This window comes from Triticum aestivum, chromosome 1A (genome assembly GCF_018294505.1).
Source record: "Triticum aestivum cultivar Chinese Spring chromosome 1A, IWGSC CS RefSeq v2.1, whole genome shotgun sequence".
Lineage (NCBI taxonomy): Eukaryota > Viridiplantae > Streptophyta > Magnoliopsida > Poales > Poaceae > Triticum > Triticum aestivum.
Window position 1 is genome coordinate 403392221 of NC_057794.1, and position 64956 is coordinate 403457176.

General features: G+C 46.2%; 1 protein-coding gene across 6 annotated transcripts; it reads right to left on the minus strand.

The window, feature by feature from the left end:
* Positions 1-32497: 32497 nt before the first annotated feature.
* LOC123053125 (uncharacterized) lies at positions 32498-40047 on the minus strand. Of its 6 annotated transcripts, none has more exons than XM_044476537.1 (6): positions 39915-40047; positions 36324-36630; positions 34504-34811; positions 34376-34429; positions 33585-33991; positions 32498-33169 (listed from the first exon to the last, which is right to left on the minus strand). In XM_044476537.1, the coding sequence occupies exons 2-6, from the start codon at positions 36599-36601 to the stop codon at positions 32825-32827; spliced, it is 1392 nt and encodes a 463-aa protein (XP_044332472.1). In that variant the 5' UTR covers positions 36602-36630; positions 39915-40047; the 3' UTR covers positions 32498-32824. The 6 variants fall into 6 exon arrangements, with proteins under 6 accessions (XP_044332472.1, XP_044332500.1, XP_044332484.1 ...); XM_044476565.1 differs by having other exon boundaries at positions 33585-33988; positions 39910-40007; XM_044476549.1 differs by having other exon boundaries at positions 39910-40007.
* Between the last annotated feature and the right edge of the window lie 24909 nt (positions 40048-64956).

Below are 64956 nucleotides of genomic sequence, written 5' to 3' on the forward strand. Positions count from 1 at the left end.
ACATGAACATATGGCATAAAAACAAAAATAGGACAAGGACTTAGTGAAATTCTAAGTCCCTGAAATCAGCATCATCGAGTAAGCTACTTTGCATGCTTGTGCTAGTCACCACAAAGATCACAAAAATACATGGCATACACCCCTGTAAAGATGGCATGGCATTCTACAAAACACATGTAGAGCTCAGGATCATAGCATGCACACATTAATCATGGAAAAAATGACGAAAGGCCATTTGCTGAAACAGATCTGACATAATCATCACATAGCCCTCTTCCAACAGCATTTCGGGCATCAAGATGATCTCAAATGAAAATGATTCAATGAGATGAAATGAGGTACTCGTCGAGACGAACATTTTGATATGCTACACGCACGAATCGGAGCTACGATGGCAGAGTTATGGTGCGATGAACATGGCCTGAAAAAGTAACAATCTGGGACTTAGTGGAAAAATTACCCTCCGGAAGAGTCAACCCGGGACGGGACGAATTGGGACGAGGAGATCCGGGGGACGGAGAGCCGCTTTTGGATGGCCGGCTTGGTGGATCTGATCCAGGCAGGGATCCGGGATGGGGCGCTGGATCCGGACGACGGCGGGGCGAGGCGGCGCGCTCCGGCGAGCTCCGGTCGCCGGAGGCGGCGCGGCGGCGAGGAGCTCGTGGTGCCACGGCGCTCGGGGCGATGGCGACTGGCGGCGGCGGGGCGAGCGGTAGCCAGAGCGCAGCGTGCGAGGCGGCACCGGAAGTGGGCACGGCGGCGATCGCCGGTGGAGGAGGCGGCGGCGGGGCGCGCCGCGGCGGAGACAGGCGGTCGCAGGTGGGGCAGCGCCCGCGGTTGGCAGCGGCGGCGGGATGGGCCCCGCGGGCCGGCGACGGCGAAGGGCGCAGAGAGGACGCGTGGCAGCTCCGGATTGGCTGCGGGGTCGGCTGGACGTGTCCGGCCACCAGGCGAACATGTCTGGCGGCGCGGGGAAGATGGATCTAGGGTTTCGTCCGCGAAAATGGACGGGGAGGGCATATTTATAGGTAGAGGGAGCTAGGAGAGTCCAAATGAGGTGCGGTTTTCGGCCACGCGGTCGTGATCGAACGCTCTAGACGATAGAAGGGGTTTTGGTGGGTTTTGGGCTAAATTGGAAGGGTGTTGGGCTGCAACACACACGAGGCCTTTTCGGTCCCTCGGTTAACCGTTGGAGTATCAAACGAAGTCCAAATGGCACGAAACTTGACAGGCGGTCTACCGGTAGTAAACCAAGACCGCATGACAAGTTTCGGTCCAATTCGAAAACGTTTAACACCTGCACACGAAAAGAGGTAGAAAGGGACACCGGGTGACATAGGAGCGCCGGATTGCAAAACGGACAACGGGGAAAATGCTCGGATGCATGAGACGAACATGTATGCAAATGAAATGCACATGATGACATGACATGGAATGCATGACACGCAAGAAAATGACAAGGCAACAACAGCAAATAACTGGAGGACACCTGGCACATCGGTCTCGGGGCGTTACAGTGACGTCGCTTAGACGCCCAACTGAGGCATGCTTTATATTATTATCCTTTCGAGGCGTCGCTTCAGACACCGATCGGTGCATTCTATTTCTACTCCCTTATTGCATATTCATGTTGTATATGAATAACCTGCTTGCATGCATCATGGATTTTTATTTTCTGACTGACGTGAGATCATAGAATATTTCAGAGCATGATTATCAATTGTTATATTATACCTGTGTTCATAATGTTTGCGAGTACATTCAAAGTACTCACTGGCTTGTCCCTGGCTATTGGCTTGGCCTGATTTCTTGCATGGAGAGGAGCATTGCGATGACAGCCCTGGAACCTACGCAATGGTGATAGCAGCCTCGCCAAGATAGGAGATATCCAGGTTAGCTGTTCCTGTGGGAAATGGAGTCCCATAGACGCTGATGAACCACAAACCGCTTCCGCCAACAACCACTAGAAACCATTGGTTGTACTCATAGGCCAGAATGGTCTTGTACTACACTTGTTTGTATTTTGCTTGGAGTTTCTGTATCAAGTTGGTGCCTCATCAGCTAACAGTAATCCTGGGGCTGGTGAGCACAAGGGCCATTTTCTGGGAAATTAATATCCTGAAAATCTGGTCCTACAACCTTGGTATCAGAGCCGGGCTGACCATTGGCTAATTCTATCTTGGCCAGGTCAATAAACCTAGGTTAATCAACCCACCAGACCTTAACCTGACCTCGGCCAAGCTTCTCATGTAAGATAGCCACACAGTGACCTCGACACCTCTTGGCAGTCGGTGCCCAACCTATCAGCCTAGCCTTGATCACGCGCCAGTGACCGACATCTAAATTGTCTCTTTCACAAGCATGTGAAGGAAGACTCTGTTCCCTTGTTCTATAAAAAGGGCATGCTAGCCCCAACCCAGCACAGCACAACCTCTACACCAAAACCAAGCTAAAATGTCTGGCCCCGTTGTGCACAATGAGACCACAGCAACCAACCTTGGAGGTTTTGTGACCGTGCTAGCAAACCTCACCCGTCGTGCCTTCGCATTAGAAGAGCCCCCAGAATATGTTGTGTATCAAGGGCCCATGAGCGGTGAGAGCCGTCAATTCTGGGCCACTATGCACGTCTATGGTAGGGGTCTATCGCCAGAACGCCCCTACAGGTTCACCGGAAGGACAACTCCCTTTGAGCCACAAGCCATCCAACTAGCTGCTCGAGAAGCTATAGTTCAACTCCAGCACTTATCGCCCAGAGTTAACTGTCGCTCGTTCTACTACTACCCAAGCCATGATGGGTATTGTAGGCCACCCCAGGTTGCCAACGGAGATCACGGACGGATCCTGCATTATTGCATCTAGTGCGCTATGTAAGTGCACTAGAGGAATTGTTTGATCAAATCACCCTTGATCTGATCGCAGCTCGTGGAGAACTGGTTCGCCGAGCCCCGGCAAGAGGAGAAGATGAGCCCGACGCCGACAACCCAGTCGTGCTGTTCGGACAACCGATCGAGTCCTTGAGGTCTACCCCAGCCATTGACCAAAATGCTTTGGTGTCCCCAGAAGTGCTTCATCGCCTTTTGGGAACACGCTCCAACGGGAGTGTGGCCAACAGCCCCCGCAATGGTCATCATCGCTACCCCGACCCTGCAGCCCCTCAACTCCATCCAGCTAACCCCGACGGTGAAACCCGTGGAGAAGCCTCGACGTCAACAAGGCACGCCCGCTTAGATATAAACGAGGTAGACTAAGTCACTCGAGTAGTACCGAGTCTTAGTATGTCCACGCCCTGTAATTGTGTGATCTTGTGCCATCATAATTAAATGATGTCTGCTTGTGCGCCCCTATTTTAAATAGTAGCCATGCATAAGTAGGTTGGCGTACGGTTACATTTTTTTAATTCTGGGTGTAGCCGCCAAAAACCACCCCCGACAACACCCACAGTAATACATCGCTTTTGTGAGATATGTGTATCTATGGCTTTGATCCCGACCCCATAGAGCAGAACCGACAAACTAGTTGCCCCTCACCGTGATAAATGACCCAGCCCAGATGCTATATAAAAGGCCACCTCGTGACCTTACCAAGCATCCCTTTCCTCGTGCATAGCTCTCACAGCCTTTCTTTGCCATGCCGAGCTCTAGTATTTATCTGAGAACTCTAGATGCAAACCCAGGTAGTTTTGTTAAAATATTGTGGAACTTTACCTGCAGTACCATGAGTTCTACCCATCCACGCCAGTACGAGTTGCTCAAATCGAGGATCACCCCTTCCACCTCGAAATATTGGGCAGTGGTGCACATTCCTCCTGCAAACCCAAACCAAGACCCAAGGGAAGTCTCCTTCGTGGGAAAATCTATGCCGACTCCGCAAATGGCCATAGAAGCTGCTGCTTACGAAGCGCTTGCTCGCCTTCGATTCGCGGTACCCTATGCCAGCGAACGAGGGTATTATTACTTCCCGAGTCGTGCAGCACCCGGAGAAGTAGCATCTTTTCCCGGTGGACGAATTGAGAGAGACCCAGTACTGGCCAACCTTGCCCAGTATGTCATCGCTCAAGAACGTTTGACCCAGCGAGTAATGGGTTATCTCCAGAGCCTCGCTGATTTAAATCCTCAGATAGCTATTGGCAGACCACTGAGGCCCGACCAGGAGAGACGCATTCATCGACTAGTCAATTCGCTTCCCCCGATAGAAGAAGAGTGTGCCCCAGCACCACAGATGTTTTCTCAGGACCCTGTCTATTTACCGTTTTCATTGTAGACGTCACTGATATGTTTATTGTCCCCTGACATTTATTTATGTGTTGCAACGTATGCATGGTATCCTAAATTCGTGCGATGAATTAGATATCTGGTTTCAATTAATGTGAGTAGTTTTTACTGCTGATAATTTTGATTAACTAATTTCACTCTCGATAAATTCTGAAGTGAGATTTTTCCCTGAGTTGTTGCAGCGTATATCTCTTCATGACATAGATTTTTATTCACGCAGCACCACGACAGTAGACTCACAACCATAACCACTCGACCACGTGCACTAATTGCAAATCCATGTGCACCTAACTGATCACCCTCTAGCACGCCATAGTCTTTGAAGGAGAGATTTGTGGGTAATTATTCAGGCGCAATTTGCCTCCAGCACACTGACAGCAGTTAGCACCCGACACCGCACTTAATCCTCATGATGACCGCCACAACGGAGAGCTAACACTCGAGCAGCAGCATCATGACGATCATCGAGGATCATCACAGACAAGAGCACAGAGAACCCCAGCAATGCTGCCAACCCTCCGCACATCAGGATCATGTACCAGTCTGGCATCACCTCCGCCATTAGAGCCTCGTCTCAAGCTCCTGCAAACAGAAATGGAGGAGAAGGAATGAGAAGGAGAAGCGAGGCCAGGTGCGAGGAAGAAGAAAGGAGCACCTCGGTCATTTTATAGCTCGAGCTCGGTGTACGGTGGGCGAAGTCCACCAGCGCCGCTCGTCGCTCGATCGCCGGTGTTCGGAGGCAAATCCACGAGCAGTGCCGACAGTGCACTGGCCCGCGAGGTGAGTGCATGCTGCACCGGCAGCTAGCACACCACGCACTACCGCAGTACGGCCTAGATACCCTACGCGCTAGACATCGCCGGTGGAGAAAGCGCGGGAAAGCACGCGAGAGAGAGGAAGAAGAGAGAGCTAGAGGTAGAAGAAGAGATTGACAGTGGGCCCCGGGTCCATTTGTCAGCCAGAGAGAGCACTATGCTCTCGGGTACGACCAGCGTATTTTAGAAATTTAGAAATCTATTCTAAATTTACTGTAACCAAAAGTAGGAATTTCTTGTTTTCCCCAACCGTGGATTTTTTCACGCAGCCCCAGTATTCCGCACTGTAATTTTACACCACTTAATTGCCCACTCACTATAGCCACATTTTATTACATGGGTAGGATAGTTATTTTTCTGATATTACTTTGAGATAGTGGGAGTTTTTCTTTTCAAAACAGCCCTTAGCAAATCTCGAGGACGAGATTTTTCTTAAGGGGGGTAGTGTTGTAACACCCCAAAAATTTAACCATGATTTATTAATTAAAATTTTGCTAGGGTAAATTAAATTTTATTTTCTGGATTTTCTTTTAATTTAGAACCACTCTTTTCTCCTGAATTGTGGAGTTTTCACTCCAAGTGAAAACCTTTCAAAAATAGTGTTGTACTTGTATATCTTTCCAAGACCATTTCTTTCTGTCAGTGGAATTATTTCTACAATTATTTTTCCTGAGCTTTATTTCTTTTAAAAGTGATTTTTTTTCATAAGTTTTAGGGTTCCATTTGCACCACAACCCTTTCAAATACTTCTTTAAAATCCCCATCAAAATTTGGGGATGTCATGTGATGTTCCTAAATCACTTTTATGCAAAATCTCTTTTAGTCATTTGGAAATTTTGAGCCCTACCTCAAGTTTTCAAATCTGGATCAGTTTGTGGTTTGCACTGCAACCTATTTAAATATTTCTTTAAAAATTCTACCAAAGTGGGAGATGTTAGTAGGAGTGTATAATTCAACTTTATGCAAAAACCCATTGGTGTTCTTTGAAAAATTTGAGCAAATCATCATCTTTTGCTCTCTGGCCCAGTTTGGTATTTTCTACTGCAACCCTATTTTGTTTTGCTCTAGTGCCCATGAGATCTTTCCGGCTTATAGTCCACCCTACCAAACCCTTAAGTCCAGAAGATTGGACCCATTGGAATATTTTTGGTCCATGCATTAATAGCCTTTATTTTCTGTCCAGATTTGGTTTTCTCAAAAACTTGCACTAGGGAGTTTTTGTTTTTGTCAAACTAACCTTGCCACCCTCTTTATCATCTAAAGAGACTCTGTATGGAGTTTTTGGCCACCCCAAGAGATGCCTAGATGACCATAGCATTCTGTCGAACACCTTGAGTTCATGAACAGAATTGGCATGAAACCTAGTTTGCATTTGAAACCTGCTTGCTTTGCCTAAACAGCATGTCTCATGGCTCTACCTTAGTCTATAGCACCACCCTGCTAAACCTCATGTGGATTAGAGCTCCTGGCAGGCATTGGCATTTTGCCGAACACCTCGCGTGCGTGCTCTGGGCACGGCCAGAACGCGCGTGTTGCACGTGCTTGCGCCCGAGTCGCCGCGTCCCGTTGTCGCCTCCCCGCGTTCGTTCTAATCCGTGCCCGCTCACAGCCATCGCGCCCCGACCCCTCCCTTATCGCAGAGCCGCCCTGGCCACCTCCTGGAGCCCCGCAGAGCAGCCACCAGAATGGTCATGGCGGCTAGCTGACGGTCGCAGCAGGCCCCGGCCTTGGCAGCGCCGCCCAAGCCATACGCACGCGCCAGCTTGCCCCTTGAGCAGTGGGGAGTTCATCGGAATGCGCCGACTAGCTCCAATCGCCTCCACGTCGCCCTGCTAGCAACAGAACGGCGGTTCGCCGGCGCTCTTATCCGCGGCCGCGGGAACCGACCTCTCCGAGCTATAAATAGCCCTCCTGATCACGCCTAAGCTCGTCAGCAGCCTTGTTTGAGTAGTAGGAAGCCCCCCTCTTCCCCAGTTGGCCACAGGCCATCCTCTCTCCCATCTCCAGCAAGTTCGGCCGCCGCCACGATCCAGCCAAGACCGAGGCCCCTAACCCCTCCCGTGCTCCCATCCTCTTCCCCTCGACCTTGCGGAGCCACCCCACCTCTCAAACCAGATCGGGAGCCACCGTAGCTCGAGACCCAAATCCTCCCGAAGCCACCGTCCGCAGCGGAGCTCGCCGCCGGCGACCCCATCTATCCCCACGACCCTCTCAGCCATTGGGAGGACCGCCCTGGACTGGCGGATCCATCCCTGCCCTTGGAATCCCGTGGGGAGCCGCCGTTCGTCGACGGTGATCGTCGGAGCCCCGCCACCGCTCCGCCAGAGGAGAAGGAGGCGCGGGCGACTGGTCAAACCTGACCAGTGGGCCCAAGGGACCCACTGTCAGTGACCCAGCAATGACCCGCGCTGGTTTAAGTGGAAGCGCATTCCACCAAATACGCCTTCGCTAGAGGAAAACGTAAGTGCTGCCGAACCGTTTTCTTTTTCTGATTTTTATTAAAAAAACAGATTTTGACTAAACTTTGACTAGCTGTAAGTTTTTAAATATAAGTTCAATTGATTTGATTCTTTTTCTATTGTTTCTCAAATTTTGTCTAGTTTATTTTAATATTTATTTGAAAAAAATTCAAACAACTTTTTGTACTGTTTTGAAACTATGTGTTAATTTGAAAATTTTCTTAAATAGGATTTTGGAGAGGGAAGCAACTTTCAAAAAGTGCACCCCCACTTGCATACTCTTGAAGGCAAGCATTCTGAACCCTGGCATAATATTGTTGTGTGTTGTTTGATATGGTTACAACACCACCTTGACACGAAGTATTCATTATTTTATGTGACGATATGATCATACTCATGAGTGCATAATGAATATTTCTTGCTGTTGGAATTTGATATGCTTATGATAGTAATCACCCTCGTATGCCTTTCTTGCCCACCAGAAGGAATCCGGGAAAGTCTTTGTCTTGGGTAGACACGAGCTTGTCTCTAGTCCTTCGTCGAGACGGTTATGTCTGGTAAGGCATGGTGAGGTATGATGAGTGGTGATTCTGTCTGTTTGGTGTGAAATATATTTCTTATGCTAATCATGCAGGAAATGCTTTAACCTCCTGAGTCGACCATAGATCGAGTCTCGTTCCAGTAACCCCCATACTTGTTTTGTACTACCACTTGTCCCTGCCATAGGTAGGGTACGGTTCAGTAAGTTGTCAACCCCTTCCTAGCACACACTATACAGAGAGGCCATGGTGGAAGATACGGGCTGCATCTGGTAGGCATGCCACCTGGTCTGGGGGCATGGGTGTTTCCGGTTGGAGCCGAGGGGGTAGCTCCCCTAGTTTGCGCGCGTTATAAATTTTGTGATCCCATGCTAATCGAGGTTGTAGCCTCCCCACTTAGAGTTTCTCTTAACGGGTGTCGTGGGTGATTCCAGACACCGGTAAGTTAGGCTGGTGTGTGTGGTCAGGTGTGTTTTCAACTAAAAGACCATAGACAGAATTAGTCCCGATGGACTAAAGGAATCCGTTACTCATGGGTAAAGAGTACACCCTCTGCAGAGATTATATCTATTCGAATAGCCGTGTCCTTGGTTAAGGACTACAGTCTGGGATGGGTCAAGTGTCGGTCTTCGGAGGAAAACTGCTAAACCAGAACATGGATCATGACTTGTGACTTATGATGATTATGATTATTATTATTATGGACTAACCATTTGCATTATTTGAATTATGGAGTATCCCTGGGACAGTTCTACCTCCTGGATGTTCACTGTGATTACTACTTTATAAGCCCTTTATGTGGTGTCGCGGAGACGCCTGACTGTGGCATGCTTGTTATTCATTTACTTTATAAGCCCTTTATGTGGTGTCGCTGAGACGCCCGACTGTGGCATGCTTGTTATTTACTTACTCTATAAGCCCTTTATGTGGTGTCGCACAGACGCCCGACTGTGGCATGTTGCTACATATTTCCTTTATAAGCCCTTTATGTGACGTCGCTCAGACGCCCGACTGAGGCATGCTTTATATTATTATCCTTTTGAGGCGTCGCTTCAGACACCGATCGGTGCATTCTATTTCTACTCCCTTATTGCATATTAATGTTGTATATGAATAACCTGCTTGCGTGCATCATGGATGTTTATTTTGTGACTGCATGAGATCATAGAATATTTCAGAGCATGATTATCAATTGTTATATTATACATGTGTTCATAATGTTTGCGAGTACATTCAAAGTACTCGCTGGCTTGTCCCTGGCTATTGGCTTGGCCTGATTTCTTGCATGGAGAGGAGCGTTGCGATGACAGCCCCGGAACCTACACAATGGTGATAGCAGCCTCGCAAAGATAGGAGTTATCCAGGTCAGCTGTTCCTGTGGGAAATGGAGTCCCATAGACGCTGATGAACCACAAACCGCTTCCGCCACCAACCACTAGGAACCATTTGTTGTACTCATAGGCCAGAATGGTCTTGTACTACACCTGTTTGTATTTTTCTTGGAGTTTCTGTATCAAGTTGGTGCCTCATCAGCTAACAGTAATCCTGGGGCTGGTGAGCACAAGGGCCATTTTCTGGGAAATTAATATCCTGAAAATCCGGTCCTTACACTAGGGTGTCAGATGTGTGCATGGCAGCGGTCCGGATGCCCACAAAATCCTCTGGTTTGCCTCGATTTTGCAGGAAAATGGACGCCCGGACTAGTCCACGAATCGATGGGGTACCGGGTTGGATGGCAAATCGCATCCAGACCACTCGTTCCGGACGGTTGCGGGCGGTTTAGGGGTCCGTGTTGGAGATGCCCTAAGATCGTCTACAACAAGACCCTTATATTGGTCCTATATGTCTGGGTGAATAGTTCGGTCACTGATGTTTGGGATGACCGACACATCTCATATTTGGGGCGGATATGAGAGGCCTAAACGCGCCTGAGCGTGTCCGCCACGTCGGACCAGACAGAAGAGACCCACCTGTGATTTCATCAAATTGTCCCGACCTAGCCGGACCAATCCTTTTCCCCTCATGTCTTCTCCCTCATCCACGATGGGCCTCTCCTAGCTCCATCGTCGTTCCGAACCCACATTGTCGCCACCACCCGCACAAAACTCCTCCTCACCATTCTCGTCGCCTCGGGCGCCGCCGCAGTATGTCCCGCTTCTTCCGTCATACACCTTGTCGCATGTGTTCGACAAAATGTTCAAGCATTTTTTTGGATTCTTTTGTTTTCAAAATGATGGATTCGCCGGGTTCGTTAGATGAGGAGTATCAAGACAAGGAGCTTCATAAATTCACTCAAAAAGAGTCTTCGATTTGTCAGATTCGAACGACGAAGTGTTGACTTGATGATGATAATCAGTATCTACGAGGAATGGAGAGGGAAGTACAACTCATTATGAACTTCAAGTGTTCGATCAAAGACAGGAGAGTTCTATACCAGGATAGGGTCGCTAGCGCAGGGTTACTCTACAGGGACTAGTTCTAGCCTGGATCAACATTCCCCGATTCATTTCTTCGTTGATGCTTACGTATGCGCAAACCCTTATTCTTGCGTGGTGAGAGAGTAAAGGCACATGATCCCTACTTCAGGCTCAAGAGGGATTGTTTCGGCCAACTCTTGTTCTCTCCATTGCATAAATGTGTGGTTGCTTTGAGGATGCTTACATTAGGTATCACTGCTGATGTCGTTGATGAGATGGTTCAAATGGGGGAGAGCACATGCCTTGATACCACTATGAGATTTGCCTGTGTTGTGGTGAAGTCGTCTGGAGCAAAGTATTGAAGAGAACCAACTATGCAAGATACAAAAAGGTTGATGGTATTGGAACGGCAAGAGGTTTTTCGGGTATGCTCGGTTTAGTTGATTGCATGTATTGGCAATGGAAAAACTGCCCTAGAAGTTTGTGCGGGATGTATCATGGTCACACCATCATACTAGAAGCAGTGACATCTAGGGACTTGTGGGTTTCGCATAGGTTCTTTGGCATGCCTAGTTCTCACAATGACATCAATGTGCTCTGTTAGTCTTCGTTGTTTTCAAGAGACTTTGCGATGGGGATGCATTGCCACGCAACTACACCATCAATAGGCACAACACATGGGGTGCTACCTTGCATGGCAACAAATAATGCCACTTTGCAACAATGTAAGAAGCAGCTAGGAATGATGTGGAGAGGGCATCCGAACTCGTTGGGGTATTGTTCGTGGAGCTATAATGATGTGAAAATCAGAGACTTTATGGCAACTGATGACATGTTGTGTCATTTAACACAATATGATTGTTGAGGATGAGGGTGAAAGGGCAGTCTGAATGCATTATTTGTTCTGCTTCAGTATGTCCCGCCATTCTCGCCACCCGGACACCACCGCAGTATGTCCCGCTTCTTCTGTCATACACCTTGCCGTTCGACAAAATGTCCAAGAATTTTTTTGGATTCTTTTGTTTTCAAAATGATGGATTCGTCGGGTTCGTCGGATGAGGGGTATCGGTGTCAAAACCGGCGGATCTCGGGTAGGGGGTCCCGAACTGTGCGTCTAAGGAGGATGGTAACAGGAGGCAGGGGACATGATGTTTTACCCAGGTTCGGGACCTCTTGATGGAGGTAAAACCCTACGTCCTGCTTGATTATTCTTGATAATATGAGTAGTACAAGAGTTGATCTACCACGAGATCAGAGAGGCTAAACCCTAGAATCTAGCCTATGGTATGATTGTATGTTATCCTACGGACTAAAACCCTCCGGTTTATATAGACACCGGAGGGGGCTAGGGTTACACAAGGTCGGTTACAAAAGAGGAGATATACATATCCGTGTTGCCTAGCTTGCCTTCCATGCCAAGTAGAGTCCCATCCGGACACGGGACGAAGTCTTCAATCTTGTGTCTTCATGGTCCAACAGTCCGGCCAAAGGATATAGTCCGGCTGTCCGGAGACCCCCTAATCCAGGACTCCCTCAGTAGCCCCCGAACCAGGCTTCAATAACGATGAGTCCGGCGCGCAGTGTTGTCTTCGGCATTGCAAGGCGGGTTCTTCTCCAAATTTCGAATGTTTGTTAAGCAGTGTCCGGCCCCATAAATGTTGAACCTCTTGGCTTCTGCGCCCAATAAGGGCTATCTTCCACGCGTCGAATGAATACGAGGAGCCAGGGCATTTTTACATTCGCCCCCTAGCCAGATAAATAAATTGTCTATTAAACGGATGGGGACTCTTAGATCCAATCCACACCATCCTCCCCCAGCGAGAATCCATTGGAGCACGCTTCGAAAATATCCACTCCAGCATGGCCGACCTTCGCAGCTCCTCCTCCCGCCCCCGTAGCCCTAAGCCCGATGATTGGGAGAGGTGTTCTGTCCCACACAGTCGATTAGTCGAACTGCAGACTAAAGGATTTCTCCCTCCAGCGTATATGGTTCCCGTCCGAGCCGGGCTCGCCACCTACAATGGCGGGGAGCAAGCGGAGAGCTTCCCCAGTCCCTCTACGGGGGAGCGGGTATGCCTTGTTCCTTACTTATTAAGGGGACTCGGATTTCCAATTCATCCGTTCCTCCGCGGGCTCCTGGAGTTTTACGGCCTCCAACTGCATAATTTCACCCCTGCTTCCATATTACACATCGCCGGCTATGTTACCCTCTCCGAGTTATTCTTGGGCTGCGAGACTCATTTCGAGCTGTGGAAAAGGTTATTTTGCCTCGTCCCCCGCACACAGAAGGGGTCACTTTATCAAGTGGGCGGAGCCGAAATATGGCGCATCGCCGAAACCGGATACCTGTCCGGTACTCCAAAGAAGACGTCTGAAGACTGGCCTTCAGAATGGTTTTATATGGAGGATGTCCCCCTTCTGGACCCTTTTCGGCGGGGTCTTCCTGAGTTCAACAATGCCCCTCTGAAGAGACACCGAAGTTGGCGCCCACGGAGCCCCCAGGAGGAAGACAATGGAGAAGTCCTTTGCCTGATGAACCAGATTAAAGCGCTAGCTCAATCAGGATTGACAGTAATCGAGGTTATGTCAATATGCATAATGCGGGGAGTGCAACCACTTCAATATCGAGGGCACCCCCTGTGGTGTTTTAACGGGGAAGATGATGCCACCCGTTGCGGGCGTAAGGGTCAGGACAACGCTGCTGCTTTAGCAAAAATTATGTCCGAGTTGTTCAAGGGAGAGGAAGAGGAGTTCATCCACATCAAACCATGGGATGGATTCTCCATGTACAACCCTCCAAGCTGGGTGAGTTATATCTCCTTACTCCCATTCTTCCCGCTTTCTTTGTCGTAGGTACTCACCTTGCCATTTTGCGGCAGGAACTATGAAAAGCCATAAGGGAGGTTAGCAGCCCATCTCCAGAACCAGAGGACCCTGACCGGGCCCTCGATCCCGGACTTGAAGAAGATCCGGACATATTCGTGGAGCTGATAGACCGGCAGTTCTATCAATTAAGCTGTGATGACACCATGGTGGCCATTACGGCCGACTATCCCGGACTGCTTCCTGCGTCGCACGTAAGAAAAACCAAAAATCCCAAATCCAAAAACTAGGATCCCCTTTTAGACACTTCACCTACCATATACATATGGTGTTTTACAGGGAAGGCATTCGGGACGCCATGCCGAACCCGCAGCAACTCGCCAACAAGAGACACCGAGGCCGGGCAGGCCAAAAAGGAAGGCGGTCAGGACAGAGACGCCGGCGCAGAGGTATGACAGAAACCCCACTCCGTGGTTGTCGTCTTTCTTGAAATGTAATGACGTCCATGTTTCTTTAACAGAATAAATGCTCGCCGAAATATGTACGGTGAGGCTGCCGATCATGCTTCCACCGTCGGGCTCCAGGACCGGACATAGAGGCGGAATCCGACATGGGGCGGATGCCGGATACTCCCCCTACAGAGGATGCGGATAGGCTATCCGCTACAAATTCAGAAGTGGAGAGCGCCATGAATCATAGGCGCCGCCGGGCCATACTCCGCGACACTTGCTTCTCACCAGAGGCATTTGATGCCTTCAATTCTGGAGAGGCGTACCTTCGTGCTGCTCACAATGGTCTAGCCAGAGCGACAGACCAATATGTAAAGGATGTACGTGTAAGGAAATCTGACGATTATATGTATCAGTAGCCCCAGAGACTTGAAACAGTTAGCAGAACTGATTTAAGGATCATCTTATTGTGTAGGTTCTTACAGAGAAGAACACTCGACTGTCACAGGAGCTGGAGGAATGCAAGACCCAACTTTGGGCCGCTGTTGCCGCATTGAAGGAACCTACAAAGTCCCCAACTGGTAACATTTCTTTTAAAGAATGATAGGTACCATATAGCGTGTGGCATGGCTGTAGATCTAACAATATATGTTGCAGAAGAATCGGGAGAGAATCCGGAGGACCAGCATGTCGTACGACAGCTAAAGGCTGGCGAATGCATGTTGACTGAGGTCAGGCGGGAGAAAAACAATCTCCAAGACGCCAATACCAAGCTGAGTGTGGAAATAAAGGCGTTTGAGCCCAGCTTGCGGACTCCGAGAAGGAGAATACGCGGCTTCGACGCGGCATTTTCAGTAAGTGCTTGAACGAACCCTTAAAAGGGGGACGGCGGAGAAGCCGGCTAACATAGTTATGTCTGCAGGTATGCTGACGGGTCGTCCCGCGGAGGAGATGCCCGGGTCTGCGGGTGATCTTCTATCCAAGCTCTCACACTTGCACGAACAAGTTCGGCAGGTGATGCAAGGTATTGCCCAGGCCTTGTGGCCATCCGTCTCCCTGCCAGAAGGCATTGGAGAGCTTGCGGAGAAGCTCAAGGGAGCACGACGGCGCTTCCGATTATGGAAGATATCTGCCTGCCATCAAGGTGCCAGGGAAGCCTGGGCCATGGTGAAGACGCGGTATACCAAGGCTGACCCAAATCACATGGCCGATGTCAGACCTATGGGGCCCGATGGGAAAGAGATCCCCGTTAGCTTAGTCCATGGGCAAGTAGAATTAGCCGCAAAGTATTCCCAACAGGATTGTAGGCTAGACCGACTGTTGGATAGTATAGAAGAGGAATTTAGTCAGTCTGCATTACTATGTAATTAAAGTGACATGTATAATGCCTTCTAGCCAGATTGTAAATCATTTGTCATGGCGGACCTTTTCGCTTCAACCTCGGGACCCAATAGTCCAGAGTGTATTAGAATACCCGCTCAATTATATAAGAACCGGGGTATGCGTGGAGACCAGGCGTAGGGGTCATTAGTGCTTCAACAGACAAGTGCCCAACTAGTTATGTTATATTACATGGGTAGTAAGAAACATCTTCCAGGGAGAATAGTTCCATTAAGGGTTCCTTACCCTGGGTACGCATGCCCTAAAGTGCATGTCCGGACTGCGAGAGGAAACGCAGGCAAAAAACATCTGGGGGCACATATGGAAAATAAATAAAAATCATCTTTTGTTCACCGACCGAATATTCCCTTAAGAACGCTAGCTTTCAGCTTCACCCAGTCTGAGGTACACATCCGGCTGACCCGGTAGTAACAATCGTAGAGGTGCTCCCCTTATGCCCTAGCCGAATTAACGGGAACGTAGGGCATAAATACAAGAGCCAGGCAACCCAGCTTGGCCAAAACTTAAGTCATATCGATGCATATAATGGCGAAGAAAAGGTACATGCGGAAGAATAACACATGTGCTGGGCATGAAGCCCAGATAGATAATTAAGCTTCTGTGTAAGAAGCCCCCAGGTATAATGAGCGCGGTTAGCGCATCTATAGTGTGCAAGCAAGGCACATGTTGGCCCTAGAAGGCCGTGAGAAAGAATAAAAGGAAGAAAGATAAAAAAGACAGATAATGTATATGCAAAAAATGGATAGAGGAAGGAGACGAACATAGAGTCCGGCGCTACGCGTAGAATCTTCGGAGCCTGGCTGCGTTCCATGGGTTCAGCTCAAGTTGATTATTCGATGCATCCCGCAGACGGTACGCTCCACCGGTCAGAACTTGGTCAATAATGAAGGGACCTTCCCATTTGGGCTCGAGCTTCGTCTTTTTCTTCTCCCGTAGGCGTAGAACTAACTCACCAACATTATAATTTTTGGCCCGTACTTCTCTGCTTTGGTATTTGCGAGCCTATTGCTAATAGAATGCGGAACGGGCTTTTGCCACATCGCGCGACTCCTCCACGGTGTCCAGACTGTCCTACCGATTGAGCTTGGCTTCTCTTTCTTCGTACATGCGCACTCAAAGTGAGTCATGAATTATGTCGCAAGGCAGAACTGCCTCTGCGCCGTACACCATAAAAAAGGGTGTATATCCGGTACTATGATTCGGCGTGGTCCGCAGCCCCCAGAGTACGGAGTCGAGCTCCTCTACCCAGTGCGTGTTAGACTCCTTTAAGGACCGCACTAATCTGAGTTTAATGCCGCTCATGATAAGACCATTTGCTCTCTCAACTTGGCCGTTGGTTTGTGGGTGATAGACGGAAGCATAATCGAGCTTGATGCCATGTTGCTGCACCAGAGTCTTACCTCATCGGTCGTGAAGTTCGTGTCGTTGTCAGTGATGATGTTGTGGGGGACGCCATAACAGTGTACAACCCCGGATATGAAGTCTATCACCGGTCCGGATTCGGCTGTTTTAACAGGTTTGGCTTCTATCCATTTGGTGAATTTATCCACCATGACCAGTAAGTATTTTTTCTTATGGGTTCCCCCCTTAAGGGGTCCAACCATGTCAAGCCCCCAGACCGCGAAGGGCCAGGTGATGGGGATTGTTTGGAGGGCGGTGGGTGGCATGTGGCTTTGGTTTGCAAAAAGCTGGCAACCGGCGCAGCTTTGGACCAAGTCCTGTGCGTCTGCCTGGGCCATCGGCCAATAAAACCCTGTACGGAAGGCCTTGCCTACAAGGGCCCGGGCTGCAGCGTGGTGGCCGCCGAGTCCGGCGTGAATTTCTGCCAAAAGATTCCGCCCTTCCTCTTTGGAGATGCACCTTTAAAGGACTCCGGTAGTGCTTTTTTATACAGCTCTCCCTCGTGGACCCTGTAGGCTTTAGATTGCCGCACTATGCAGCGTGCCTCATTTTGGTCCTCGGGGAGTTCCTGCCTAGTTAGGTAGGCCAAGAATGGTCCTATCCACGGGGCAATGATGGCCATTATTACGTGGGCTGAAGGTGTTATTTCGGTGGCAGAGCCTCCGATTATGTCAGAGTGTTCGGTATTGGGCATTTTGGTCGGGTCCGGACTATTGTTACCGGTGTCCCCTTCCCATACCACGGATGGCTTAAACAACCTCTCGTTTTGCGCCGATGCGGGCGAGGATATCCGCCGCCTGATTGTTTTCCCGAGCCACGTGGTGAAATTCGAGCCCCTCGAACCGAGCTGACATCTTTAGGATGGCATTTCGATAGGCCGCCATCTTCGGGTCCTTGGCATCGAAGTCTCCATTTATTTGGGATATTGCGAGGTTCGAATCCCCACGCACCTCCAGGCATTGAATGCCCATGGAAACTGCCATCCGAAGACCATGTAACAGGGCTTCATATTCGGTTGCGTTGTTGGAGTCTGTATACTTATTTGTAGTACATATTGAACTGTATCTCCAGTTGGGGACGTCAGCACGACGCCAGCCCCCACACCAGCCAGCATTTTGGAGCCGTCGAAGTGCATGATCCAGTTGGAGTATGCGCCATACTCTCTAGGGAGTTCGGCTTCCGTCCATTCGGCGACAAAGTCGGCCAATACTTGCGATTTAATGGCTCGCCGAGGTTTGTATTTTATGTCGAACGGGAGGAGCTCAATGGCCCATTTGGCAATCCAGCCCGTAGCGTCGCGGTTGTTTATAATATCATTAAGTGGCACTTCCGAGGCTACTGTAATCGAACACTCTTGAAAGTAGTGTCGCAGCTTCCGAGATGCCATGAATACCACATAGGCTATCTTTTGATAATGTGGGTACCGTGATTTGCATGGAGTGAGGACAGTGGATACATAGTATACCGGCTTTTGAAGAGGGAATTTATGTCCGTCCGCTTCTCGTTCGATGACGAGCACTGCGCTTACAACTTGATGAGTTGCTGCAATGTACAACAGCATTGGTTCACCGATATTTGGCGCGGCCAGGATTGGGTTGGTTGCCAGCATGGCTTTTATTTCTTCCAATCCGGCTATGGCAGCGTCCGTCCACTCGAAGTGTTCGGTGTGCCAAAGGAGGGGATAAAGGGGTAATGCCTTTTCTCCTAAGCGGGAGATAAAGCGGCTTAGGGCCGCCACACATCCAGTCAGTTTCTGGATTTGTTTGAGGTCCGTTGGGATAGCCAACTGTGACAGAGCTCGTATTTGGCCGGATTAGCTTCAATTCCTCTACTGGAGACAATGAAGCCCAGGAGCTTTCTGGCTGGTACGCCGAAAACGCACTTTTCCGGATTGAGCTTGATGTCATATGTTTGGAGGTTGTCGAATGTGAGCCTCAAGTCTTCTATTAGAGAGTCGACGTGTTTGGTTTTAACGACCACGTCATCTACGTATGCCTCTACTGTTTTGCTGATCTGTTTCTCCAGACATGTCTGAATCATGCGCTGATATGTTGCGCCGGCGTTTTTGAGCCCAAAAGGCATTGTGTTGAAACAGAAGGGGTCGTATGGTATGATAAATGCCGTTGCGGCTTGGTCGGTGTGGGAGTCCTGGATTAGGGGGTCTCCGGACAGCCGGACTATCTCCATTGGCTGGATTGTTAGACTATGAAGATACAAGATTGAAGACTTCGTCTCATGTCCAGATGGGACTCTACTTGGCGTGGAAGGCAAGCTAGGCAATACGGATATGGATATCTCCTCCTTTGTAACCGACCTTGTGTAACCCTAACCCTCTCCGGTGTCTATATAAACCGGAGGGTTTTAGTCCGTAGGACACAACAACTACAACATACAATCATACCATAGGCTAGCTTCTAGGGTTTAGCCTCTCCGATCTCGTGGTGGATCTACTCTTGTTCTACCCATATCATCAATATTAAGCAAGCAGGACGTAGGGTTTTACCTCCATCAAGAGGGCCCGAACCTGGGTAAAACATTGTGTCCCCTGCCTCCTGTTACCATCCGCCTTAGATGCACAGTTCGGGACCCCCTACCCGAGATCCACCGGTTCTGACACCGACATTGGTGCTTTCATTGAGAGTTCCTCTGTGTCGTCGCCGTTAGGCTTGATGGCTTCTACTATCATCAATAGTGATGTAGTCCAGGGTGAGACTTTTCTCCCCGGACAGATCTTCGTCTTCGGCGGCTTTGCACTGCGGGCCAATTCGCTTGGCCATCTGGAGCAGATTGAAGGTTACGCCCCTGGCCACCAGGTCAGGTTTGGAAGCTTAAACTACACGGCCGATATCCGTGGGGACTTTATCTTCGACGGATTCAAGTCTCTGCCTTGTGCGTCACGTAGTCACGATGAGTACGATTTAGCTCTATCATCGGACAGTGTCCAGGAGATCGCACAGGCAGCCGCTCCGACCCTCAATTCGGAGGCAGTTGCGCCTTCCATGGACGGGTGGATGGACCCTGCCACGGAGGCCTTACCCTCAGCGGCGATCGAGCCAAACATCGACCTTACCTTGCACAAGAGCCGTGTTGTTAAACTGTCGGATCCTTCTCCGGCCACGGACTCCAAACCACCCGCACCCGTTCCTGTCGAATCCGATTGGGTGCCGATCATGGAGTTTTCCTCCGCGGATATTTTTCAGCACTCGCCCTTTGGCGACATACTGAACTCATTAAGGTCTCTCTCCTTGTCACGAGGATCCTGGCCGAACTATGTCCGGCAGGACTGGGATGCGGACGACGAAGAAATTCACGGCCCACCCACCACCCACTTAGTAGCCACTATCGATGACTTAACCGACATGCTCGACTTCGACTCCGAAGACATCGATGGTTTGTACGATGATGCAGGAAACGAAGAGGAACCACTGCCCATAGGGCACTAGACGCCCACTTCACCACATGACGTATATATGGTGAACAGGCCAAAAGAAAACGACAACGAGGAACGAAAGGACGCAACAAAGGGTTGTCCCATCGAGAAGCAGCCAAAGCGGCGGCGTAAGCGCCGCCCCAAATCCCACCTCGGTAGAAACAATGATCATACAGACCCAGCGTTAGAGCAGGGTGATCCATTGCCGGACCACGGCAACACGGAGAATCAAACCGAACAACCCGATTCTGTCAAAGATAATAGTTCGGATGACATAACACCGGATAGACACCCGGAGCAACAGAATGCCCATCAAAGGATTGTTGCCACCGCTAGGAGTCTAAAAAAGCAGAAGCAAAGGCTCAAGGCTGCGCAAGACACACTCCAAATCAGATGGAGCAAAGTACTCAACACAGCAGCGAAGTATGGCGGCAATCGCCCCACCAAGAGCTATCTGAAGCGGAAGTTGCTACCTGAATTCGATGAGGAGGCCTTAGACCCCCCGCAACCAAAAATTAAAACAGCCACCTGGCCGGATAGACGACCTCACGGCCAACACAGAGCGGCAAGTAATGTCGCACATAAGCCAATACGCGATCCACGCGAGGGCTCGCATCAAAAAGACGGCGCAACCAGATCCATCTATGGACCACGCAGGCATGCTCCAGCATACGATGCAACACAACAAACATCCGAACACTACGGTACACCCAGATACAGGGGTGCTGCACACCCCCTATGTTTCATCGACGAGGTACTGGACCATGAATTTCCAGAGGGATTCAAACCCGTAAACATAGAGGCATACGACGGAACAACAGACCCTGGGGTCTGGATTGAGGACTATATCCTCCATATCCATATGGCTCGAGGAGATGATCTCCACGCCATTAAGTATTTGCCCCTCAAACTCAATGGGCCAGCTCGGCACTGGCTTAAAAGCCTCCCCAAAAGCTCCATTGGAAGCTGGGAAGAGCTCGAAGACGCTTTTCGGGCAAATTTTCAAGGGACTTATGTCCGACCTCCGGATGCGGACGATTTGAGTCATATAACTCAACAGCCCTGAGAGTCAGCCCGAAAGCTTTGGAACATGTTTCTTACTAAAAAGAACCAAATAGTCGACTGTCTGGACGCCGAAGCCTTGGCAGATTTTAAGCATAGCGTCCGTGACGAATGGCTTGCCAGACACCTCGGCCAAGAAAAGCCGAGCACAATGTCAGCATTAACAAGCCTCATGACCCGCTTTTGCGCGGGTGAGGATAGCTGGCTAGCCAGATGCAGCACCAGCGACCCCAGTACATCTGAAGTTAGAGATGGAAACGGGAAATCACGACGCAACAACAATAACAAACACCGGAATAAAGAAGACAGCACGAAGAGCACGGCAGTAAACTCCGGATTCAAAAGCTCTCGGCCAAGTCAGCAAAAGCCGCCCTCTAAAGGCGCCAGAGACGAACTGTCCAGCCTAAACAAAATTATGGACCAAGTATGTCAGATCCATAGCACCCCCGGTAAACCTGCTAATCATACCCATAGGGAATGTTGGGTCTTCAAGCAGTCCAGCAAGCTCAACGTCGTACACAAGGGGGAGGATACACCAAGCAAAGACGAGGATGAGCCTCTCAAGCAAGACACGGGGAACAAAAGAAATTTCCACCAGAAGTCAAAATAGTAAACGTGTTACACGTAATAAAGAGGAAAAACAAAGCGGCACTCCCAGATAAATATGCCCAAGGGCCTATCACCGCGGAGTCCTGCCACTGGTCATTTCAACCGATCACTTTTGACCATCGGGATTACTCAGCAGATATCCGGCGTGCAGGATGGGCTGCCCTGGTATTAGACCCAATAATTGACGGATACCACTTTACAAGAGTCTTGATGGACGGTGGCAGCAGTTTAAACCTGATATACCAGGATACAATCCGCAAAATGGGGATAGACCCAGTGAAAATTTGCCACAGCAACACTACCCTTAAATGAGTAACGCCAGGCCCAGGGGCTCGTTGCACGGGCTCCCTGCTACTAGAGGTTATATTCGGCTTCCCCGATAACTTCCGTAGCGAAAATTTAACATTCCACATTGCTCCGTTCCAAAGTGGCTATCAAGCACTACTTGGACGCGAAGCTTTCGCTCGCTTTAATGCAATACCACATTATGCTTCCCTTACGCTCAAGATGCCCGGTCCACGTGGCATCATTACAGTGAATGGAAATATTAAGCGATCCCTGCGCGCCGAAGAGAGGGCAACTGCCTTGGCAGCCGCACACTAAAAATGGCCTCACCAGCTGACACCATTTGATAGGTCGTCAAGACCACGGACACGGTTAGACGAGTCCGGCGCAGCTATATGTAACTCACACAGGTTTGATAAGCCACACCCCTGTTACAAATACAAGGGGCTCAACGCGCGCAGAGACAAGCGGCAATTTTTACTCATCTTGAATTATACATGGTTTCTTTAAATCTACCTTTTTGCACGACAACTTTTCACCTAAGTTTCTCTCTTTTATAGATGACCATCGTGCTACACCCGTCCAGGATACGGCACAATGGAGACACAGGCGCAGACGTGCAGCAGGGACCCGCTCCAAGGATTCTTTTTAGATTAAGACCCTACGTAAACCTTTTTTACTGTCTCTTGTTGATATACATCCCTCGGATTCTCAAATACAATTGAGAAGGATGCTGACGTCTTGGTAGGTGGCCACGTCAGAATAAACGCCTGTACCTGGACACAAGGGGCTTCTTACAAATGGCACTATTTAGGCCTGGTTTATACCATAAAGACCGAATACCTTAGGGAGTGTTCGGCGTCGTGAGTTTGGCCTTATATGCATCAGCTCCGAATCATGTCTTTGGTCAAATGTTGGGTTTGCCCGGCTCCTATGTTTTGGTACCTTACGTTCCGCTCTATCGGCTAAGGTAGCACTAGGAGAACTACTGCGATTGTGCCCCGGGTCATCCGGACGAGCACCTCAGTAGAGAAAGCCGAAAACTGACTGTCATGATATAGCGTGAGACTGGTCAACCACTCGATGACCTATCGGAATGTTAGAATTCCTCCGCCTTAACGAAGGGCTGTTTCCCGGCCAGGCATGTACGCACCCCGAATTCGGGAGAGTGCAGAGCCAACAGGGGCTATATAGTAGCCCCACCGTCAAACTCCTATGGCTAAGTGAAAGTGTTAAAGCATTATAGTCCAGTTGCCTCTTTCGCTGCGCTATCACCTCCTTAATAGGACCAAGACGTTGGGTTAAGTGTGAACACGCGTCTTCTGCGAACACATCCGCATTATATGCGTGGGGGCTGAAGCCGACGACTGCAATCTTTCAGGTTATACACATGTATACATAAACGGCCGCACAGGAGGCATCATATTACTTTCAGGCAAAAGTATAAACACAGCCTTAATAAATTTCATAAAAATATTGTGTTTACAATGGGAATACATGTCACTCAAACATAATATTCTTCGAGCATTGGGCCTCTATCAAACGAGCACCCTCGAGAACCTCTTCGAAATAGTGCTCGGCAGCCACTCGGCCTATGGCCGAACCCTGTGCGGCAACAGTGGTAGCATCCATCTCCGCCCAGTATGCTTTAACACGGGCAAGGGCCATCTATGAGCCTTCTATGCACGCCGACCTCTTCATCGCATTGATGCGCGGCACCGCACCAAGGAACTGCTGCACTAAGCTGAAATAGCTGTTCGGCTTCGGCTTTTCCGGCCACAGCTGATCCACAACATACCTCATGGCGAGTCCGGACAACCTATTTAGTTCGTCCCATTCGGCTAGCTGATCAGTCAATGGAAGTGGACGCTCTAGAACGTTGAATTGCAACCAGAACAGCTTGTCCACTTCACAATCTGTTTGACCTTGGAAGTATTTGGCCGCATCGGCAGCGCTCACCGCCAAGTCCATATATGCATCTGCCGAACTCCACAGCCGATCCAGAGGGGCATACGGTGGATCTCCGAACTTCCTCCATAGCATGAAGGGCTTCCCAGCCGCAATATCTCCAGCTTCACGCGGCTCCTCCTTCTTTGCTCTCATAGCAGAGCGGGTGTCTTTGTTCGCCATCGTGGCCTTTTCAAGGTCCGTTGCCTTTGCTCGGTTTTCTTTTTCAAGGAACTGGCAATGGTTGGCAGTGTCTTTTAATTCTATGGCCATCTTGGTCATCTTCTATTTGCTCTCACAATGCGCGGCCTTCTCGGCTTTCAACTCTTCGGCCGCCTTCAAAGCAGCTGCATTACTAATCCTTGCTTGTTCTTTGGCTCGGGCAAGTTCCGCCCGCAAGGTTTCCACGGTGGCAGCTCCATCTGCAGTCACAACATATTAAAGATACTGGCATCACGCTGCTCTTACTATGTGGCATTCACCAGAAAATAACACTTACCCTGTGCCTCGTCAAGCCTCTTGTTAACAAGCTCGATGTCAGCATCCGCCGCATCCAGTTGCCGCTTCAGTTCGGCAAATTCATGAGTCCGGCTAGCCACCGAAGCTCCCACTACCTACACATTAAAGAGGTATGGTTATTGCCTGGGACTACGGTCCTCTATTCTCCGCTGTTCTTGGCAACAACCAGAGTCTCAGGGGCTACTATCTACACAGGGCACACCTAAAAATGTGCGGTACCATCACAAATGCACATCATTTTACGTACCTCAAAGCCCGTCAGTAGACTCATAAAGGCATCATGCAACCCGCTTTCGGCGGATGAGATCCTTTCCATCACCGTACCCATCAATGTGCGGTGTTCTTCTAAGATGGCCGCTCGCTCCAACAGCTCTCTCAGTACGTCCGACTGCATACCAGACGGTGCCGGACTCTTATGTTTGCTCTCTTCGAGAGCCGGACGTTGGGGACTTCAGGTGACTATAGGATTATCTTCTGGCCTCACCGGATCCGGAGAGGCCCTCCGTGGCAACACTTCAAGGTCGCCCGCTTCTTGAGCTGGGGAGTCCGGGGGAGGCGTTTCGCTCTCCATCATCTCCGGAAGAAGATCCCCCGAAGACGAGCTCTGCTGAGAAGGGCTAAGATCCGAACTGCAATAAATACTTCGGTTATTTTCCTCAGAGGTAAGGTAGTATATCCCCACTATTAAAGTATTTTCTGATTACTTACAGCTCGTTGGAGGGCTGATCCCCACGCGGACTTTGTGCGGCAAGAGCACCCTCCAAGGCAGGATCCTCTGGTGAATATTTCTTCTCCCGCTTGGAAACCTTGGTTTCCGGATCTTCAGAGGTAGTCCTCTTCCTTCCCCGGGATGAGAGAATGTCTGATTCCTCCCCTCGGTTATCCTCCCTCACGGAGGCACTCGTTCCCTCTGTCAGAATAGGTAGCGATGGAGGTCCGCTTCCGTCCTCATTATTCCCCCCTTTGTCTTCCTTTGAGGGCTCCGGGCAAGGTGCTAGCTCGAGCATCTTTTCCAGTACTGGATTTTCCAAACCCTCAGGAAGGGAGGCCGAACACCGAATCATCTTCACCTTTGTTATCCAGTCCTGGTCAAAGAGCGACTTCTTAGAGTGGCGTCGTGGTAAATAAAAGACGGTGTGTTCGGCTAAAGGATTACTTACTTGGTCGGTGGTACGGTTGTTGCTCAGGCCCACGTCCTCGGTAGTATCCGGACACTCTATTTGGGGTCCGAAGAATGATTCGTACATCTCCTCGTGCGTCAGGCCGAGGAAATTCTGAATAGTACGCGGCCCTTCTGGGTTGAACTCCCACATGCGGAGGGGCCGGTGTTTGCAAGGCTGGACTCGACGAACCAGCATGACTTGCGCCACCATAATCAAACTGAAATCTCCTTCGAAGAGATTTTGGATGCGGCTTTGCAGTACAGACACGTCCTTGGCAGGACCCCAGCTCAGCCCTCTGCTAATCCATGACATCAGTTGTGGTGGAGGGCCTGAGCGGAAAGCGGGGGCAGCCACCCACTTGGCACTTCTGGGAGCTGCAACATAAAACCACTCATGTTGCCATAATCCGGACACCTCTGGAAAGGAACCTTTGGGCCACTGAGCTCCTGCTATCTTGCTTATTAATGCGCCTCCGCACGCTGCATACTGCACCTCGACCATCTTCGGCTTCACGTCAAAGGTCTTGAGCCACAGGCCGAAGTGAGGGGTAATGCGGAGGAAGGCCTCACACACGACAATGAATGTCGAAATGTGGAGAAAGGAGTCCGGGGCTAGATCATGGAAATCTAGCCCGCAATAAAACATCAACCCCCTAACGAAGGGATCCAGAGTGAGGCCTAGTCCTCGGAGGAAGTGGGAGATGAACACGACGTCTTCGTTGGGTTCAGGAGTAGGGACGACCTGCCCTCGGGCAGGCAGCCGATGCGAAACCTCGGTGGTCAGGTATCTGGCCTCCCTCAACTTCTTGATGTCTTCTTCCGTAATGAAGGAGGGCATCCATCGGCCTTGAAGGCTAGATCCGGACATGATTGAAGGTCCGGAGCACCTGACCTGGGCTTTGGGTGTTAGAACTCGAGGCGGGGGAAGGATTCGATTGAGCACGGGAGGGAAAAAAGTAAAAGCATTGTCCCTTTATAAAGAGGGTGAATATCAAGCGTCCTCTCCGTAGCCGTTTGGGACTTGCCTATAATCTAGGAGTCCTAGACACGGTTAGGTTACCCACGCCCGTATTGATGAGAATCCCGTAATAAGGGGACACGATCTCTGCTTCGACGAGACATGTCAAAAAACTGCCTCGCATTATGTGCGGGGCTAGGAAACGGTTCGAATAATCATCGGGCCACGGCTTAAAGTCATGTTGCCAAAACAAGTCAGCAAATTAGATTTGTGAAAATATTATTCTCTCTACGGTGGTATGTGGAACTTATTTTGCAGGGTCGGACACTATCCTTATATTCAAATTCTTCCGTGGTATATTCGGAGGAGGAACCCGCCTTGCAATGCCAAAGACAATACTGCGCGCCGGACTCATCGTCATTGAAGCCTGGTTCAGGGGCTACTGTGGGAGTCCTGGATTAGGGGGTCTCCGGACAGCCGGACTATCTCCATTGGCCGGATTGTTAGACTATGAAGATACAAGATTGAAGACTTCGTCTCGTGTCCGGATGGGACTCTACTTGGCGTGGAAGGCAAGCTAGGCCATATGGATATGGATATCTCCTCCTTTGTAACCGACCTTGTGTAACCCTAACCCTCTCCGGTGTCTATATAAACCGGAGGGTTTTAGTCCGTAGGACACAACAACTACAACATACAATCATACCATAGGCTAGCTTCTAGGGTTTAGCCTCTCCGATCTCGTGGTAGATCTACTCTTGTACTACCCATATCATCAATATTAATCAAGCAGGACGTAGGGTTTTACCTCCATCAAGAGGGCCCGAACCTGGGTAAAACATTGTGTCCCCTGCCTCCTGTTACCATCCGCCTTAGACGCACAGTTCGGGACCCCCTACCTGAGATCCGCCGATTTTGACACCGACAGTCGGACTCCGCCATCTTGATTTGGTGGTAGCCGGAGTATGCGTTGAGGAAACATAATGACTCGTGTCCTGCGGTAGCATCGATAATTTGATCAATGCGGGGGAGGGGGAAGGGATCCTTTGGGCAAGCCTTGTTGAGGTCCTTGAAATCGACACATAGGCGCCAGGATTTATCCTTGTTTGGTACCATCACCAGGTTTGCTAGCCAGTCCGGGTGTTTTATTTCTCTAATGAATCCGGCCTCCAATAGCTTGGCTAGTTCCTCTCACATAGCTTGTCTCTTAGGTTCAGAGAAACGCCGAAGAGCCTGCTTGATCGGCTTGTATCCCTTTAGTATATTGAGGCTATGCTCGGCCAGCCTGCGTGGGATTCTTGGCATGTCTGAGGGGTGTCAGGCGAATATATCCCAATTCTCGCACAGGAACTCTCGTAGTGCGGCGTCCACGGCGGGGTTTAACTATGCCCCGATGGAGGCTGTTTTTGTAGGGTCCGTTGGGTGGACTTGGAATTTGACTATTTCGTCCGCTGGTTTAAAAGATGTGGACTTGGATCTCTTGTCAAGTATCACGTCATCCCTGTCCACTGTAGAGCGTAGCGCGGTTAATTCCTCGGCTGAAAGGGCTTCGGATAATGCCTCGAGGGCCAATGCGTCTGTTTTGTTTTCGGTGCGGAGTGCTGTGTCCGGATCACTAGCGAGAGTGATAATTCCGTTGGGCCCGGGCATTTTGAGCTTCATGTATCCATAATGGGGTATGGCTTGGAAGATCGTGAACGCCTCCTGTCCTAAAAGGGCGTGGTATCCACTACTGAACGGGGCCACTTGGAATGTAATTTCTTCGGACCTATAGTTCTCCGGCGTGCCGAATACCACATCTAGTGTGATTTTCCCAGCACAGCGTGCTTCCCGACTGGGGATAATTCCTCTGAAGGTTGTGCTGCTTTGCTCAATGCGGTTCCAGTCTATTTCCATTTTTTGAAGAGTTTCCTCGTAGATGAGGTTTAATCCACTGCCGCCGTCCATGAGTACTTTGGTGAGTCAAAAGCCGTCCACAATTGGACTGAGGACCAGTGCGGCTGGTGCTCGGGCTGTTCGGAATTTAGGTTCGTCATTGGCGTTGAAGGTAATAGCCGTGTCACTCCATGGATTTATTGCTGCTACGTGGCAGATTTCGGCGAGGCTGCGGAGTGTTCGCTTGCACCTATTATTTGATGCGAAGGTTTTAAAGACTGTTAATACCGTATTGTTATCCACGGGATGGTGCTCTGTGGTATTTGGGATGAGAAGATCCTCACCACTTTTGGTCACCTGCCGAAGTATCCAACATGCTCTAAGGCTGTGTGTTGGTATGGTATCTGCTGTACTATGAATTTTGCAGGTTTCGTTAATCCATCCCTCCAATACGGTTCCATGCCCTGTAGAGGGTTTTTGTTTCTTTGTAACTAACTCGGGTGTCTTATGATAGTGCACCCTTTTACTTCGAACTGGGTGTATATTCCGAGCCGGATTATCCCAAAATTTCGTTTTGGTTTTCCAGGCGCTTTCCATCGCACAGTACTTTCATACTATGGATGCCAAGTCAGCGAAGCGTGATATGTCACGGCGACTCAAGGCGTTAAGGATTCCCTTGTCCATGCAATTATTGCAAAAAATGAGACTGCGTCTTCCTCGCGATAGTCCTTAACCTTGTTCATCACAAGGAGGAATCTGGCCCAATAATGATGTAATGTTTCATGGGGCTCTTGCCTGATGTGGGAAAGATCGTTTATGTTTGGGTGGGTGGGTGGAATTGGGTCCGAACCCCTACCCGATCTGAGACCCAGGGGCCGAGGTGTAAATTTCGGGTTTCACGATGTTGCCCGATAAGTCTGGCCCGCTGCCTGACTCTAGGCTCAGAGCTTGGGTGATGTCCTCCCGTAAACGGGTATCCGGCTCGGAGAGTTTGGGAATCCGGACATAGTTAGTCTTCAAGATAGAGGAAGAATCGCCGCATTGTTCCTCCACCACCGCAACATGATGGGTGACCGATGGAGAGTTAATCTCCCTTTGATCGGGTTTAAGCCCAATCCGATCATAGTCCGTAGCGACTCCCAAGGCGGCGGTGCGATCCAAGAGCTCGTTTAGGGAAGAGAGCTCCATTGGATCCATCTGCTCGGTGAATTCCGAGCCGATGTGGAGGCTATTTTCGATGACCCGAGAAGTCATCGTCGGTGCAGCAGCCAAACGGGCGATCATAATGAAACTGCCTAGCCGGAGGGTTCGGCCGACAGCCAGGGCTCCCCCGGCGATGATGTTGTTTTTAACAACGAGACGAGGCATCCTTCCTTACGGCGACGGCACAGAGGAACTCTCAATGAAAGCACCAATGTCGGTGTCAAAACCGGCGGATCTCGAGTAGGGGGTCCCGAACTGTGCGTCTAAGGCGGATGGTAACAGGAGGCAGGGGACACGATGTTTTACCCAGGTTTAGGCCCTCTTGATGGAGGTAAAACCCTACGTCCTGCTTGATTATTCTTGATAATATGAGTAGTACAAGAGTTGATCTACCACGAGATCAGAGAGGCTAAACCCTAGAAGCTAGCCTATGGTATGATTGTATGTTGTCCTACGGACTAAAACCCTCCGGTTTATATAGACACCAGAGGGGGCTAGGGTTACACAAGGTCGGTTACAAAAGAGGAGATATACATATCTGTGTTGCCTAGCTTGCCTTCCATGCCAAGTAGAGTCCCATCCAGACACGGGATGAAGTCTTCAATCTTGTGTCTTCATGGTCCAACAGTCTGGCCAAAGGATATAATCCGACTGTCCGAAGACCCCCTAATCCAGGACTCCCTCAAGGGGTATCAAGACAAGGAGTTTGATGAATTCATTCAAAAATAATTCTCCGATTTGTCAATTCGGACGACAAAGTGCTTACTTGATGATAATAATCAGCATCCAGGAGGAAACGGGGAGGGAAGTACAACTCATTCTGAACTTCAAGTGTTGATCAAAGAGAGGGGAGTTCTAAACCAGGATAGGGTCGCTGGCGCAGGGCTACTCTACATGGACTACTTCTAGCCTGGATCAACATTCCCTAATTCATTTCTTTGTTGACGCTCGCATATGCGCAAACCCTTGTTCTTGCGCGGTGAAGAGAGTGGAGGCATATGATCCCTACTTCAAGCTCAAGAGGGATTGTTGCGGGCAACTCTTGTTCTCTCCATTGCACAAATGCATGGTTGCTTTGAGGATGTTTACATTAGGTATCGCCATTGATGTTGTTGGTTAGATGGTTCAAATGGGGGAGAGCACATGCCTTGATATCACTATGAGATTTGCCCGCGCCGTGATGAAGGTGTCTGGAGCAGAGTATTTGAGAGAACCAACTGTGCAAGATACAAAAAGGTTGATGGCTGCTGGAGCGACGAGAGGTTTTTCAACTATGCTCGGTTCAGTCGATTGCGTGCATTGGCAATGGAAGAACTGCCAGAGAGATTCATGCGGGGTGTATCAAGGTCACACCAAAGAGACCACCATCATGCTAGAAGCAGTGACATCAAGGGAGTTGTGGATTTGGCATAGGTTCTTTAGCATGCCAGCTTCTTACAATGACATCAATGTACTCCGTCAGTTTTCGTTGTTTTCAATAGACTTTGTGATGGGGATACGTTACCATATAACTACACCATCAACATGCACAATTCATGGGGTGCTATCTTGCATGACAACAAATAATGTTACTTTGCAACAATGCAAGAAGCAGCTAGGAATAATGTGGAGAGGGCATTCGCAGTGCTCCAAGCTCATTGGGGTAATGATGTGAGAATCAGAGACTTTGTAGCAACTAATGACATGTTGTGTCATTGTACACAATATAATTGTTGAGGATGAGGGTGAAAGGGCAGTCTGAACGCATGACTCTGGGAAGCCCAGAGTATATATCTGTCGCCTCCTGAAAGAAGATGCAGAGCATATTGTGAACTTTCTAAAAATGCATCGACAATTTCGAGATCATCAATTGCACACGCAACTATTCAATGATCTCGTGGAGCATATGTGAACCCATAGCGGCCAATGAGTTTAATGTTTGAATTATACATACACTTTGAATAAACTTTATACTTGAACTATGTGTTTTTTCTATGAACAAATGTTATTTTACGTATGATATTCATCTATATAAACGACCGTGCATGGATTTGAAATTCTTATATGAGGAATGAAGTTGTGCAATAGGAGCCATTCAACGCTGTTTGGGCTCATGATCGGACGGATCCACGGACGTTTAAAAGACCGGATTTCCCAAGCCCGGCCGTAGATAGTCTAAGCTGAGCTTGCGCACACACTAATACTATCACTATTTTTAAATATATGACATGTTGACGGTTCAATTAAACTGCCAAAACGTCTTATATTATACTCCTTTCATTTCAAAATAGATGACCCAACTTTATACTATTTAAGAAATCGGATGGAGTACATTTCTTGACGCTCAAGTCCTGCATTATTTCCATGTATGTTTCGTGTCCACGGCAAAGATACGCAAGGCAGGCACGTTGCAGTAGTGTTGTTTTCCCGAGAGTAGGTACTCGCCGTACTGGACTGGATGAAATAAACTACTCATGTTTCACGTTTTCATGTCCGTTCTGTGTCCAACATGGATCAGTTTAACAAACATTTTTCCAATTGTGCGGTTGCCACGGAACGGATCGACGTGCCCCCGTAGTATGTCGCCAAACGCTATAAATTTTCCTGTCTGTTTCATCCAGCGGTTCTGCTTCATCTTGTCCCATGCATGCATGGTGAGATCAATAGGATCGTGCACAAAACGGCTGTGTACTGTCGTGTGTGCAGCAGCGCTGTCAAATTAATTGTTGCTGTGCCATTAGCGTTTGTACGGAGGAAACTAGCCCTGTTTTCAGAGCACCGCTGCTGGTCATTCTTCTTTTAAACTAAATACGTTTTTCAGCTCCGTAGAAAAAAACTTTCTGAAAGATACGTTTTTCAGTACAGTGAAGGAGTTGGCACGCAAGCTCCCGTCTGAAAATACACAAACAACATTGCAGGAAAGCCTTATCAAAAGTTACACTGTAACAACCAAAGTTCGACTCTTTCAGAACAAAGACCAGACGTAACAACAACAATAGAAACAGAAACAGACATCGCTAGGTTTACAAGCACCTCGCGGCTGAAAGCCATAGCGCCATTTTCCATAACTCTCTTCTGGCTCCGCAGAAAATGTCATCAGTCAGATAGAAGGAAAAGAAAAGAAAAAAGAGAGGGAGTGCGCAATTGCCGTCATCATCATCTAATCAAACGGAAGAACCGAAGCCAGAGGATAGGGTGTGTTCACTGAGACCATCTGCATCTACGATTTCCTCTTCTTTCGAGTCCGGGCGCTCCTCCATGAGCTAAGAGCAGATGATGAACCACCGCGCCTTAGAATCTTCGGCCTCCTCCCATTTCTCTTGCCCGTGTAGCAGGGCTTCAAGATCCCCTGGAGGCCCATCCTGGTTGTGCCGCCTTCTTCCTTGACGACCGCCATGGGGGCGGCGACGCTCTCATCCTCAGAATGTGCTACAGTTTCTCTCTTGACAGGTACCTGTTCCCTCTTGACTGATACCCGTAGTCGCTGGCATGGGTGACTGATCACCTCAAAATTTTGATACCCTTCCTCAGCTGGTTGGTTGTCGATCAATACATCTTCCGAAGTCTGTAAGCAAAGCAAGATAATAGTAAAGAGCTGACCTCCTTCAAATACACCACCACCACAACAACTACTATTACTACAAAACCTTTAGCCCCAAACAAGCTGGGGTAGGCTAGAGTTGAAACCCATAAGATCATTTGACACCACACCCGGGTTCCAATATGGCGTGTCGCTAAGATTACGCCCCAACGATTTTCTTTTGGGTTTCATCTCCTTCAAACACACAGTTCTTTAAATTGCCACTTATGAAGTGTATAGTGTAGCATCTATGGCATAGGAGAAGTTAACCAGAAACATTGTTGTGGAGAGTTCTGGCTCTTGAAGGGGTGGGGTGGTAGAGGTTGGAGCTCAAGCTCCTCCAAATAGGTGGACGAATTAGTTTGTTATGGCGTGATATAAAAGAGTTGTGGTAGCTTACCTGGCGTAGTTCACCAATTTTATCTGGATCTTCAACTGACAATAGGTTCATCGTGCTCTCAAAAATATCCATATTGTTAGCTTCTCCATAGCTTGAGACAGCACTATCGGGCATGTCCGTATCACCCATATCACAATCCGATGCATCTTGAGGTGATATTTCAGGCATTTCAGTAACTTTGCCTTTTCCATGTGAGCAATTAGAGCTCTGTGCGCCGTTGACCTGTGTGTTGACTTTAAGGAGAAGCCCCTTACTCTTCTTGGCCATTGCTTTCTTGAGATCTGATCTCAGACTACAGACTCTGTCTTGAACAGACTGAATGCTTACAAGAATCTGCTCGACAGCAGCATCGTCTCCATTACCGAGTAGCCAGTCAGCGTCATTATTTCCTTTTGTGCTGTCATCTGCTGAAAGGTCAGAAAAACTTTTGTGAACTCATCTGCTACATATAAAACAAATCATTTTTATTTATTTCCAGCAAACAGAGCACTGATTACAATATGTATGGTTTCTTGTTAACCTGACCTTGACATGCAATTATGAGTATAACTTTTACTAGTTGAGTCATCATATCTAGAGTGCTACTATTATCATAAGCAGGAAATGAGTTTCTTCCTCTATACAAGATGCAACCAACAGTGTCTTTGTGATCTATAAGTATGCAACACATTATTTCTGGACAAAAGCACTAGGAAAACGAATTCAGAAAGTAGAACAATACAATCACTAGCATTTTAGGTGTTCGAAAGATCATATTTGTTTTCAAATCATGAAGCAATTGCCAGTGTTACCTAAGTTTCCATTGTCGTCGATAGAATGGCCATCACCTTCCGTTTTCTCTTTTTCTGCAGGACGATTGTAATGAGATCTCACTAGGACAGATTGTAATAAATTGTGTGAAGTAGAACACAATGGTTACCATAATAAGACAATATGGTGTGGGTTGCGATGTATGAGGGAGCATTGATTTTCTCCTCATTTCTCTTCCTCTTCTTCCTCTTCATAGTCTTCCTGCAGCAATGAGAAGAGAAGGGCACTGATCTTGACGAGGAACAGTCCAACTCAATCATTTTTGTCTGCAACTCTTTCTCATGTTTAAGTACTGCAAGCTCCCTGTCATATCTGGATACTTGAGATTGCAAGTCTTTCATCCGCAGCTCTAACCATTGGCATCTCCACATTAATGGGCTGATATAGCTTCTCCAATGATCGGTCACTTTTTTCTTTCTGCAATGGATGATAAGTTGCGTTAAATACTCAAATATGCTTTGCGCGGTTGCGCCACATGTTAATAGAAAGACCACTGAGATAACACCACAGATAGGAATCCAAGAAATCAGGCATTGCTACAAAACTAGAAACATACACACAACTGAATGGCATATTATACATCTAAAGTACAGGCATCATCAAACTTGCAAGGGCCTTATCTTGATGGAGAAGGGTTTGGGAAAGGCATCAGCTTTAATCAATTTACTTGCTTAAAAAAATATCACAAACTAGAGCCAGCATGTGCGTTGGACAGAAGAGTAAACATTTTACTTGTGATATTGTTAAGTCCCACTTTCAGGAATCAATTACATCAGACCGAAGACATGCTTCTTTATCACTATAAGAATTTTTACATATGATGGGTATTAAATATAAAGTGGCACCTGACTCGTTTGGCAGCCTGGACCATGTGGCTCATATGGTTACATAGTTGTAGCATGGCATAGTACCCACATGGGCCACACTAAAAGTCTAAAGTGACTAGCGTATAATGCTTAGTTTGGTCTAAAAGTAAAATACCTCCTGATCAGCCCCTTTACAACAAGGGGAGACAAAGTGCAAGCAGGTTGCTATGTGTGCATGGACCCATACCTTGTGGAGGGTGCGCACCTAGTGGACACTGGACTTTAACATATTGGAGTATGAATGCTCTGACTAGCAAAGATGAAGTCTAAAAACTAGTCAAAAAGAGTTCGATGAATGAACATAGCCCTTCAATAGGAAATCAAGCTCATGCACTACTAGCACCAAATATATGTACTCCCTCCGTCTCAAAATTCTTGTCTTAGATTTGTCTAAATACGGATGTATCAAGTCACGCTTTAGTATTAGGTACATCCGTATCTAGACAATTCTAAGACAAGAATTTTGAGACGGAGGGAGTACAAGGAAGTGCGCATGTGAACTTCAACTGCAAATTACTAATCCGTAAATTGCTTATGAATTATAAGTTCCTCAGGGTATGCACTTCCAATCCATTCTGAACTGATAGAAGACCTAAACTAGTCTCTGCCTACACCAAACATGTGTAGCATATTACTGTTCTTCAGCTGACTCTATCTAATTACTATGCCTTTTATTCGTAATTTCTTAATTTCTCACTGGCTAACATCATGCTCCTTTCAAACTGTAGACAGACTAACAATTGCTTGGCATATTAAGTACCACAAAATTCATGTCTCACATTAGCCATTCAAGATAAGAAGTTTTCTGACTAATTTTCAGAGGGAAAAGTATCGTCAGATAAGAACGATTACAGGTCAAATGAGTATAATAACTCAGTGCTTTTAGCTTGAGTGGAAAAATTGATTCCGCAAGGAAAATGTTATAAGGGTAATTTTGCTTCTACCATAATTTTCATTCTGTTCGAGTCTATCACGAGATGAGCAACTGCTGAAAACATGATTTGACATTTATATTAAGGAGTAAAACGAGGTTGGGAGGTAATCAGTTACCCAAACAACTTACTTCAATAATCTATCCAAATTGTCAGCAGCAGCTGCATCCAAGAGTGCAGCAGCATCACCATTATGAGGATAACGGCAGAATGGTGAGTCTACTTCAATGTCACTAATCTCTGAAGGCTTTGCATCATCCTGAGATCCAGATAGTGTGTCCCCAAAGGAACTTGAACACTCTGTGGCATCAGGGTCTTCAGTTTTTGCCAATTTGCGGCAAGCGCCGCTACCACCATCTGGGCCAATAATGTCAACATTCCAATCTACTACTGCGTTAGCATCCTCCATTTTAAGGTTGACTTTAGCCTCTGTATGCCCTGCTTAAATTAAGAGAACATAAGGGTTTTCAGCAAAAAACAATCATGATAACATTTAGAACAAAGTGCATTGCATGGGGAAAAACAAATTTTTTAGTAGACATAAACTGAAATCATCCATGGTAATTTTGTGAGATACCTGAAAATGTTCAGAACCCAAATAATAAGTGTACTGTAAATAGTTGCCAAAATAGTTCCATATGAGAAAATTCCAAAGAGATGGCCAAAATGCCTACATGTAGAAATAATATGATCTACCAAAATAGTTTCATATCACAACCCACTACATCTTCAAATTGTAGTTGAAATCTATATGAAGGTACCACTTTCAAAAAGTAATCTATTCAAACTGTGATGATCAATTATCTATATGTCAGCTGAAGTAATGAAACAATGTGTGAAATGGATTAAGTTCAGCCAAAGACCCTACGATCAAGGATGCAAAGAGTAATATTTCACCTACTTTACCACAAGAGCAAATAACTGATAAATAATACTCCCTCTGTTCCATAACTGACAATAATTATGGAACAGAGGGAGTATATTCTAAGCAGGCGGCAGTATCTTTGGCGGATTACAAAGGTTGCCTTAAAAAGAATCACAAACGGTGCTACAGAAAATTATACACCACATTGTTAGAGCAACGAACTGAATATATCATGACCATTGCCGTTATTTGGGTTTCCTCTATGAGATTCATTTATTTCATTCTTGATACCGGTAGTTTATACTACACTTGAAGAGGATTTCTAATCTACCAATGTTTTGGAGAAGGAATGCACATCCCTTGACTCAGGTGATGTGCATGCTCATGCCATATTTACCAGAGTATGGGATGATGCACCTAAGAAAGTAGTCTATCCGAGTATAACAGTAGAACTAGTTTTCTACTGTATTTGTATTTCTCACATCTCTTGATTCACCGCCTCGTGGGAATGTGTAATACATATTTACTATTCCTCCATCGCTGCAATATGACGACTGAAATAATTGGCAATTGAAGTATAGCTTACTACTTGCGATTTCGCGGAGGGCACCTCCATTGATTCGTAAACCGGAATGTAAGGAGTCAACTCGCAGAACTAACCGAGGAATGCGTTTGGCCAGAAAGATAGACGTCAAAGGCGTCGTCTGCCGCGCGCGCCGGCAGAGGGCAACACGAGACGGCCGCGTCGGGCAATTCCCGGGCGGCGGCGCGGTCAGGTGCGCGGCGAAGGTGGCAGCAGCAGCGCGGACGGCTGGCGACGGACGGTAGCAGCCTAGCAGGAGCAATGGCGGCATCTGCAACCCGGTGGCTGAGTGGCGGAGCAGCCTGGAGCGCGCGCACACCAGGCTGCAGCGGCGGCGGTCTCCTCGCTGCCTGACCCTCGCGCGCCTCGCCGACACCCCCACCGGCTCACGCTCGGGACCGCTCACAGCGAAGCAAAGTGTGGCGGCGGCGGCCGCAGCTCAGCTGTCGCACGAGCTGCTCGCGGGAGAAAACAAAAGAGGGAAGGAATAGAAAACGGTGTGGGGTACAACCAAAGTGAGGGAGTTGATACAACCCTAATGGGCCTTGTTGGGCTGTTCTTGGACATATCCTCCCGTAGTAGTACTTAACCGAGGCAGTATTCCCTCGAAAAAAAAAAAACTTAACCGAAGCAGAGACCCCTCAATAAAAAAACGTAATCACTGTGCAGCACAGCGAAAAAAAAGTAGAAAAACAGACTGGTCTTTTTAGACAAAAAATGTATGAATTGTGTTAGAGAAAGTCCAACCCTGCACACCCCGTACCCTCCTAAGTAGGGACCCCCAATTCACCTCATTTTCTTCATGCAAGTATGGAAAAAGTAGCACCCCCCCCCCACACACACACACACCGCCGGAGCTCGCTCACAGGCCGCCGCGCCACCCATGGAAGGTCACTGGAGATCACCAGAGTTCACCGGAGCTCTCTAACAATGATCGTTGGACCTCGAGGGAGCTCACTGAAGCTCGTCACCCTGATAGCCAAACCTTGTCACAGCCTAGAATTCGCCTGTGCTAGTTTTTTTTAATGCGAAAAAGAGAAAAACATAAAACACGAAGGAGATTATAGGGGAAATAGTTGGAATGCAAAAAAAAAAAGACAAGGCCCCTAAAGTAGGGATCCCCCTTAAGCAAACACACCATTCTCAAGTTCCCCCAACTAAAACACTCTTGCGCCGAAGGGCCCAACCATGGTCGATCACTGGATTTCTTATGTTTTCAGGAAAAAGATATCTTGCTCCAATCTACTTTGGTTTTAGAGCTTCTTCAGCACCACAGAGATGGACCAGAGGCGATGAGCGATGACTCAAGGTCAAGGATAATGTGGCCATAATCTCTCAAATGTTTTACCCCGCAAAAAAAAATCTCAAATGTTCTAACAAATTAGAATTGGAACTTATGTAAAAGTAAAGCATGGTAGAATTGCATGACCAAATAATAATTCAATGAGAAGTAAACAATAAGCAATGCTTCCACTACAATGAAGCGATAGCTATCGATCGAACACACCAGGCAATGAATCTACCAAAATAAGCAAAAAGAAAGATATCGAGTTTGGCAACTGGCAAATTCCACTATGTTGAAATCTCCACTGGTTGCTGAAGCCGGCAGTAGCAGTACAAACGCAGGCCGCAGACTCTCCTGTGCACTTCAGATAGAACCAACCACTCCTAGACATGCGACATCGATCAAACTAGCTCTGGATCGAAACCTGTAAATCTTTAAGCAGTTTTTGCCTAATAACAGGACTTGCAAACTTCACAAGCATCTTCTTCACAAATGTACATGTCAGAAAGCCTATCCCTCTCACACGACATGTTAACAGGCACCAAACCGACCGGGGTATGGAAACATCGTCGGAAGCTTGCCATCCGAGCAGCCGACTACGGCGGCGAGCGACAAGAACGGCCGGCGTCAAAGAACTGGCCTTTGCTAGCATAGCCGCAGCAGTATATTCGCTACTAGAACAACCTGACATCAGCAAAGCCATAGCTAGCTGCTGGCGTTTCCTATCGAACAGGAGAAATAACCGCAACCAAACCTGAATTCGCCGGGTGAAAGAGGTCTCCCGTAGCTCGGATCCTCGCTTGTTAACAGAAAATGCGCACAAGAACAGGAGCGCCGCGCCGCCGCCGGCTCCGGAGACGCGCGCCGAGCGAGCTGGAATCGCCGCCAGCCGCCAGCGCTAGCTATGTGGATGGGGGAAGAGTACGCGACAAAGAAGGACGGAAGAGTTAACGGGGAGGAGGGAGGGAGCGGGGAGGAAGGCACCTGACCTGCAGCGGCGCCGGAGGCGGCGGCGAGCGGGAGCGAGAGGCGCTTCGTTCCTTTCGTGCGGCGCCGCCGTCAGCTGGTGAGTAGGGAAGTATGGGAGAGCGAGGGAAGCAGCAGCCGGCGGGTTTTATTAAGTTCGGGCTACATGGGCCGGGCCGAACTCTACAGCAGGATCACCACTTAATTTCTTGCTTCATTTTGGGAAAATTTTAATTCGTGCCTATTATATAGATGGGGTTTATGATCAAAACAGGTGAACCCTAGGCGCCGAAGAGATATTAGGTTTTCCGTCCACTCCGCCGCCGGTTCCCTCGCCTCGGAACTCTCCATGCAACCGAAAGGTGCGGGAATCGCGTGCGGATTTAATTTCTACCAAATTAGGTCTTTGTGACGTTAGCAGTCTCGAGGGTGAAGATGGTGTTGAAAGAATAAAAAGTTGCACAATTCTATTATCGTCCGCGCACGGTCGTTATTGTCGACGAGGTGGATATCGAAGAGCCTATAGTGTTTTGGTCATGTGGATCGACGGCTCTCGACATACGGTTTGTTGTCCAACGCTTCGACGTATGTCAATGTGATTATGGTGGTGTAAGTGTGATACAACAAAATCTTCTCCGGTTTATTTTTTTCCTATTTGTGATGGGCCCCCTCCTCCCAATACAAGTTGACACAACAATTTGACAACTTGCCTAGCAATGGGTGTATCCTTGCCATAGCGCATTCAACGATAGTAGGTTCTCACATATTAGGGTGGGTAGCTCATGCAACTTTTCCAAAACACTATTTCAACTTGTGCATGTTTTTTCTACGGTTTGTAAAAGGACATCTTGCTTCTAACGAGAGTTTTGGTGCTAATCCACAAAGATACATACTGGGAGGAACCCAATGTCCTCGGGCATTAGCGCTTCCTAGTCGTCGGATCTGGTCCTTGATGCATTCTCGGCCGCCTGATCTCGCCCTTGGATGACAGCGTCCGTCGGATAAAAAACGAGCACTGTAGATCAAAACAGTGTTGAAATCCGGTGCCACCGCCCGTAAAATTCGTGCCCCATCGAGGGCATTTTTGAGATTTCACATACCGGACGACAGATGGCTTCCCTGATTCCTTCCTCCCCTCCTGTGTGTCATCCTCTTCCTCCCCTCACTCCCCTTCCCTAACCTAGCTCCCGTCCTCTCTGCCTCCTCCCTCCCGCCGCCGACATTGCTCGTCCTACTCCCATCCTCTTTGTCTCCTCCCCTCCCATCGCCCATCCGCCCTGGCCCATCTCCTCCCTGATAACCCACAAGTATAGGGGATCGCAACAGTTTTCGAGGGTAGAGTATTCAACCCAAATTTATAGATTTGACACAAGGGGAGCCAAAGAATATTTGAAGGTATTAGCAGCTGAGTTATCAATTCAACCACACCTGGAGATTAATTATCTGCAGCAACGTGATCAGTAGCAAATTAATATGATAGTTTTGATAGTAGTGACAGTAGTAACAGTAACGGTAACATTGATAGCAGTAGTTTTGTAACAAGCGCAACAGTAATGATAGCAATGGTAACTTAGCAAGAACAATATAAGGTGAATTTGTAGGCATTGGATCGGTGACTTGTTGGATGATATTCATCATGAGACAGTTATAACCTAGGGCGATACGGCACTAGCTCCAGTTTATCAATATAATGTAGGCATGTATTCCGTAAATAATCATACGTGCTTATGGAAAGAACTGACATGACATCTTTTGTCCTACCCTCCCGTGGCAGTGGGGTCCAACTGGAAACTAAGGGATATTAAGGCCTCCTCTTAATAGAGTACCGGAACAAAGCATTAACACATAGTGAATACATGAACTCCTCAAACTACGATCATCACCGGGAGTGGTCCCGACTATTGTCATTCCGGGGTTGCTAGATCATAACACGTAGTAGGTGACTATAACTTGCAAGATCGGATCTAGAACATGGATATAATGGTGATAACATAAACGGTTCAGATCTGAAATCATGGCACCCGGGCCCAAAGTGACAAGCATTAAGCATGGCAAAGTCATAGCAACATCAATCTTAGAACGTAGTGGATACTAGGGATCAGGCCCTAACAAAACTAACTCGATTACATGATGAATCTCATCCAACTCCTCACCGACCAACGAGCCTACGAAGGAATTACTCAATCCCGGTGGGGAGCATCATGGAATTGGCGATGGAGAAGGGTTGGTGATGACGAAGAACGGAGATCCCCCTCTCCAGAGCCCCAAACAGACTCCAGATCTGGCCTCCCGATGAAGAACAGGAGGTGATAGTGGCTCCGTCTCATGGATCGCGATAATTCTTTCTCCCTGATTTTTTCCTGGAAATATGTGATTTTATAGTATTAGGGTTGAGGTCTGCGAGGCCACCAGGTGGGGACAACCCACCTGGGCGCTCAAGGAGGGGGAGCGCACCCTGGTGGGTTGTGCCCACCCAGGTGCCCCCCTTCGATTGATCTTGGCTCCAAAAATTCTCTTTATTGATATAAAAAATCCTCACAAAGTTTCATTCCATTCCGAGAACTTTTATTTCTGCACAAAAACAACTCCATGGTAGTTTTGCTGAAAACAGCGTCAGTCCGGGGTTAGTTTCATTCAAATCATGCAAATTAGAGTCCAAAACAAGAGAAAAGGCGTTAGGAAAAGTAGATACGTTGGAGACGTATCAACTCCCTCAAGCTTAAACCTTTGCTTGTCCTCAAGCAATTCAGTTGATAAACTGAAAGTGAAAAAGAAAAATTTTTACAAACTCTTTTGCTCTTGTTTGCATAATAAGCTTAAACAACACCCAGGTTTTCAGCCAACATTATTGTTGGGGAACGCAGTATTTCAAAAAAATTCCTACGATCACGCAAGATCTATCTAGGAGATGCATAGCAACGAGAGGGGGAGAGTATGTCTTCGTACCCTCGTAGACAGAAAGCGTAAGCGTTATGAAACGCGATTGATGTAGTCGAACATCTTCGCGATCCAACTGATCAAGCACCGAACGCACGACACCTCCGCGATCTGCACACATTCAGCTCGGTAACGTCCCTCGTACTCTTGATCCAGCTGAGGCCGAAGGAGAGTTTCATCAACACAACGGCGTGATGACGGTGATGATGAAGTTACCGACGCAAGGCTTTGCCTAAGCACTACAACGATATGACCGAGGTGGAATTATGTGGAGGGGGGTACTGCACACGGCTAAACAATCAACTTGTGTGTCTATGGGGTGCCCCCTCCCCGTATATAAAGGAGTGGAGGAGGGGAGGGCCGGCCCTCATAGGGCGCGCCCAAGGGGGGGAGTCCTACTCCCAGTAGGAGTAGGTTTCCCCCCTTCCTAGTAGGAGTAGGAGAAGAAGGAAGAAGGAGAGAGAGAGGGAAGGAAAGGGGGGCTGGTCCCCCAACCAATTCGGATTGGGATGGGGGGGCGCCCTCCACCTGGCCGCCTCCTCCTTGATAATCCCCAAGTGCAAGGAATCATCGTAGCAATTTCCAAAGGTGAAAGTGATAAGTATGGAGTGTCAAACCCACAAGGAGCTAAAGGTAAGATCAATATTCTCTCAAGCCCTATCTGCCACTGATACGACTCTACGTACACCGAACGTTTGCTTCCAACTAGCAACGAGAAATAAAACTAGGTTGTGGGTATGAAGAGGATAACTTTGTATGATATTAGAGAGCTAAAATATAAAAGTAGGTGTTGTTATCATGAAGTTAGAATATATTACTAAATATTATAAATAGCAAGTGTGGAATAATGGTGGATCGGTGTGCGGAATTGTCCTAGGCAATCATTAACAAGACCGGTAATCACTATTGCAGTTTCATATGAGGGAGAGGCATAAGCTAACATACATTCTCTACTTGGATCATATGCACTTATGATTGGAACTCTAGCAAGCATCCGCAACTACTAAAGATCATTAAGGTAAAACCCAACCATAGCATTAAAGCATCAAGTCCTATTTATTCCCATACGCAACAACCCCCTTACTCGGGTTTGTGTTTCAGTCACTCACCAACCCACTATAAGCGAATCGTGAACGTATTGCAACACCCTACAGTGAGAACCCCTCACGCTTGCGCGACACGGAGGGCACCATAGGACAACATCAAAGTAAAACATACAACTCATACCAATCTAGATCATCAATCAACCCAAAGACAAAAGATATCTACTCAAAACATCATAGGATGGCAACACATCATTGGATCATAATATGTGGGATAAAGCACCATGTTCAAGTAGGGATTACAGTGGGGTGCAGGAGAGTGGACCGCATAAAAGAGATGAGGGTGATGATGATGGTGATGTTGATGAAGACGATCACCGCGGCGATGATTCCCCTCCCGGTGGCACTCTGGTGCCACCGAGAGAGAGAGGAGGAGAGGTTCTCCCCCTTGTGCTTCCTCCTCCATGGCCTCCCCCTAGATGGGGAGAGGTTCTCCCTCTGGTCCTTGGCCTTCATGGTGATGATGGCCCCTCCGGGATCCTCCTCCATGCCCTCCGGTGATGACGGCCCCCTCCGGCAGGGTGCCAGAGAGGGCCTAGATTGGTTTTTGGTGGCTACGGAGGCTTCTGGCGGCGGAACTCCCGATCTAGGTTAATTTTTCGTGGTTTCTGTATTTATAGGAATTTTTGGCGTCGGTCTCACGTCAAGGAGGTGCCCGAGGCGTCCACGAGGCAGGACCACACGCCTGGGGTGGGTGGGCGCGCCCCCACCCTCGTGGACGCCCCGGGACTCCCCTGGCCCAACTCTTTTACTCTGGGGTCTTCTTTTGGTCCATAAAAGATCATCAAAAATTGGCACATCAATTGGACTCCGTTTGATATTCCTTTTCTGTAGAACTCAAAAACAAGGAAAAAAACAGAAACTGGCACTGGGCACTAGGTTAATAGGTTAGTGCCAAAAATCATATAAAATAGCATATAAATGCATATAAAACATCCAAGGTTGATAATATAATAGCATGAATACTTCATAAATTATAGATACGTTGGAGACGTATCAGCATCCCCAAGCTTAATTCCCGCTCGTCCTCGAGTAGGTAAGTGATAAAATAAATAATTTATGAAGTGTGAATGCTAGCAAGTGCATAAGTTTCATCAATGATAGTTTCAATCACTTTTTATAACATCATTATATATCATAACAGTAGCTCATCTTCATAAAACTTTTCATGATCAAGTAACAAGCTATTCACATGTTAAAGTATAGATCATAAACTTTCTTGAAACTAACAAACTATATTCTCAGTCATCAAACAATTGCAATTCATCTTATTTTCAGGATGGGTCTATGTCAGAGCTTTGGTTTAGCAAACTTCACATACTCAACTATCATTTAATATTTCACAATTGCTAACACTCACGTGATATTTATGGGTTCGAAGTTTTAATCGGACACAGAGAAAGATAGGGGCTTGTAGATTCTCCTCCCAACCTTTTACCTCAAGGGTAATGTCAACAATAATAGTTCATGATAACTTACATCCAATTGGATATATATACCAGGATCTTTCCAACACAATGTGCTTGCCAAAGGATAAAATGTAAAAAGTAAAGGTGAAGATCACCATGACTCTTGCATAAGGTAGAAGATAAAAGTAAAAGATAGACCCTTCGCAGAGGGAAGCAGAGGTTGGCATGCGCTTTTATGGTTGGATGCACAAAATCTTAATGCAAAAGAACATCACTTTATATTGCCACTTGTGATATGGACCTTTATTATGCAGTCTGTCGCTTTTATTTCTTCCACATCACAAGATCGTATAAAGCTTATTTTCTCCACATTAATAGATCATACATATTTAGAGGGCAATTTTTATTGCATGCACCGATGACAACTTACTTGAAGGATCTTACTCAATCCATAGGTAGGTATGGTGGACTCTCATGGCAAAACTGGTTTAAGGAATGTTTGGAAGCACAAGTAGTATCTCTACTTGGTGCAAAGAATTTGGCTAGCATGAGGGGGAAAAGCAAGCTCAACATGTTGGATGATCCAAGACAATATACTTTATTTCGGATATAAGAAAACATAACCCATTACATTGTCTTCCTTGTCCGACATCAACCTTTTAGCATGTCATATTTTAATGAGTGCTCACAATTACAAAAAGATGTCCAAGATAGTATATTTATATGTGAAATCTCTCCTCCTTCAATATTCTTTCATGAATTGTTCAAGTGACCAATTCTACGTTTGCTAACTTTCAATAAGTTTACTAACTATACTTATTCTATGTGAAGTCATTACTCCCCATGGTATAAGCATATGAAACATATATAAATTGAGATTTATGATATTCAATTCATTCAACCATTTACTCATAGGATATATGTGAAGCACGTGAGCAATGACAAACTACTCCAAAAAGATATGAGTGAAGGACATTGAGTAGTCAAATAATTAACTAGCCATGGGAGGATTCTTTTTCATTTAAGATTTCAGATGCAATGATTTTATTCAAACAGCAAGTAAAATTGAAAATACGCTCCAAGAAAAACACATATCATGTGACAAATAAAAATATAGCTCCGAGTAAGGTATACCGATAGTTTTGAAGACGAAAGAGGGGATGCCTTCCGGGGCATCCCCAAGCTTAGGCGCTTGAATCTTCCTTGAATATTACCTTGGGGTGCCTTGGGCATCAGGGTCTTTCCACTCCTTATTCTCCTCATATCGATATCTCACCCAAAGCTTGAAAACTTCAATCACACAAAACTTAACGGAACTTCGTGAGATAGGTTAGTATGATAAAGAGTAAACCATTCACCTTGGTACTGTCAAAGACAAAGATCGTAATTGTTCTCACACAATGCCTACTGTACCATATCATTTCTATAATTTATATTAAGGAATATAAGTCATAGAAACTAGAAAACAAGTAAACTATGCAATGAAAACAGAATCTGTCAGAAACAGAATAGTCTGTAATGATATGAACACTAACCATATTTCTGCTACTCAAAAAATTATGAAATAAATTGGTGGACGTGAGGAATTTTTCTATTAATCTTCTGCAAAAAGAATCAGCACCAAAGCACTCTTCTGTAAAAAAATGGCAGCTAATCTCGTGAGCGCAAAGTTTCTGTTTTTTACAGCAAGATCACATTAACTTTCACCCAAGTCTTCCAAAAGGTCTTACTTGGCACTTTATTGAAACAAAAGCTATAAAACATGATTACTACAGTAGCTTAATCATGTAAATACACAAAATAGTAAGGGTAAATATTGGGTTGTCTCCCAACAAGCGCTTTTCTTTAATGCCTTTTAGCTAGGCATGATGATTTCAATGATGCTCACATGAAAGATAAGACTTGAACATAAAGAGAGCATCATGAAGAATATGAATAGCACATTTAAACCTAACCCACTTCCTATGCCTAGGGATTTTGTGAGCACACAATTTATGGGAACAAGAATCAACTAGCATAGGAAGGAAAAACAAGTATAACTTCAAAACTTTAAGCACATAGAGAGAAAAACTTGATATTATTGCACTCCTACAAGCATGTATTCCTCCCTCATAATAATTTTCAGTAGCATCATGAATGATTTCAACAATATAACCATCACATAAAGCATTCTTTTCATGATCTACAAGCATATAAATTTTTCTACTCTCCACATAAGCAAAATTCTTCACATTCGGAATAGCGGGATCACTAGTTCCTAGAGTTGACACTCTTCTAAACCCGCTTTAGATGATAGTATTATTCATACTCCAAAAGATATAAGTGAAGTTCATGGAGCTTTCTACAATTAATATAAACTAACCAATGTCCAAGCTCAAAATGTATAAGTGAAGTACACAAAGCATTCTATAAAACCATACTCAAAAGATTTAAGTGAAGCACAAAGAGCAATTCTATAAGATCCTACTTAAAAGATATAAGTGAAGCACATGATGAAGGAAATATGCCCTAGAGGCAATAATAAAGTTATTATTTATTTCCTTATATCATGATAAATGTTTATTATTCATGCTAGCAGTGTATTAATCGGAAACATAATACATGTGTGAATACATAGACAAACAGAGTGTCACTAGTATGCCTCTACTTGACTAGCTCATTGATCAAAGATGGTTATGTTTCCTAACCATAGGCATGAGTTGTCATTTGATTAATGGGATCACATCATTAGGAGAATGATGTGATTGACTTGACCCATTCCGTTAGCTTAGCACTTGATCATTTAGTTTGTTGTTATTGCTTTCTTCATGACTTATACATGTTCCTATGACTATGAGATTATGCAACTCCCGTTTACCGGAGGAACACTTTGTGTGCCACCAAATGTCACAACGTAACTAGGTGATATAAAGTTGCTCTACAGGTGTCTCTGAAGGTACTTGTTGTGGTTGGCGTATTTCGAGATTAGGATTTGTCACTCCGATTGTCGGAGAGGTATCTCTGGGCCCACTCGGTAATGCACATCACTATAAGCCTTGCAAGCATTGCAACTAATGAGTTAGTTGCAGGATGATGTATTACGGAATGAGTAAAGAGACTTGCCAGTAACGAGATTGAACTAGGTATTGAGATACCGACGATCGAATCTCGGGCATGTAACATACCGATGACAAAGGGAACAACATATGTTGTTATGCGGTTTGACCGATAAAGATCTTCGTAGAATATGTAGGAGCCAATATGAGCATCCAGGTTCCTCTATTGGTTATTGACTGAAGACGTGTCTCGGTCATGTCTACATAGTTCTCGAACCCGTAGGGTCCGCATGCTTAAAGTTCGATGACGGTTATATATTATGAGTTTATGTGTTTTGATGTACCGAAGGTAGTTCGGAGTCCCGGATGAGATCGGGGACATGACGAGGAGTCTCGAAATGGTCGAGACGTAAAGATCGATATATTGGATGACTATATTCGGACACCGGAAAGGTTCCGAGTGATTCGGGTATTTATCAGAGTACCGGGGAGTTACGGGAATTCGCTGGGGAGTGTATGGGCCTTATTGGGCTTTAGGGGAAAGAGAGAGAGGCAGGCCGCGCGCCCCCCAAGGCCTAGTCCGAATTGGACTAGGGGGAAGGGTTGCGCCCCCTCCTTCCTTCTCTTCTCTTTTCCCTTTCCTTCTCTCCTACTCCTACTACTTGGAAGGGCTCCTAGTTCTACTAGGAAAGGGGGAATCCTACTCCCGGTGGGAGTAGGAATCCCCTAGGGGGCGCCATAGAGAGGGTCGGCCCCTCCCCTCCTCCACTCCTTTATATACGTGGCCAGGGGCACCCCATAGACACAACAATTAATCTCTTGATCTCTTAGCCGTGTGTGGTGCCCCCTCCACCATAATCCACCTCGATCATATCGTAGCGGTGCTTAGGCGAAGCCCTGCGTCGGTAGAATATCATCATTGTCACCACGCCGTCGTGCTGACAAAACTCTCCCTCAACACTCGGCTAGATCGGAGTTCGAGGGATGTCATCAGGCTGAACGTGTGCTGAACTCGAAGGTGCCGTATGTTCGGTACTTGATCGGTCGGATCGTGAAGACGTACGACTACATCAACCGCGTTGTGCTAACGCTTCCACTTTCGGTCTACGAGGGTACGTGGACACACTCTCCTCTCTCGTTGCTATGAATCACCATGATCTTGCGTGTGCATAGGATTTTTTTTGAAAATACTACGTTCCCCAATAGTGGCATCCGAGCCAGGTTTTATGCGTAGATGTCATATGCACGAGTAGAACACAAGTGAGTTGTGGGCGATATAAGTCATACTGCTTACCAGCATGTCATACTTTGGTTCGGCGGTATTGTTGGATGAAGCGGCCCGGACCGACATTACGCATACGCTTATGCGAGACTGGTTCTACCGACGTGCTTTGCACACAGGTGGCTGGCGGGTGTCAGTTTATCCAACTTTAGTTGAGTCGAGTGTGGCTACGCCCGGTCCTTGAGAAGGTTAAAACAGCACCAACTTGACAAACTATCGTTGTAGTTTTGATGCGTAGGTAAGAACGGTTCTTGCTAAGCCCTTAGCAGCCACGTAAAATTTGCAACAACAAAGTAGAGAACATATAACTTGTTTTTGCAGGGCATGTTGTGATGTGATATGGTCAAGACATGATGCTAAATTTTATTGTATGAGATGATCATATTTTGTAACGGAGTTATCAGCAACTGGTAGGAGCCATATGGTTGTCGCTTTATTGTATGCAATGTAATCACTCTGTAATGCTTTACTTTATCACTAAGCGGTAGCGATAGTCGTGGAAGCATAAGATTGGCGAGACGACAACGATGCTACGATGGAGATCAAGGTGTCGCGCCGGTGACGATGGTGATCATGACGGTGCTTCGAAGATGGAGATCACAAGCACAAGATGATGATGGCCATATCATATCACTTATATTGATTGCATGTGATGTTTATCTTTTATGCATCTTATCTTGCTTTGATTGACGGTAGCATTATAAGATGATCCCTCACTAAATTATCAAAGTATAAGTGTTCTCCCTGAGTATGCACCGTTGCGAAAGTTCTTCGTGCTGAGACACCACGTGATGATCGGGTGTGATAGGCTCTACGTTCAAATACAACGGGTGCAAAATAGTTGCACACGCAGAATACTCAGGTTAAACTTGACGAGCCTAGCATATAACAGATATGGCCTCGGAACACGTAGACCGAAAGGTCGAGCGTGAATCATATAGTAGATATGATCAACATAGTGATGTTCACCGTTGAAACTACTCCATCTCACGTGATGATCGGACATGGTTTAGTTGATATGGATCACGTGATCACTTAGAGGATTAGAGGGATGTCTATCTAAGTGGGAGTTCTTAAGTAATATGATTAATTGAACTTAAATTTATCATGAACTTAGTCCTGCTAGTATTAGCATATCTATGTTGTAGATCAAAAGCTCGCGTTTAGCTCCCCTGTTTTATTTTTGATATGTTCCTAGAGAAAACTGTCAGATATCGGGTTCTGGCAGACCCTTGAGGTTCGAACACTAGGGTGCACGCAGAGATCTCTCCCTTACCGATCTACGTCCGATCCTCTTGTGCGAACTAAGATGAAAATGATAAACAACACAAGTGACACGAGGTTTATACTGGTTCGGGCCATCGTTGTGGTGTAATACCCTACTCTAGTGTGTGGTGTGGTGGATTGCCTTTGGGGCTGATGATGGACAGTACAAGGGAAGAACAGCCTCGCGAGGGGTGTTCTTGAGCTGATGCGGCGTGTTCTACTTAGTCTCTACTGGGTTCTTCTCTCCTCTCTCTACCTCTTCTCCTTTTTCTTCCCCCTTCTCTTTGTGGAGGCTAGCTCTATTTATAGAGGCCCTAGACCTCTCCCCGAATAATTGAGCGGGAAGGGCGCCAACAATTGGCCATTTTGAAGGGGAACATCTAGTACAAGTTATCCTGACCAAAGGTGGTCTTCGGCTGCCAAAAGCACTGGTGATGACGCCGTCTTGGGCTCCACGGTGACCTCCGTCCGGCCGTCTGGCTGGTCTTGGTCTCGTTGCACCGGAATGGTACCCTTTTCCTGATGCCTTGGCATGTGCTTGCTCCCTTTGCACCAAAGGGGAAACAAGGACCCTGCGCAGGCCAGCGCCCGCCTGGCCTTGATCGTCATGGCTTGCGTCATGGGATCCTCGCGAGGTACCCTTGCATTGATCTCTCCGCCTCCTCGCGAGCCTGCCTGATGAGGCCACTCTTGAGGAAGCTTCCTGTCGTCCGCCCCACGAGGCTTGGCCCCTCGCGAGGGTCTTGAGCTTGGGCTGATGAAGATGGGCCGCGCTGGGCCCCCACCTGAGCCACGCCGCAGGCCGTAGGCAGGCAAGTCTAGGGACCCCCGTCACCAGAACGCCAACAAAAACTAAGTTGAAAGATGTTAGTAGCAATGATGCGGATTGGATCCATGATCTGAGGTTTATCCTCATTGCTGCACAAAAGAATTATGTCCTCGATGCACCACTAGGTGACAAACCTATTGCAGGAGCAGATGCAGATGTTATGAACCTTTGGCTAGCTCAATATGATGACTACTTGATAGTTTAGTGCACCATGCTTAAACGGCTTAGAATCGGGACTTCAAAGATGTTTTGAATGTCATGGACCATATGAGATGTTCCAGGAGTTGAAGTTAATATTTCAAGTAAATACCCGAGTTGAGAGATATGAAGTCTCCAACAAGTTCTATAGCTAAAAGATGGAGGAGAATAGCTCAAGCAGTGAGCATGTGCTCAGATTGCCTGGGTACTACAATCGCTTGAATCAAGTGGGAGTTAATCTTCCAGATAAAATAGTGATTAACATAATTCTCTAGTCACCATCACCAACTTAGTAGAACTTCGTGATGAACTATAATATGCAAGGGATAACGGAAACGATTCCCAAACTCTTTGTGATGCTGAAATCGACGAAGGTAGAAATCAAGAAAAGCATCAAGTGTCGATGGTAAACAAAACCACTAGTTTCAAGTAAAGGGACAAAGGGAAGAAAGGGGAACTTCAAGAAGAACGACAAACAAGTTGCTGCAAGTGAAAAAAAAAACAAGTCTGGACCTAAGCCTGAAACTGAGTGCTTCTACTGCAAAGGGACTGGTCATTAGAAGCGGAACTACCCCAAGTAATTGGCGGATAAGAAGGATGGCAAAGTGAACATAGGTATATTTGATATACATGTTATTTATGTGTACTTTACTGATGTTTATAGCAACCCCTCAGTATTTGGTACTAGTTCAGTTGCCAAGAATAGTAACTCGAAACGGGAGTTGCAGAATAAACAGAGACTAGTTAAGGGTGAAGTGATGATGTGTATTGGAAATGGTTCCAAGATTGATATGATCATCATCGCACACTCCCTATACTTTTGGGATTAGTGTTAAACCTAAAATAAATGTTATTTAGTGTTTGTGTTGAGCATAAATATGATTGGATCATGTTTATTGCAATACAGTTATTCATGTAAGTTAGAGAATAATTGTTGTTCTGTTTACATGAATAAAACCTTCTATGGTCATACACCCAATGAAAATGGTTTGTTGGATCTCGATCGTGGTGATACACATTTTCATAATATTGAAGCCAAAAGATGCAAAGTTAATAATGATAGTGCAACTTATTTGTGGCACTGCCGTTTAGGTTATATTGGTGTAAAGCGCATGAAGAAAATCCATGTTGATGGGCTTTTGGAATCACTTGATTATGAATCAGTTGATGCTTGCGAACCATGCCTCATGGGCAAGATGACTAAGACTCCATTCTCCGGAACAATGGAGCGAGCAACAGATTTGTTGGAAATCATACATACTGATGTATGTGGTCCAATGAATACTGAGGCTCGCGGCAGGTATCATTATTTTCTGATCTTCACAGATGATTTGAGCAGATATGAGTATATCTACTTGATGAAAAACAAGTCTGAAACATTTGAAAAGTTCAAAGAATTTTAGAGTGAAGTGGAGAATCATCATAACAAAAATAAAAGTTTCTACGATATGATCGTAGAAGTAAAATATTTGAGTTATGAGTTTGGCCTTCAGTTAAAACAATGTGAAATAGTTTCACTACTCACGCCACCTCGAACACCACAATGTAATGGTGTGTCCGAATGTCGTAACCATACTTTATTAGATATGGTGCGATCTATGATGTCTCTTACCAATTTACCACTATCATTTTGGGGTTATGCATTAGAGACAGTTACATTCACGTTAAATAGGGCACCATCTAAATCCATTGAGACGGCACCATATGAACTATGGTTTGGAAAGAAACCTAAGCTGTCGTTTCTTAAAGTTTGAGGTTGCAATGCTTATGTGAAAAAGTTTCAACCTGATAAGCTCAAACCCAAATTGGAGAAGTGCGTCTTCATAGGATACCCAAAAGAAAATGTTGGGTACACCTTCTATCACAGATCCGAAGGCAAGATATTCATTGCTGAGAATGGATCCTTTCTAGAGAAGGAGTTTCTCTCGAAAGAAGTGAGTGGGAGGAAAGTAGAACTTGATGAGGTAACTGTACCTACTCCCTTATTGGAAAGTAGTTCATCACAGAAATCTGTTCCTGTGACTACTACACCAATTAGTGAGGAAGCTAATGATGATGATCATGTAACTTCAGATCAAGTTACTACCGAACCTCGTAGGTAAACCAGAGTGAGATCCGCACCAGAGTGGTACAGTAATCCTATTATGGAGGTCATGTTACTTGACCATGACGAACCTACGAGCTATGAGGAAGCGATGATGAGCCCAGATTTCACGAAATGGCTTGAGGCCATGAAATTTGAGATGAGATCCATGTATAAGAACAAAGTATGGAGTTTGATTGACTTGCTCAAAGATCGGTGAGCCATTGAGATTAAATGGATCTTCAAGAGGAAGACGAACGCTGATAGTAGTGTTACTATCTACAAAGCTAGAATTTTCGCAAAAGGTTTTCGACAAGTTCAAGGTGTTGACTACGATGAGAGTTTCTCACTCGTATCTATGCTTAAGTCTGTCGGAATCATGTTAGCAATTGCCACATTTTATGAAATCTGGCAAATGGATAAACAAAACTACATTTCTTAATGGATTTATTAAAGAAGAGTTGTATATGATGCAACAAGAAAGTTTTGTCAATCCTAAAGGTGCTAACAAAATATGCAAGCTCCAGAGATCCATCTATGGACTTCTCGGAGTTGGAATATACGCTTTGATAAGTTGATCAAAGCATATAGTTTTATATAGACTTGCGGTGAAGCCTGTATTTACAAGAAAGTGAGTGGGAGCACTACAACATTTCTGATAAGTATATGTGAATGACATATTGTTGATCGGAGATAATGTAGAATTATTCTGCAAAGCATAAAGGAGTGTTTGAAAGGAGTTTTTCAAAGAAAGACCTCGGTGAAACTGCTTACATATTGAGCATCAAGATCTATAGAGATAGATCAAGACGCTTGATAAGTTTTTCAATGAGTACATACCTTGACAAGATTTTGAAGTAGTTCAAAATGGAACAGTCAAAGAAAGAGTTCTTGCCTGTGTTACAAGGTGTGAAACTGAGTAAGACTCAAAGCCCGACCACGGCAGAAGATAGAAATAGAATGAAAGTCATTCCCTATGCCTTGGCCATAGGTTTTATAAAATATGCCATGCTGTGTACCAGATCTATTGTATACCCTACACTGTTTTTGGCAAGGTGTACAATAGTCACTACAAAAAATACACTTCCGTGATGATACGTGTTTGTCATAGTAGGTCGCTTTTTTTGTCATGCATGTACATCCATGACAAATTTATGACAGAATCAAGATAGTCATACCTGTGCTGTCGTAGAAGTGTTCCATGACATTACCAAAATTATCATCACGGAAGTGTCCACTTCCGTGACGATAAATCGCGCGTCACAGAAGTGCTTTCGTCAAGGGTGACCGACACGTGGCATCCACCGTAACGGAACGCCGTTAAGCTATCGGGTCGAGTTTTGGATCCGATAACCCGTTAACAGCCCCGACCAATGGGGATTTTCCACGTGTAAAATCATCATTGGCTAGAGGAAACACGTGTCGGCTCATCGTTGGGACAGATGTCATCCACTCACTGGACAGAAGGCGCCTATGATACGTCGACACGTGGCACGACCCAACAAGTTTAAATGGGCCGGCCCAACTAAAGGCCCACAAGATTTTGCGGACCATAATGGGCCGGCCCAGCTAAAGGCCCACGAGATTTTGCAGACCATAATGGTCTGGCCCAGCTAAAGGCCCACAAGATTTTGTGGGCCATAATGGGCCGGCCCAGGTAAAGGCCCACAAGATTTTTGTGTGCCATAATGGGCCGGCCCAGGTGAAGGCCCACAAGATTCTTGCGGGTCATAATGGGCCGGCATAGCTAAAGGCCCACGAGATTTCGCCGACATTAATGGGCCAGCCCACCTGTAGGCCCACAAGATTTTGAGGACCCTAGTAGGCCGGCCCATTAACTAGCTGCCATGTTTTGGGCCAAATGCCGGCCCATATTTGATCCGGTCCATTAATGGCCTGCCACGCTCCGGGCCTAATAGTGGCCCATATGAGATCCGGCCTGTTAAAAGCCTACCACGTTCTGGGCCAAATTACGGCCCAGATCAGGTCTGGCCCTTTAAGAGGCTTTGGGCTCAATTATGGCCCATATCAGATTCGGCCCGTCAACTGGACACTATGCTTTTGGGCCCACTTGCTAAAGGCCCACTTAGTAATTCGGCCTGATATTAGTTTTGGTCTGTTAAGGGCCCGTTTAACATTTTAGCCCTATATTAATTTTGGCCTATTAAAAGCCCGTCATATAGTTGGGCCTAACTACGACCCGGTTTGCATCCGGCCTGCTCGCAGCCGATATCTGATTGGGCCAAACAAGGACCCAGACAATTTTGGCCTATTAAAAGCCCGTGATTTGATTCGCACAATCATGAGCCGAGTTCATTTCGGGCTGCTGCGTAACTAGTAGGAATGAAGAACAAACCTACTCTATACAATAAAGAAATTACATCATAGTAACTAAGAATAAACCTACACTACACAATAAAGGATTTAAGGTATATTACATCCATTGGGCATCAAAGTTCGCCACCAGTGATCATAAAGCACAACGAAGAGCAGATTACAAAAACTGGGCACCATTGAAGCATAACAAAATAATACTGAACCGAGACCACTTCCAAGACAGTTCAAGAAAGGTTAGCCTTGCGGGGGAACTGCTGCGCAAGCTGCTGAGCAAGGCTGTGAGACCGGCCTAGCATGTCGGTCATAGCTTCCGGGTGTAGCTGTTTAGCGATGAGTGTCTCATTGGTGTTCTCCGCAATCTTTCTTAGAGATAGGACTTCAAGTCGAAGTTGAGTTGCAGAATGCCTTTCTACTAGAACTTGGGACTAAAGAAGTCGAACTAATTCAGACAACGAATTCTGTGAGCTTGTCTGACTATTAGTCTCAAGTAACTTGAACACTGCATCAAGACAAGACTTTGGGGTTGTCTCGCTATCTTCAAGATGTTTTTCCTTCCTTGCTGCAATATATGTTGGGTTTGTCTCACAGCCTTCAGCAGACTTGTGCATGCCATCAGGCATATCACCCTGAAATAAAGTAGAGAGATGACAGGTTTTGCACGTGTATAAACAAAGATGATAACTGTTCTGTCAATTCTATCCAATTTCAAATTAGAAAATAAGGAGCATGTTCAAAATATCAATAGCATAATTTGGCATTGTTCATAATGCGGGGAGCTTCACCACACTACTGGATTACCATGTCAACATAACAAGCATAGATGAAGGGCAAAGAAAATCATTGTATCTATTTTGGATAATGTGCATGGCATGTTGTTCATATCATCAGCCACATCAGTAAGATAAAACAGGAGATGACAAGGTGCAAACGTGGGCTGCTTCACCACACACTGGATTATAGATCCACAAAAACAAGCATACATATAGGGAGTATTAAGTAATGTGCATGGTATGAATAAGGAATTTTGTTTTACAAGTAAAACTTAGAACTTACGGTTCTTACAAACATGCATTTTGGTAGAAACAGCAAACTAAACGGCAGTAAACGATAGGGAGTATGAGAAAATTAAACAGCAGTTGAGGATAAAGGCTTTAGAAGGACTGACTTACATTAACAGTTAACACCGGCTTTATAATGCCCTTCTCCATGGCAAGGGAAGGATAACTCAAGAATTTCAGCACAGAATCTTCTTCATAAGCATTGCCTGTACTCTACATTTTGTAGAGAGTAATTATAGATATGATAATACTGGAAGGGATAGAGGATAATGAAGATAAGATGCAGATTGATGCTACATAATCAACTACCAATCCCTGGAAGTACAAGCGTTACAGGACAAAATGTACTGACAAGAGCAATGGGCTACACTTCTGCACTGGCATTATCTGTGTATTCTACTTATTGGTAAGATTAAATATAGATCTGATCTTTTTTAGTAAATGGTGGGCGAGGGAGATAAGATGCAGAATGCTACAAAATGAACCAATCCCTCTTCCCGTAATACAAGAGTGTTTTGAACACTGGTGTACTGTACAAAACGATCTTATATTATGGGACAGAGGGAGTAGCTGTTAATGTAAGTACAGTGATAGACCACGTTCAGTCTTTACAAGAGGACTTCAGAGCTAAACCTCTTCAAAAGCATTGGGTTGATTCTAAATTTATGTAAGAGTCCATACAGATCTTATAATGTCCACCAAATGGACGATTACGAGGCTAACATGTGCAGTGATGCTACATAATCAAACAACTATGAAAGTAAGTATGGTCATACAGGGCAAGAGGTACTCAAAAGAGCAATGCAGTGTACAGTATAGTTGCGAGATTCTGTGGTCCCTTGAGAACGAATGTTCTTCTGCTAACAGTTTTCGTACAAGTGAGACATAAGGCAAATGCAGAAATGTAGTTCAAATTGTGATGTGATATCATAGATAGTACCTTACCTTACGCTGCAGCCGAGACCAATGTGTAACAAGATTATTCCAGTCACCGTCGGATAAATTTAGCACCGGAGACTTTACAGAATTTTGTTCAGAGGCTTGCCATCGAAGTGTGCTTGCCTCAGGTAGGAACGATACTTCATCAATGAGTGCTTGAAAAGCGCAACCAACCCTTGCTCGTCATCACAATCCAGTTTGCGCCTCGCCTATTTAAAAGAATGAAATCTTATGTCTTCTGTCAGCAGAAACATATGCAGTAATGACCATGAATAACATTAGTACATTACTTACGCGTAAGTTGCGGAGGAAGACTGGAAATTGTTCTTTGTCTGTGGTATAATCTTTCCATGAAGGAAAGATGCGCACAAAGTTCCTGACAACAACATAAGCTTCGTCTTCTAAACTTGGAAGAAATGGAACATGGGTCCTATTTGCTGCAATTGGGGCTCTCTCTGGTTCGAAAAGGGATTTGGCAACTGGATTTGGTGTACTCTTTGCTAGAATGGGGTTTTTGCGTCGTACAAGCTGGTGCTATGTCAACTGGCATAATCATACTGTTTGCTGCAGTTGGGGTCTGTTGAGTTGGGGCATCAGAAATGACCAGTGTAGTAGGGGTAGAGTCTGCTAGAGTTGGGGTATTTTGTGGGTCAGGTGATATTGCAACTACACCTAATGGGCTATTTGATTTATCAGGTGCCACTACCTTTTCCAAATACTTTGGTTGTGCTCCTCCACGATCAGCAATCGCCCTCTTCCTTTTGAACGTCTGATACACAAGAACAACATTTGAATGGATAAATATGGTATGATGACAGATGGAATATGTACTGAAAATGGATAGGCAGGGCGTATTCACATACACGATGTGTAAACTAAGCTAATGACAGTTCAACAAAGTAGAAGCAATGCAAAGCTTCAGTTGCAAGATATGTGCGAGCAATGTAACCTTGGAAAGTTAGAGCAAGTACCTTGATGGGTGAATAAGATAGGGCATCTTCCTCTGACTCCTCCACTAGGGAGCTACATTGACTTAGGCCTCCCTCTAGCTCAGAATCACTGTTAGGATCATATTCTGAGCATGAATCTGTAGGTGGAGAGTGTTTGCATTGCATTGCATCCAGACTTGATTTCAGTCCCTTAATGCCAAGTTTGACAGCCATGGCATTGTTCTTCTTTATTCTTTTCATGCGTGCAAGCTCATAATCATTATGATGCTGTTCAGAATCTGAGATTCATGAAAACATAAAAAGTAGTCAGATTATCTATGGAATGCATTGCGGTTTCAACTCGGAGAGTGTCTCCCTATAAACCCCTGCATATGCAAAGTTCACCTCCCCAACCGTGCTGACCAGACCACACACAGAGATACACACCCGAGCGGCGAACATGCATTTTCGAAACTAATTTAGGAACATTTAGCTGACCAATGAAACAACTCTGTTTTAATAATATCAGATTCGTATTTGAACAACTAAGCTTGTTTAGCTTGATGGGTGGAGCAGTGTTATTATGACACGAAGCATGTATTCTGGTCGTATAGTGATCATAAAAGGGGGAAACTCTAAGCATATATTTTTTAGCAAAAGAGGGTTTCCCCTCTGATTTCTATTAAAGAAACCACCACGGAACCAACATGATCAATTAAACCCTAAGCATGATCAATTAAACCGTATTATGGTTGTGCCATGGCAGATTTGAAGCTGCAAACCAGAGAAATGATATTTAGCATCCATTGTTTGCTTCGAACTAAGAACTAAATTCTAAGAGCCAAAAAGAAAGTAGAGTAACCAAGTTAAGATCTATTTTCTGGTTGAGATCAAAAAGTTGAGGAGATATGAAGTACCACCTCTCTTGCGGCGTCATGTAGGCATCGGGGGTGCGATGGGTGTCGGTGGTGTTGAAGCAGATCTGCGACGGTAGACGGGTGCATAGGGGGATAAGTCCCGTTGTGGTGGAAGAGAAGGTCGTGTGAGCGGCCCCGGCAAAGAGGACGACGGTGCCGATGAAGCGAGAGGACGCGATGCAAGGCTATTGTTCCGTCGCCGTGGATGAGAAACGTCCATCTCTAGCAGTGGAAGACGCGGTCTTGGTAGGCGCTCCGACATGGTGGGACGGTGGCGATGGATGTGGTGGAGGACGGCGGTGATGGATGGGGTGGCGGACGGAGGCTGGTGTGGGAATGGGGTGTTCTAGCGCGGACGGTGTATGAATGGGAAAATGGAGGGAGAGGTACGGGGAACCATGTTTTTGGGACGCACCTTTCTGAAATATGGGAAAGTTATGAACTTATCCCCCGTTTCAAATTTGGACGTCTCGTCGGTTGGGGATAGGACGATAATCTCGCATCTCCCAAATATTTGCCGGTAACTATTTCGGGCGAGGAGAGGGTGTTTTTCCGCCCACGGTTGGCGCCCACGGTGTATGAACGGGGTTGACAGGTAGGGCGGTTGTGTCATGTCTGATGGAAGTTACACATCTGCCCCTATTTAAAATATTAGCCTACATCTATTTCGGACGAGGAGAGGGTGTTTTGCCGCCCACCGTGTATGAATGGGGAATGGAGGGAGAAACAGAGGTCTTTTGGACGAGCTTGAATCAAATGAGTTTTGCCGCCCATGTTTGACGCCCACCGTGTCAGAATGGGCTCAGAGGCGGTCGTGTCACGTCTAATTGAAGTTACTAACCTACCCATATTTAGAGCAGTGGAAATCGGGCCGATGGATTGTCCGTGTAATGGGTAGACAGTAATTTCCATCTCCCAAACACTTGGCTTTGGGCAGCCGATGTGGGAGTGGACATTTTGCTGTTTCTTTTGAATTTTGGGACAATAAGCATCCACGTTTACCCTGGAAACTAAATTTGAATCCATTTTGTATTCCTATATGAATCTTTATAAATCATTCTATGTGTTTTTATATATCTTCAAAAGGATGACAAAGATGTATTCCACTGTCATATATGAATATGGTTTAAAAATGCCAATACTCAAATTCAGAAACTAGAATCCAGTTTAAGGTGAATTCGAATATTTGGAACACTTCATGTCTAACTCAAATGTCACACGCAGCATAATGTATACTCCCATTTAGATATGTACACAAGTGATGTATCAAGATTCAAATACCGAGTCAATCAACCAATAATGCACGGAACTAACAGACATATAAACACTTATAGAGTATATGGATCAATAATATCAACTAACATGTACTTTTTTTGGCTACAACAACATCCTTTTTTAGCCAGCATCTTGGCCCTTTCCGATGCGTGCCACTTATGGTCCATCTATACTACTATTGCTGAATGCACATTCAGCCCGATTGGCATATTTGTAGGTCTGGCACAACAGTCCAAATGAAATGTCTCCGAGTCTTATCAATTAATACAAACTTGTGCTCAAATAAAATTACAAACAAAAAAACAAAAAAACAATTATTACATGATCTCTAAAACAAATGGTTTGATTGATTACATGAACAGACAACACAAAGGTTATTCAACTATGGAAAGAACATTTTACCTATGATTTACCAAGTAGGAATTTAATTTCCTTTTTTCCTTTAGGACCTTAATAATCTGGTCAGTCTCAGCTTGCTTCGTTTTGAAATCCACCAAATATTTAATGGTTGTCTTGAGTACTGCTTGTGATTGTGCTGTTTGCTTCCTCAACATGTCAACTTCATCTCTAAGTGCAGAAGCAAAATCTCTTTCTACCACTAGTTTAGCCTCTAAAGCATCAGCAGTTGGCAATTCATAATGCACGATTGGGCCGGTGCCACTGCTGTGGGATGATGCAACGTCCATGGGGACCTCGCTCTTTGATCTTGGGCTAACCTATTTTGCCATTAAAGTTCCGTTTGGATTCAGAAAAGTTGAAGTTAGCAAAACATCTCAACTGGGAGTTATAACAGCAAACCAGTTAAACAAACGAGGAATTAAAGAGTTTCAATTGGATGCTGAACAATAGTTATTAACATCATTGTAACCCGCTGTTGCAGCAGCAAAGCAGTTAAACAAACAAGTATATATTTAAGTTAAGGCAAACAGGTAATTCTTAACAGTAAGTATCAAACACATAGATAGGCGCAGTCTACAAATATGATTAACAGGCTGTGCCATTATGTAATCAGTAGCAAACTAAATTAAGCCAAGCAACGTAATTGAACAATTTTGCAATAAGTGGCTAACTAAAATTCCGAGAAGCAGGTAACTGAACTTACGCTAGTTCTTTGTACAGGCACACTGCAACTTCTTTTTCGCTTACAACGTTGTACGAAGGAGACCATGGCATCAATTGAGTGGATACGCAGTCCCAATACTTCTTTCTTCCCACACTGCATGGGTAAGTCGAATGGTTAATCTGGTAAGATGGTGCGTCCTTGATATGTTATATGAGGACGTGTAGTCAGACTAGTTGTAGCCAAACACATCACACTGGCTTTTATTGTATATTTCATGCGACTACTTTTGGCATATCGAGATCTAAGCAATCTACAATAGGATGAAAAGACTGGCATCCTTCACATTATTGGCGAACTCAGTTCATAGAAACAAGCAATTCAACCATTCTGTGGGTAAATCAAAAGCGCCACTGGAATATTTTTCACTATCCAATCATACATGCAAAAAGGGGCGACGCCACCATAGGGGCTGGTATGGGCGGCCACCTCAGGTGGCTGGAAAGTGTGCACCTAGTTTGAGTCGTCCAGGTTGGCCCATGCTAGTTTTGTTCATCCCAACGCACGACCAGGCAATGTAAAAAATGAAGAAAAATGTTTCAATTTGGATGGGCCAATAACATAAGTGCAAGGCAGGCCCTATAGCAGGCTCGCGGCCCAAACGAGCGCCTCTCATATCGATCGACACCAGGAAAAATCCCAATTCATTCGCTCCAGCCTCCAGTCTGGTTCGCTCCTAACCTAGCCGCTGCTGGACAGACCGACGCAGCACTTCCTCACGCCCTCGTTGGAGGGCGGTCGTCAAGCTTCAAGCGAACAGAAGGACAAGAAGATGAAGATCCAACCCTGGGTGTAGCCTGCGTGGGAGGCAGCGGCGGCAGCACGGGCATGGCATCGAGCTTGCACAAACGGACAATCACAGCTTGCAAGAGTAGCATGCGCAACAAGCAGGTACATCACATCCCTGATTATATCTAATTCAACTCTTCAATTTCTAGCCAATAGTTAAACCTGACGGTGTTGTAAAACTGCTTGTATGTAGGGAATCTATGAGAGAATGAAACCGATTTCTACTTATTTTATAACTCCCTCAATCAATACTGAACTGACTGAATCTGATGTATCTAATCAAGTTTCCGGTGCAAACATACAAGCTCATGTTGTTCTTGAGCCTGAAGTGTCTAATGAACATACTGCTAATGAAGGATTTGATGCAAACATTTTACATGCTCCTGGTGATGAACATATAGTGTCTAATGAGGGATCTAATGCAAGCATTTTGCAAGCTCATTGAAGGATTTAGTGTCTAATGATGATCTACTATGTTGAGAGAGACAGAGATTTGCAGGCATTGATGACAAGCAAATTATAGTGCATTTTCATAGCTCAAGGAAACGTCGAGGCCATCTACCAGAAAGTCCCCGTATCATGACAACATAGCATAAATACTTTTCTAATCTGTTGTTTGAAACTATTGGCATACTTGTGTAGGATAGATATATTGATATGCATTTTGCGCACTGGTTATACGTGCAATTACACTTCGATATTTTCAGCCAGAGAACGAATAAGTCAAGCAGGTACAGACCATGTTTGTAGTCCTTGTACACCATGTTGCATTTTGTGTTTTCTGGTGCTTGCATCATTTAGTGTTTATAATCTGAACTACTTTGGATCATTAGCTGGTTTTCAAAGTGCATGTAGGTTCACATTTCTCAAGTTATGTTGATTTCCGGAGTGCAAGTGCCTTCGTATTTTTAAGTTAAATGTTCGCCCCTGGTAACTTGAATTCGTGGATCAGCCACTGCACACAAATCATACACGAATGCCAGTACAAATTAAATGAAATGCAAGGACTTACGCTAGCTCGTTGTACAGGCTCACTGCAGCTCTGCTTGCGCTTGGGATGTTCCATGTATAAGTCCATGTTACCACTTGCTTGGATGTGCAGGCCTTGTGCTCCTTGCATCCCCCTCTGCATTTTTAACACGGCGAATGGTTGATCAAATAAGAGGAATCGACCTTGATGTTGTACCAGAGGACAGATACTTACAAGGTTATACGGGTGTGCAGGATGTGTACCAGATCCCGTAGCGCCGTCATGCTTCGCTAAAATATGGATTTGCTTGTTTCAGATGATATCTCCAGAAGAAATAAGAGTTAAGGTCAGAGTTGCATAGGCGTGTAAGCTAAGAGAGCAGTGAAAGGATATCCAAACATCGTCGGAACAGTGCACAAGGGAGTGATTTGTGGATACCTAGTTCGGGCCGGCGTTTGGGCATGCTCGCCTAGCTAGAGTGCGGGTCACTTCAGAGCCGTTGAGGGTGATGCGCTGGCATTGGCTGGCCGCGCATGGATGCAGATCTTGAGTGGCAGCGGAGCGCTATGATGCGGTGGACGAGACCGTT

What these genes read in the sequence shown, in the direction of transcription:
- LOC123053125 (XM_044476537.1), bottom strand. Translation starts at nt 36,601, where the DNA reads ATGGAGGATGCTAACGCAGTAGTAGATTGGAATGTTGACATTATTGGC. An exon ending in AATTTGGATAGATTATTGAA is followed by an intron (nt 34,812 to 36,323) that starts GTAAGTTGTTTG and finishes CATCCATTGCAG; the next exon opens with AAAGAAAAAAGTGACCGATC. An exon ending in CGACGACAATGGAAACTTAG is followed by an intron (nt 33,992 to 34,375) that starts GTAACACTGGCA and finishes CTGACCTTTCAG; the next exon opens with CAGATGACAGCACAAAAGGA.